Source organism: Myotis daubentonii, chromosome X, assembly GCF_963259705.1.
Source record: "Myotis daubentonii chromosome X, mMyoDau2.1, whole genome shotgun sequence".
NCBI lineage: Eukaryota > Metazoa > Chordata > Mammalia > Chiroptera > Vespertilionidae > Myotis > Myotis daubentonii.
This window is the reverse complement of record NC_081861.1, coordinates 114,065,241-114,137,329: the sequence shown is the minus strand read 5'-3', so window position 1 is coordinate 114,137,329 and position 72,089 is coordinate 114,065,241. Positions and strand designations below refer to the sequence as shown.

At 42.1% G+C, this 72,089-nt stretch overlaps 2 protein-coding genes and 2 pseudogenes across 2 annotated transcripts; 3 read left to right on the top strand and 1 right to left on the bottom strand.

Moving 5' to 3' along the window:
* Window positions 1-41,655: 41,655 nt before the first annotated feature.
* Window positions 41,656-41,922, top strand: LOC132224992 (large ribosomal subunit protein eL37-like; annotated as a pseudogene).
* A 12,362-nt stretch (window positions 41,923-54,284) lies between these two features.
* Window positions 54,285-55,769, top strand: LOC132223666 (putative protein FAM47D). The gene has a single exon (XM_059678730.1). The coding sequence runs from the start codon at window positions 54,285-54,287 to the stop codon at window positions 55,767-55,769; it is 1,485 nt and encodes a 494-aa protein (XP_059534713.1).
* Window positions 55,770-57,846: 2,077 nt separating this feature from the next.
* LOC132223665 (tryptophan--tRNA ligase, cytoplasmic-like) lies at window positions 57,847-60,270 on the bottom strand (annotated as a pseudogene).
* A 9,248-nt stretch (window positions 60,271-69,518) lies between these two features.
* On the top strand, window positions 69,519-70,058 carry LOC132223664 (ferritin heavy chain-like). Its single transcript, XM_059678728.1, has one exon. The coding sequence runs from the start codon at window positions 69,519-69,521 to the stop codon at window positions 70,056-70,058; it is 540 nt and encodes a 179-aa protein (XP_059534711.1).
* The last annotated feature ends 2,031 nt before the right edge of the window (window positions 70,059-72,089 follow it).

Sequence of the window (72,089 nt, the reverse complement as noted above, 5' to 3'; positions counted from 1 at the left end):
TGATATTTCACTTGGTTTTCCACCTCAATTGAAATTTCCTTCTTAGTATAACAGGACAACAACATTCTAACCAACTGAGATATCTGGCCACTACAAGTACCAATAAATTAATTCAGGAAAGTAGCAGGATAAAAAGAAATAATCAGAAATCAGTTTCATTTTTATAGAGTAATAATGAACTACCAGAAAGAGACACTAAGAAAACATTCCCATTCACAATTGCTTCAAAAGAATAAAATACATAGGAATAAATTTAACCGAGGATGTAAAATACCTGTGTTCAGAAAATTATAAAATACTGAAGAAAGAAATTTAAAAAGATAAAAATAAGTAGAAGCATATACTATGTTCATGGATAGGAAGAATTAACATCATTCAAATATCTATACTATCCAAAACTATCTACCAATTCAATGCAATTCTTATCAAGACACCAGTGGCATATTTCACAGAACTAGACCAAGTATTCCAAATGCCGGGAGCCGGTCCATCCTTGCTGTTTCAAGGGACCTGGCATATATGGCATACAGTTCTTAATATGTTTGCTCACCTTCTTGGCGCTGTGTTTTAACCAAGGTCACCTCTCCGAGAAAGGTTGAATCCCCAGGTAGGGATTTTTCCCTGAAGTTAGGGAGGGGATGAAACTCCTTAACTAAGTGCCAGGCGGGCAGTTAATCAATTTAACTACAAACAATCATGCTTAAGCTACATAATCTTTACTCCCTGGAATGGAGATAAGAAACGCCCTAACCTTTGTAATAGAGATTGATAGGATTGAATCAACTGGTATAAATACAGATGTAACAAGACAGAGAGAGACAGAGCTTAGAAGAGAATTCAGAAGACAGAACCTGACTATAGAACATGACAAGAGAACCTGACTAGAACCTGGTGACTGAGCCTGGCTGGAGAGCCTGGACGGAGCCTGGCTGGAGAGCCTAGCGAGGGAACATGGCCACAGAACTTCCCTGGAGATCCAAAGCAGAACCTCTCTAGAGATCCAGACCAGAACTTGGCTGGAGATCCTGGCTGGAGATCCTGGCTAGGCTGCTGATCAACTGAATGCTGTCTCCGTGTCATTCCTCCTTCGCCGACTCCGTCCACACCTTTGGGGACCCCTGGACCTGCTGGGGTTGGACCCCGGCATCCAAACATTTATATGGAACTATAAAAGACCCCCAAATAGCCATAGTAATCTTGGGAAAGGAGAGCAAAGTTTGAGGAATCGTGCTACTTCATATCAAACTATAAACTGCAAAGCCATGATAATCAAAACAGCATGATACTGGCATACAAACAGGCATATATATCAATGGAACAGAATAGGGAGCTAAGAAATAAATTCATGCCTTTATAGTCAATTAATATTTTGCAAATAAGGCAAAAACATACAACTGAGTAAAGATTGCCTATTCAATAAATGGTGTGAGGAATATTGGACAGATACATGCAAAAAAATAAATCAGATCACTTTATTACACCATACACAAGAATAAACTCAAAATGGATTACAGATTTAAATGTTATACTAAAACCCATAAAAATTCCAGAAGAAAACATAGGCAGTAAAATCTCAGATATTTCTAGTAGCAATACTTTTTTTCTGATATGTCTCCAAGGGCAAGGGAAACAAAAGAAAAAAATAAACACATGGGATTACATCAAACTAAAAAATTTTGCACAGCAAGGTACATCATCAAAAAAGTGAAAAGACAACCTACTGAATAGGAGAACATATTTGCCAATACATCTAGTAAGGGGCTAATATCCAAAATTTATAAAGAATCATAAAACTCAACACCAAAAACAACAACAAACAATTTAATTAAAGAACGGGCAAAGAACCTTGAATAGGCACTTTTCCAAAAAGGAAATAGAGATGGCCAATGGACATATGAAAAGATGCTCAACATCACTAATTAGAGATGCAAATTCAGACCACAATGAGATACCACCTCATACCTGTCAGAATGGCTACCATCAATAAAGCAACAAGTGCTGGCGAGGATGTGGAGAAAACTGAACCATCATGCACTGCTGTTGGGAATGCAGATTGGTACAGCCAGTGTTGGGAGCAGTATGAAGTTACCTCAAAAAATTAAAAATGAAACTGACTATGACCCAGAGATTCCACTTCTGGGAATTTATCTGAAGAAACCCAAAACACTTATTTGAAAGAATATATGCACCCCCATGTTCACTGCAGCATTATTTACAATAGGCAAGATTTGGAAGCAGATGATTGGATAAAGATGTGGTGATACATTTACACAATAGAATAGTATTCAGCCATTAAAAAGAAGGAAATCTTACCCTTTGTGACAGCATGGATAGACCTGGAGTGCATTATGCTAAGTGAAATAAGCTAGTCAGAGAAACAGAAGTACCATATAATTTCACTCATATGTGGAATCTAATGAACATAGTGAACTAACAAGAAAAATAGAGACAGACTGGTAAAGAGCAGGCTGACAGGTGTGCGTGTGTGTTGTGGGGGGTGAATCGGAGATGTGGAGGGATTGAACAAAAAAGAGAAAAAAAACTCATAAACATGGACAACAGTGTAGTGACTCCTGGGGTTTGGGGAGGTGGGAGGTAGAAGAGGGTATAGGGGGAATAAATGGTGATAGTTGGAGACTTGACTTGTGGAGGTGGATGTACAATACAGTGAACAGATGATGTGTTGTAGAATTGTGTATCTGAAACCTGGATAATTTTCTTAACCAGTGTCACATCAATAAATTCAATAAAAAGGGGGAAAAAAGGTTCCTCCTACGTCCTAATTTTTTTTCTGTATGGATATTTGGCTTTCTCACCAGCAAAAATAAATGTTTCATATTTTAATCAAGTAGTTTTTAACTTGGGGCATTTGACAATGTCTAAATATATTTTTGTTTGTCACAGGTAGGGGGTGGGTGTTCCTGGAAACCAGTAGACAGAGGCTAAAAATGCTGCCAAACATTTCATAATCTACAGGATAGCCCCCCAAACAAAGAATTGTATAGTGCCAAAATGCCAATAGTGTTAAGCTTGAGAAACCCTGCTCAAACCTCAGGTCTGGTGTTTCTCTCCTAGTTTTTTTTTTTTTTTTTTTTTTTTTTTTACTATGTAATGAAGAAGATACTAAAATAGTCTGGTTCTTGAATATGGTCTTCTATGTACTCTGCTAGGTTCAGTCTATTCATTTGATCTAACCTTCAATTTCATGTCAATTAAAATCTTGGTAACATCAAGAAGTATTCAAAAACTTTTAAACCTATAAATCTTCATTATATTTTGGGTAATGGCTACAATAGTCTTATATTTTAAAAACAACTTTATATATTATCAAAAGCATTTAAGTCAAAAGCTTAAAAGTTACATTGTAAACTGAGAATTACAAAATAATGTTAACTGAACTAAAATAACAAGCAACATAGTTTAACTGGTGTTTGCCTTGCTTAACTGCATTCGTATTTTGACAGTAGAGTGAAAAAAAATGTTGTCTTTTGACATTCTTCCCACAGTGGTACACAGGCTGTGTATATGATGAAATGTTGAAAATAGACTTTCTCCAGATTCCTTTTTTAAAAAACAAAACAAAACAAAAACCCTCTAAATTTATCTAGGATTATCTCATTCTCTTCATATGGAATAGGAACTTTCTTGCCTCTGCTTGTCAATTTACAGTGTAGTTTACAAAATATCCTATATAATAAAAGGCTTATATGCAAATAGATAGAACGGCAGAACAACCAAACAACCAGTTGCTATGACATGCGCTAACCACTAGGGGGCGTGCGCAGAACATGGAAGGCATCAGCTGTGGTGAATGGTGGAGCAGGTGAGCAGAAGGCACCAGACCAAAGTGGGTTGCAAGTCGCAGTCATCGAAGCGAGCCGCTGGTGGTTACTGAAAATTCTTTGCTCCCATGCACTGTAGTCCTGCCCAGCACTTGTACCCGCTGACAGTACTGGAGCCGCCACTCGCACCTGCTGCCAGCACTGGCCCTGCTTGTACCTGCAGCTGGTGCTGGAGCCATCACTCGCATCTGCTGCCACTGCCTGGTGCTGGTCCTGATCACTTGGTGCCATCAGTGGGTGCGAGTGGTGGCTGCCAGCCCCAATTGACCCTGAGGACTTCTCCACTTCTCCCTGCTCCTGAGGGGTGATTGGGGTAGCAGCTGCCATTCACACTGGCTGCTGGCGCTGGCCCCAATCACTCTGCACTGTCAGCAGGTGTGAGTGGGGCTGGCGCTGTCAGGGCATGAGAGTGGTGGCAGCAGGAGAGGGGCTACCAGCAGACAGAGGACCAGGGGCCACGGCGGGAGAGGCCAGGCGGGGGCACAGATGATGGGCTGAGACCTGCCCCTGTGCCCACTGCAGCCTCGTGGCCCACGGCTGCTTTCAAGGTGCACAAATTCATGCACTGGGCCCCTACTTAATTTTATAACTGTGAAAACTGTTTACAACATCTGAATATTTGTCATCATTTTTTATGTGTTTTGAAACAAAGTTTCAGAGTGCTATTTTATGATAGCTCTGATCTTGGTAGTTTCTTTCTGAGTCCCCCCTTTTTCTTTGTTAATGGATGCAAAAGACTCTTCAGAGGTGTGTAGAGACGACCCTTTAATAGAATGGCTTATCTCTTTCAACAAACTGAAAATGTGACAAGTGGGCAAAGAGAACACCAACCTTTGAGAGAAGTTAGCCAGGTTAATCCACACAATGATTTCAGATTCAGTTCAGAAATAAATTTTAACCTTAATAATGGGAGTCCAAATGCAAAGAATTAATATGCACCATCTACAAGACTTCCCAGGGGACAAAATATGGACATCAGCCAAAGTCATGTGGAAAATCCACAATCTGAAACAAGATTTATAAGACAATCTAGATCAAAACCAAGTACAACTGGAGCACTAATGGAAGTCTCACCTATAAGAAGTCAGCAAGAAGCAGAAGCCCAGACCATATGGAAACACAGCAAGGACTGAAAGTAAGTCACCTCTACATTTACTGCGTGAACTTTTACAAAGATTCCATCACAGTGTATAATCTCCAACTTTTAAGCAGCCTTTGTGTAAATGGGACAAAGATTTTTTAAACCTCAGCACCAAGAAACACTGAGACAGCAAATAATTTGACTTGAATTGGAAAATAGGGATCTTTTTGCAAGTTCTGGACCAAGGAATGCCATTCAAGGAGAATCTTCTTCAGACAAAACAAGTTATGGTGAATCTTGTGAACTGAGACAGATAAATTCAACCATATCCTTTGATACTAAAATAGGGTGAGTTCATTCTGTAGCATATTCTGATACAGACAGCATAATTATTAGAACTCAGATAACATCTGACACCAAATAACACTGTCACTTTAGAAAGTGAACAAGGAGAACCTAGGCATATGTTTTCACATTATGAACAGGCAGACATGAGAGCTTATGCCAGTATCATTGGAATTCCCATTCATAGAATTTTAAATACTGGTTTAAGTGATACAACATCTGCTGCAATTCAAAGCACGCTAAGGCAAATAGTGACAGTGATTTAGAGCCTAGTCTCTCAGCCCCAAGTCAAAACATAGAAAGGGCAGTCACCAAATGGAAAAAATAGTTCTCATGGTAATAGGAATTCTAGTTCCAATTCAAATTCTAACTATGCTTCCTGTTCATGTTCCACATTGACTTCTAGTTCAAACTCTAAATACATGTCTAGTTCCAGTTCTAATTCGATGTCCAGTTCTAGCTCCAGTGATGAAAATTCAGAAATTTGAATACTGTTCTCAGATTGTAATGATGAAAGAAGATCACCAAACTCATGATCAGAAACCAGAAGAGACAGTGAACCTATGACCCCAGTAATATTTGATTAAAGTTACTTTTGGCCCTCCCTTGATCAGTTTTTTCTCTTAAATGATAATCATAACCATCCTACGGGACTCAGCAAAGCACAGATTGACAACTTCGTTATATGATCTTTTGTTGAAAATGATACATTAGAATTCTGTAGCATTTGCATTACAGAGTACACAGAAGATAACAAACTTTGCATCCTACCTTGCTCCCATGAATATCATGCCCACTGCACTGATCGCTGGCAGTCTGACAACTATACTTATTATATTCATCGCAGGAAAATAATGGATTTTCATGAGAGAGAAAATTCTAACTGAGATCTGAATTCTCACCTATATAAACTGTTATAGTGATGGACAAACAACAGTCATCCTTCTTATATCCACTTTTGGAGTGATGCTTAAATAGAACAACATGAATCTAATCTAATTATGAATGTAAATGTAACAATATGGGCCAAATAATTGGTTCTTGAAGGAATTATTGTACTTTCCCTAGTTTCTGTTTGAGAATAAAAGGAAATATTAAAAGTCAAATAATATTGATCTACCTGACAGTAAAAATAAATGTGACACTATAGCAAATCACTGAATTTTAAAAACTTAGCAGGTACACTGGGTTGAGTTGATCCTCATTCCATAAGAGAAATGTCTTAATATGATCTAATCAACCAACATAGATCCTGGTAGTCTTATCTAGTCATGTATATCCCATATATCTATCTCATAGCCATGTCCTATCTTGGACATGTATGCAAAGAAATAGGAGCCAGCAGTTTATCATACCCTAATACTACCTTGAAGTTTCTCCCATTCCGCACTACCAATGTATTGGTCAGAGTCCTGGCTGAAAATAAATGACACAATTGAAAAAGGTGATGGAATAGGATTTAATGAAGAGACTAATTACTAAAATGCATAAGGAATGAAGGAACCAAGATATGATGGAGTACCCTGAGGCTAACAATTGTGAGAAGCCAGTATTATCACCACTAGGCTTGAAGGGGCATAGAGGCTGCAACACAGAATGTCCTATAATTGTAACAGAAGGCCACCCAACAAGAGCTGTGACCTTAAATAGACAAATGGTAGCCACTGCCAACCCACAGTTTGAGAGGGTTCATGGAAATATATACCCTTACCTCGCTTTCCTCCTGACTTTAATTTCCTAGTGGTAGGTCACATTAGTCAAACCCAATCTGAAGACAGAGAGCAAGAGAGACTTGTTGATAAAGCTATTAAAGGTCAGCCTCCTGGCCTGGCTGGTGTGGCTAGTGGTTGAGCTTTGACCTATAAACCAAGAGGCCATGGTTCAATTCCTCATCAGGGCACATGCCCAGGTTGCAAGCTCCATCCCCAGTGTGGAGTGTGTTTCTACCTCTCTCTCCCTCTCTGTTTAAAGAATACATATATTCTTTAAAATATGTGTATATTTTAAAGATAAGCCTCCTAGATCATAGATCAGGGTAGAGAGGATGGTAAGGGTATCTGAAGAGCAAATTAGAGACCATCTACCATCACCAGAATTCCCAATTATCTTCAAATCCAGTCTATCTATGCTTTCTTGCCTCTTCCTCTTGTTCTTCATTTTTTGGCTACTTGACTCAGCTCTTTAACAACCCTCTTAAATACTCAGATCTTGTATGATAAAGTAGAAATAAGTACATTTCATCTTTAGAAGTGATGAGATGACTTAGAAATTCATTCTTTCTCTTAAACATGTATATTTGGTTTGCTGTGATTAGAGACAACGAAAGAAAAAGAGCAGATGATCCAAAGTACCTAGTTGCTGCTTGGAGCTTCCCAAGTTGCAATCTGAAAGAGTTAATGTAACACTGCAGTTAAAACATGTCTACTAATTCAGTTCTAATTGTCCCCAGTACAAATAAAAATATTGCCTCAAATCATGACTATTTAAAATCAAATTTAGATTATGCTTCCTTTCCATCCAAGCATAGTGATTTCTCCTAATGTAGCCTAAAAACACGCCTCCTTTTTTTTGGGGGGGGGGGGATATATTGGCCAGTCCAGCAAATTTTTCTTAAAATTTTCAATTCTGGTTTAGGTGAGAATACATTGCATTAAAATATAAAACCAAAATCACAATAGTCATACATTTTGTGTAGTATACAATCTATATAAATGTGAACAGTGTTAAGTTTAAACCTGCTCTAAACATTTAAAGTCAGAATCATCACTGACCTTTATTTCCTATGTGAATTGTTGGCAGCCACAATAATTGCACAGAACTATAAAATATAAATGGGGAGTGGTGGCAAAGTCTATTAATACATCTTTGAGCTAGCATATTTTTCACACAGAAGATATTTGCATAGACAGAAATGTAGACTTAGATCAATCCTATAAAATTTCACATTAAATTATGAAAATTGTACAAATATTCTGGTTTTTATTAAGTATTTCTGATGCCAGATCTGCTTCATTTAAATTAAGTAGAATAATTAGAAAAGTAGTTAGCTTTATCAATATCTTAATATATTCTGACCTTCAAAAGGATAACTGCCTAATTATTGCATCAGTACATTCATATATGCCTTCTGTAGTAGACAGAATTCTAAAATGAACACTAATAACCCTTGTAGTAGTTCCACCCCTTGAGTATGAAACCTGTGAATGTAATGAAATATCATTCCCATTATTAGGTGATGACATATGGCATAATTGGTTAGGAGATTATCCAGACTGGGCCTGATTTAATTAGGTGAGCCCTTAAATGGCACAGAGAAGACTTCCAGTCCAGATAAGATAGTTTATACTTCTCTCCCTCTATAAGTGCAACTATATATCCTAGAAATAACGTAAGACAACCAAAGGAGATCTCTGAAAGGTCTAAAGAAGAAGGTGAGTTGGCTATGGACCCTTGGAATTGATGAACAACTTTATCCCTCCCACCCACTCTTAACAGGAAAAAATGACTTAGGCCCAGCATTTCCTAATTACCAATTTAGTAACAGGAAGTATCTCAAATAGGTTCTTCTACAAGATAAAATGTGAATCCTACTGAATGACCCCTGTAAAAGCTGCAAGGAAGAACAATTAGAAACCCTGCTGACTATATGTGACCAGAGAAATATATTCTCCTTCCCCACTGGGCCTGAGACTCTCCTTCTCCACCCAGACATACCAGTGGCCAAGGGCACCAGTGAAAGTGATTCTACCACAAAAAGTCCACCTGGAAAATTATTTTCTTCTTAGCCAGGCCTGAGACCCCTCTCCCCTACCCAGAGACACCAGGCAACTTGCTGGAACCAGCAACAAGGATGCCAACACAAAAAGCTCTCAACCTGGTAAGCACCAAATCCCTGGCCTAGGAAGTATTCTTAATTCATATGGACCTGTGATCCCTTTCTCCTACCTAGAAGCACCAGGTACCCTGTCCTGGAAAGCTTCTTCTGCACCCTATAGCAGCATGAGCAGGGACTAGTGGTAAATAAAAAAATTTTAAAAGACTAAAATAGTACCACAAATGTTCTGAAAACTATAGTGTCATGAAACCACAGTCCACAAAAGTAGAGGAGGAATTGTGTGCCAAATCTAAAGAGAAGGAATGCCTACTAAAAGTAAAAAACAAAAAAACAAAACTGGAAATAAGAACCAACGTATCTTAACATAATAGCCAATATGTAAAATAGACAATAAAATATCACATTTACACCAAGAACCAGATACAGGACAACTTGAAAGAGAAATGACAAATCATGCTATCCCCAAGATGAATTAGATACTAGAATTATCTGACAAGGGTCTTAATATTGATTTCAGGCCTTTAAATCATTGAACAGAGGACCCAGTCACCCCATGCCAGTATTCCAACCTAACTGTAAGCTCATAAAGGAATGTTTTAAGCCACTATATTTGTGCTATTAATATAGCAATAGAAAATTAATACAACTTTTCATCTAGGATCTATCCCGTACCCATAAAAAGATGATAATGAGTCCTAGACAACTAAATGGCTCAATGTCCTGGTTCTAGGCCTACTGTGACCTTATTATATTCTTGGTCCTGCAGAAAATGCAATTCTTAACCTAGGAACACCATTTTTCCCTAGAATGGAAGCCCTACCTAATTATTGCTGTTGAAGCTCCAATAGGATAATACCCTTCTTATTTGAACAACCACCATTATCTTATCAATGTAATTGCTTCATATCAAGTTGCCCACTTTACCAGTGTATGTTGCTTATATCAGAAACCCAGTTTACTACTTTTAAACTATGTAGCCACTTATTTTTATCTCAAAGCAGCTTGCTGTATTATATTGATCTCCGTAATCACATTCCTCTGTATCTGCCCTGCTAAGTATCGAAGTTGGGAAGATCTGAACCTGAACCTTCCAAGCTCCACCTGATTTCTGTTTTTTACATTACAATCTATCAGTGTAGATCCACAGAATCAAACAAAGCTGTGTGACTGTGAGCATAAATAGTTCCATCTTGAGAATTTTCTCTGTATTTTCTTTCTAGCTTTTAAAAATATTTATTTATTCTGGCCTATTTCCAAATAAATTAACCTTATATAATATATTCTTTTGAAAAAAGTTATAGCTGACAGATAGGTCTTTGATAGCTATATAAAAGTTGAAATTTTTGGCTAGCCATGTGCTCTCAACTTGCATGAAGAATCAATGTAAAGATCCTTCTGTAAGCACAACTAAGCTTGAGCTCCTAACAATATAAATAAATATCAAAACACTGCATGTACTAGAAGTTTCACAAAGAAATAGGATTTTTCTGTTGAATAACGTTACCTGTTAGCAATATATTATGAGATCTTCAGTATATTCATCTGCAGTATCTCCTTTACAATTAAGCGAACAGTTTACATCTTTTGATTATTTGAGATGTGAGTATGTAGTCCCTTCTATGAGAAGTGTTCTGGTGTGAGAAATTTCAATGGAAATCTGAACTATATTTCTCTCCTGAAATTTCACTTAAGATTTGAACATTCTTTCCCATCCAAACTCAGGCTTTTTCACTACGAAATAATAAGAAACTCTCCTTCGTGTAATATTTGAAACTCCCCACTTTCAGCCATTAAACCAGCATCTCCAACATGATTGAAAAAATGTGGGGACTTGGAAAAGGATTTTCTGGAAATACCTTTTTCTTTCATCCACCATTCATACAGAACAGACACTAATTATCCAACTCTGGGTTATGAGTTACTCCTTCTGACATCACAGCTTTCCACCATTCCCGGATATATCTTCTATTTTGGAGTGGATTTTTTTCTTCCATAGCAGTTGTGGTTATCTAAACTATTTCTTAGTTATTTTGTCCTTGTTTTCTTCCCCATTCCTACCTCAAAATAGAAGCTCCAAAATATATTTCCTTTTTTTAAATTACTACTACATTTCTAAAGACAAGAACAGTTGCTGGCATATATATTATATTCTCTCACCCTCAAAGACCTTTCTTGGCTCTGTTTTAGAACTTTTGGCCAATATCAGCATCCCAAACTTATTTTTCACCCTTTATTCTCCAAAGAAAACTTATAATATTATTACTGAGCATCCTGGATTTGATCTATTTCTGCCTAGACCTCTCCCACTTAGTTAACATATTTGTATAGTATTTCTTGTCCATTGAGTTATAACATCTGCCAAATCTTTCCCCAATCATTAGTCCATGCATTGAGCACATATACAGACTGTCCTTGACTTACAACAGTTCAACTTACAATTTATTTGGTTTTACAACGGTGCAAAGCCATATGCATTCAATTGAAACTATACTTCAAATCTGGGAGTCAAGGAGCATCTGTATATTTACCCAGAATGTATCAAGCTTAATGCTGGGTTCTATGGTTATAGTTAAGAAGTTCAGCTCTTATCATTAAGAGGTCGGAAAAAGCGGTGTAATGGGGGACATCTATAATACTGTCAACAATAAAAACTTAAAATAAGTATACCGAATTCTAAATAAAGAAGATGAATAAACACATGTTAACACTCTATGTGATAGATGCTCTGATAGAGATTCAGATAAAGGGTGTCCCAAAATTCACGCAAGTAATTTTGATAGAAAACACAGGTTTATAATTAAAAATTGTAATTTTTTGATTCATAAACTATACAGTATAGGGTTATGTATGGAATAGCATATCGGGTAAATGGCCTCCACGGCTTTGCTGGCACATATGCACTCTTTTGTTATTGCCTGAGCAGCCGCATTTTCCAAGAATGGTCCGATGATGCCTCCAGCCCAAAATCCTCACCAAACAGTGACACGTTGTGGATGCATTTGTTTCTCACAATCACTTGTGGATTTTCTGAACCCCAAATGCGACAATTTTGTCGATTAACCAAGCCATCAAGATGAAAATGAGCCTCACCAAAATTCAACCACATTTATGCAAAACGGTCATGGAAAATTTCAACAAAAGAGTGGGTATGTGCCAGCAAAGCCGTGGAGGCCATTTACCCAATATGCTATTGCATACATAACCTTATACTGTATACTTTATAAATCAATAAAAAAATTACAATTTTTAATTATAAACCTGTGTTTTCTATCAAAATTACTTGCGTGAATTTTGGGACACCCTTTACAAGGTATAATGGAATGATCTAGGAGGAGTAATCTACACTAATAAGTCAAACCTCCCCAAAGTTAAGTAATATCTGAGTTGTATATTGCAGGACTAGTAGTAATTAGCTAATGAAATGTTGTCATTAATTTTATCCTAAGCAAAACAAACACTGAATGCAACAGTTCAGATGCATAACAGAGCATTGGAAATTCAGGGATCAGTAGGCAGTACACTGCAACTAAATCATCATGGAATAGAAGAGGAAGCGGTCTGATTACATTAGCAAAACATAAAAGATGAGGCCAACCCTAGCCGGTTTGGCTCACTGGATAGAGTGTCAGCCTACGGACCAAAGGGAACTGGGTTCAATTCTGGTCAAGGACACATACCTGGGTTGCAAGCTCCTCTCTGTCCTGGTCAGGGTGTGAGCAGGAGGCAACCAATCAATCTGCTTCTCTCTCATCGATATTTCTCTCTGCCTTTCCCTCTCTCTTTCACACTCTCTAAAAATCAATGGAAAAATATCTTCAGCTGAGGATTAAAAAAAAAAAAAAAAGATGTGGCCAAAGTGGTAACAACTCTTACGTTGAACAGGTGAACTAGATCTTCTAAAGTGATGCACAGTCAATGTAATTTTAATAATAGGAATAGAATTTTTCAATTTTTAGAATGGTAATATTAGCAGATATGAGCAGAATAGATGGTAGAAAATTTAGACTGTCCCACTTACGGAGTTGTGGCATTAATTGCTTGAAAAAATGTATAAGGTTCTGAAATATTAGTGAGATGTGGCTGTAGTACTTAAAAAAGCACAGACTTGGTAGCTGTAGGGATACTTTAAAGAGGACCTCAAATTGCTGGTTTAGGTGGCTGAGTGGCTGGCTTATGGGAGGTTCCACTATTAAGAGAAAAGAAATATAACACTTTGTCATGGTAGAGGTATAGATGACAATTCAGCTGGGATCTCTGAGATTTGAGATGTCAGAGTCATTGTATATGTATATTAGTGGCAATGTTTAGCTGTCATGGAATATCAAGGGAGCTTCTAAAATTAGAACAAAGATGCTAATTGAAGTCAAAGAAGTACAAGATATTGCCTAGAAAAAAAAGATAGCAAAGACAATTAAGACTTTAAAAAGACAGGTAAAAAGATAATCATAAATGTATGATGTGACAAAAGCCAGGAAAATAGAATATTTCCAGAAGAAGAGAATGTCAAGAGTCCACTTGAAAAAAGTTATATAGCTCAAAAGTAATTACATTTTAAAAAATTAAAATATCCTACATAAAAGCATGATTTTAAATAAAAGCTCAATACTATAGTATATGGCTAATAAATATAATTAATTAGAAAATAGAATACTATTTAACGGTAAAAATGTATTCATATATTTGTTTTATTTGGTAACACTAAAAAAAAAAATCTTTGTGACTATCTATATATATAAAGGCCTAAGCAACCATTATGACAGAACAACTGGAATGACCAGTCTCTATGATGAGCACTAACCACCAGGGAGCAGATGCTCAATGCAGGAGCTTCCCCCTGGTGGTCAGTGCGCTCCCACAGGAGGAGCTCTGCTCAGCCACAAGCCAGCCTGAAGGCTGCCAGCAGAGCGGTGGTGGTGAGAGCCTCTCCCACCTCCTCAGCAGCACTAAGGATGTCCAACTGCAGCTCAGGCCTGTTCCCTGCTTGCAAGTGGCCATCCCCTGAGGGTTCCTGGGCTGCCAGAGGGATGTCTTACTGCCAGCTTAGGCCCGATCCCCTGGAGGATGGGCCTAAGCCAGCAGGTGGACATCCCCCGAGGGGTCCCAGACTGTGAGAGGGCACTGGCCAGGCTGTGGGATCCCCCCCGAGTGCACACATTTTTGTGCACCGGGCCTCTAGTAATGTATATTCCTTGGCTTTGGGGTGAAATGTCCTGAAGATGTGAATTAAGTCCATCTGATCTAATGAGTCATTTAGGATTGCTGTTTCCTTGCTTATTTTTTTGTCTAGAGGATTTATCCGGTGATGTCAGTGATGTATTAAAGTTCCCTACTATGGTTGTATTGTTATCAATCTCTCTCTTGATATCTTCCAGGAGTTGTTTTTTTTTTTAATGTATTTGGGTGCTCCTGCATTGGGTGTATCTATGTTTATCATGGTTATATCTTCTTGTTGTATCGATCCCTTTAGTATTATGAAGTGGCCTTCCTTATCTCTTGTTATGGCCTTCACTTTGAGGTCTATTTTGTCAGATATAAGTATTGCTGCCCCACCTTTTTTTTTTTTTTCATTTCCATTTGCCTGAAAGTTATTTTTCCATCCCTTCACTTTCGGTCTGTTGAGTCCCTTATTCTGAGGTGGGTCTCATGTAGACAGCATGTACACTGAGTGGCCAGATTGTTATGACCACCCCATCAGTACTTCGTTGGGCCACGTTTGCCTTCAATACTGTGGTGATTTTCTTGGCATTGACTCCACGAGATGTTGAAATATGATGCAAGAAATCTGTCACCATGCCTGATGAATAGCACTGTCCAGTTCTGTGAGATCTGATGGTTGTGGAACCAGTTGCCTGATGGCTATTTTAACTTTGTCCCACAAATTCTCAATTGGATTGAGATCTGGTGATTGTGGGGGCCACCTAAGCAAGGTAAAGTCTCCCTCATGTTCTTGAAACCACTCCTGCACAATAGGATCACAGTGGCATGGTGCATTGTCTTGTTGGAAGAAGCCATCTCCATTGGGATACGCCATCAACATGATAGGATGAACTTGATCAGCAATGATACTTAGGTATGTTGTGTTATTCAGACATTGTTCCACACGAATTAAAGGGCCGAAATAATACCAGGAAAACATGCCCCAAACCAAAACACTGCCCCCACCAGTTTGAAGGGTTGTACTCATGCATGTAGGGTGTATGCTTTTTCCGCCAAATTCTCACTCTGCCATCTGCATAATGCAACTGGAAATGTGATTTATTGGACCACATGACTTTTTTCCAATGCTCGACTGTCCAATCCTTGTGTTCCTATGTGAATTGGACACATTTTATCTTGGTAACTGCAGACAGCAAAAGTGTTCGAACAAGCCTTCAGCTTCCATATCCCATACGATGCAGTGCACAGCTAATTTGCCTATAAACGTCAGGTGGTCATAATAATCTGGCCACTCAGTTTATATGGGTCATTTTTTTATACATTCAGCCACTCAATGTCTTTTTATTGGATCACTTAGTCCATTTACATTTAAAGTTATTATTGAAAGATACTTGTTTATAGCCATCTTTAGTTTTTGTGCCTGTTTTCTTTCTTAGCTTTTTATTTCTTCTTTTTATGCTAGTCCTTTTAGCATTTCTTGCATTGCTGGCTTGGCAGTTATAAACTCCCCTAGCCTTTTTTTTTGTCTGTGAAGCTTCTTATTTCCCCTTCAATTTTGAATAATAGCCTTGCTGGATAGAGTATTCTTGGATTCAATTCCTTGCTTTGCATCACTTTGTAAATTTCTGTCCATTCTTTTTTGGCCTGATGTGTTTCTGCTGAGAAATTATTTGATAATCTAATGGGAGATCCCTTGTATGTAACTTTCTGTCTCTCTCTTGCAGCCTTTAAGATTCTCTGTTTGTTCTGTACATTTGCCATCATAATTATGATGTGTCTTGGTGTGCGTCCTTTTAGGTTCATCTAGTTGGGGACTCTCTGTGCTTGTGTGACTTTTTTTCTTCCCCACCTCAGAGAAGGTTTCTGACATTATTTCTTCAAATAGGTTTTCTAGCCCTTGTTCCTCTTCCTGTTGTTCTGGCCCCCCTATTATTCATATGTTGCTTCATTTAATGTTGCCCCATAGCTCCCATAGGCTCTCCTCCTGTCTTTTAATTTCTTTTTCCTCCAATTACAGTTCAGTTTGGGTGTGTTTTGCTTCCCTGTCTCCTAATTCGCTAATTCGGTCCTCCGCTTCTCCTAGTCTACTGTTGAAACTTTCAATGGTGTTTTTTATTGCAGCTATATCACTCTTCATTTCTTCTTGATTCTTACATAACTTATTGATTTTTTTTCATCCATTTCTTCTTGATTCTTATATAAGTTCTTGATTTTTTTCATCCATCTGGTTTATGAACTGTATGACCCTTAGTCTGAATTCTTTTTCTGACATATTGCATGCCTCTGTTTCATCTAGCTTCCTCCTTTTCTGGTGATTCCCCTCTTTTCTTTCCTTTGGGGGTTTCTTTGTCTACGCATTTTTGGTCTCACCTACTGATCTAGATGTGGACTTCTGCAGGGGCTGCTCCTCAGTTGTCAGCGGCTCCTTTGGTGGGTGCTGTTTGCAGCAGTGGTATCTCCTCTGGCTGGTGGGGGAGGCTGCTTACACAGCTGCTGTTCTTTGGACAAGGGTGAGCTGATCAGGAGACTGCTGCTCCTCAGATGGGGGTGGGCTGAGCGTGGCTGCTTCTCCTTTGATGGCGTGGGCTGTTCACATGGTTGCTGCTCCTTGGATTGGGGCTGGATGCATGCTGTTGTTGTTCCTCAGATGGAGCAGTCTGCTTGTGAGGCTGCCACTTCTTGGACAGGGGCAGGTTGCTTGCAGGGCTGCTGCTCCTCGGATCAGTGTGGCCTGCTCAGGGTTGCCACTCCTCCAGCATGGGTGGTCTGCTCGTGTGGTTGCTGCTCCTTGGACCAAGGCATGATTCTCAGGTGACTGCTGCTCTTCGAATGGGGGCGGGCTGCTCTTGGCTCTGCTGTTCCTCATATGGGGTGGGCTGCTCACAAAGCTACTGATCCTCGGATGGGTGCAGGCTGCTCATGTGGCTGCTTCTCTTCGGACGGGGTCAGGTTGCTTGCACAGCTGCTGCTCCTTTGATGGGGGTGGGCTGCATGGGGTTCCCACTCCTCAATCATGGGCAGGCTGCTAGTGAGGCTGCTGCTCCTCAGGTGGGGTGGGCTGCTCACGTGGTTGCTGCTCCTTGGACAGGGGAATGGGCTGCTCACACAACTCCTTTCTCCAGGGATCCTCTACCCTTCCCAGCTGCAAACTGTCTCCCAGTTGAGTCTCCTTCACCAATTTGGGTTGGATGTTATTCATTTCAGCTGCTCATTCTATTTTCTCCAGGACAAGACTTGGGACATGTCCATCTATTCCTCTGCTATTTTGTTTCTTGAACTCCACTTACTATTTTCTTGCCACCTCACTCTGTGGCTCCCGGCTGGCCTAGAAAGCTCCAGGTCTGTAAGTAATAAATATTTTTTTCTTCCACATTTCCTAATGGTTATCATGGAAGGGGATCTTGAAGTCTCAATAACCACACAGCTCTGTCCAGTCCACACTAGTTTGTATAGGAGAGACATCTGTGGAAGCTGTTGACATGCCACTATTCTGAAGACCTATGAATTTTGAAAGAATGAGGCTTTGATCTGGATGAGTAACAATCATACTGGCTGCTGCAGTTCACCCTGGAGACAGTATTCTATTTCTTTAAAGAAAAAAACTCTAGTTTTATAAGAAATGATTGGTAATGTGTGGGTAAATGCCTCTCTCTCAGTCATTTGGCTTGGGAGCAATAAGGTGTATACATTTTCATTTATAAGACAAATCTCCATTTGTAAGGGTGTCTCCCCCTCTATACCAGGAAGAGGAGAATGACTCTAAATCTCTAGAAACTCTTATCAATAGAGAAGCCAATGACTTAAATCTGTATAACAAGCTTAGTCATGTTTTATGTTTGTTTGCTTTGTTATTTTAATCCTCACAAGAGGATATTTTTTCCATTACTTTCCAGAGAGAATGGAAGGGAAAGAGTAGAAGGGAGGGAAGGAGGGAGTAAGGAGGAGAGATTAAGAGAAACATTGATGTGAAAGAGATACATCAACTGGTTGCCTCCCACATGTGCCCCAACTGGAGGCAGGGCACAAACCAAGTATGTGCCCTTGACTGAAAATAGAACCCTAGACCCTTTGGTGTGCTGGCCAATGCTCTAACCACTGAGATTACAGGCCAATATTGTTTGTTTTTTATTGATTTTTTAAAAATATATTTTATTGATTTTTTTTTATACAGAGGAAGGGAGAGGTATAGAGTTAGAAACATCGATGAGAAAGAAACATAGATCAGCTGCCTTCTGCACACCCCTATTGGAGATGTGCCTGCAACCAAGGTACATGCCCTTGACCAGAATCGAGACTGGGACCCTTCAGTCCATAGGATGATGCTCTATCTACTGAGCCAATCCGGTTATGGCTTTATTGATCTTTTAGAGAACAAAAGGTAGGGGGGAGGGAGAGAGAGAGGGAGAGAAGGAGGAAATTAAGAAAGGAGGAAGGGAAATGAAGAGAAAAAGAGAGAAACATCAATTTATTGTACCACTTATTTATGCATTCAATGGTTGCTTCTGTTATGTGCTCTTACCAGGGATCAAACCTACAACCTTAGCATATCAGGACGATGCTCCATCTATGAACTGAGCTAACCTGCCACGGTCAAACATAGACTTGTTTACTGTTCTCTTTCTGATAAGTTCCCATAAGTGACTTCCCACACCCAGCATCTTATTTTGTCTTTAGCTGGAGATAATATTTAAGGTGATGGCTTGGGCCATTTCCAGTACTCAGTTTTCCTGGGTCTCTCCCATGTGTACAGTAGACATAAATGTGATTAAGATTCTGTTTATCTCTTTTATCTGTCTTTTATTACCAGGACGGAGGGTGGCATCTTAGCCAAGACCTAGAAGGGTAAAGGAAAATTTATTTTTTCTTTCCTACAATACTAAAACTTCCCTCATTTTACTCAAAATATGCTATTTAGCTGTTGTCTTTCCCCAAGATTCAATCCAACCATCATATTTTGCTATGATGGTTCTTGAGTCTTCCATGATCTGAAGGAGTTGATCTACTGTCCTCTATTTTTTTAATTGAATTTATTCAGGTGATATTGGTTCACAAAACTATACAGGTTTTAAATGTAGAACTCAATAAAACATCATCTGCACACTGCATGGTACACTCATTGCACCAAGCAAAGTCTTTTCCAATTCCCATTCTCCCCCACCTTTGCCCACCTCCATCTCCACCTACTCCCACTCCCTTTCCCGTTGGCTATCACCACACATTGTCTGTGTCTTTGTGTTTTATATATATTGTTTATATATATTGTTATATATATTGCTTAATCCCTTCATTTCTTTCATCCAGTTCCCACACACCCCTTCCCTCTGACAGCTATCAGTCTGTTCCCTGTGTCCATGCCTCAGTTTCTACTTTGTTAGTTACTGTCCTCTACATTTAATAGCATTGGATCTACTGCAGAGTCAATGCCAGTTGTTCTTTAGTATGTTTCATATTCAGAATTCATCTGAATGTGTTCCCATGTTTAGATTCAGACAAAATATTTCTGGCAAGAATACCACATAGATAATGTGTAACTTCCTCTGCATCTGATCAATAGGCACATAATATCAGGTTATTACATTATTACTGATGTAGGAGGTGACCATTAATATCATTGTTGTAAAGGCATATTTTCCATTTCTAAATAATAAGTAATCCGAGGGATTTTGAATATTCTGTTCACAGTTTTTTACCTTGTGGTTTCAGTAATTGATCCTTAACTGAATATATTATACTAGGGGCCCAGTGCACGAATTCATGCACCTTGAAAGGAACTGTGGGCCATGAACCTGTGGTAGGCACAGGGGCAGGTCTCAGTCCATCCCCTGTACCCTCACCTGGCCCCTCCCACTGTAGCCCCCAGCCCCCTGTCTGCCAGCCCCTTCCACTCAGCCCACTCCCACGCACTGACAGCGCAGAGCAATTGGGGCCAGTGCCAGCAGTGGGTGCAAGTGGCGGCCGCTGCCCTGCTCACCCCCCAGGAGCAGGGGGAGGTGAAGAAGCCCTCAGGTGCAATCAGGCCTGGCAGCCGCAGCTTGCACCTGCTGACAGTGCCAAGCGATCAGGGATGGTACTGGGCACTGGCAGAAGGTGTGAGCAGCAGCTCTGGTGCCAGCAGTGGGTGCAAGCACCAGGCAAGACCATGGTGCATGGGAGCAAAGAATTCTCAGTAACCATCAGAGGCTCATCCAGAGGACAGTGACCAGTGCCCTGCCTTGGTCTGATGCCTCCACTCACCTGCTAGACCATCCAGCAGCAGCCGATGCCCACCATGTTCCATGTGCACCCCCTGGTGGTCTGCATGCATAGTAGCTACTGGTTGTTCCATTGTTCTGCAGTTCAGTCTATTTGTATATTAGGGTTTTATATATATACTAGAGGCACGGTGCACAAAAATTTTTGCACTAGCGGGGGAAGGGGGGGTCCCTCAGCCTGGCCTGTGCCCTCTCGCAGTCTCGGACCCCTCGGGAGATAACGACCTGCTGGCTTAGGCCTGCTCCCGGGTGGCAGAGGGCAGGTCCAATCCCTAGGTGCAGCCCCTGGTCAGGCTCAGAGCAGGGCCGATTGGGGAGTTGGGGCGCTGCCCCTGTCATGCACAGAGAAGGGTGGATTGGGAAGTTGTGATGCCACCCTCAGTCACGCTCAGGGTAGGGCATATTGGGGGTTGGGGCACCGCCCCCTGTCACACTCAAGGCAGGGTCGATGGGGAGGTTGATGCACCACCCCCCGTCATGCACAGAGCAGGGCCAATCAGGGGGTTGAGGAGCTCCCCCCTGTCACTCACAGAGTAGGGCCGATAGGGGAGTTGGGGCACTGCCCCCTGTCACACTCAGGGCAGGGCAGATCAGGGGATTGGGGTGCCGCCCTCTATCACCCACAGAGCGGGGCCAATCAGGGGGTTGGGGTGCCGCCACTGTCACACTCAGGGCAGGGCCGATGGGGAGGTTATGGCTCTACCCCATCACACACAGAGCAGGGCCCATGGGTGGGGGGGGGTGAGGCGCCGCACCCTGTCACACACATAGCCGCAGGGTGATCAGGGGGTTGGGGAGCTCCCCCCTATCAGGCACAGAGCAGGGCTGATCAGGGGGTTGGGGCGCATTCCCCTGTCACGAAAAGAGCAGGGCGGATAGGGAGGTTGTGGCCCCGCCCCCTGTCACACACAGAGCCACAGGGCAATCAGGGGGTTTGGGTGCTGCCCCCTGTCACGCTGATCCCTGTGCCGGGAGGCCTCGTGGCTCCGCTGATCCCGGTGCTGGGAGGCATATTACCCTTTTACTATATAGGATAGAGGCCTGGTGCATGGGTGGAGCTGGCTGGTTTGCTCTGAAGGGTGTTCTGGATCAGGGTGGGCGTCCCCACTGGGGTGCCTGGCCAGTCTGAGTGAGGGTATGATGGCTGTTTGCAGCTGGTCACACACCCTTCAGTGTGGGGGTCCCCACTGGGGTTCCTGACCATTCTGGGTGAGGGGCTGAGGGCTGAAGTTCCCAACTGCTCCTTTTTTTCCTTTTTCTTTTTTTTTATTCTGGGCCAGCTCTAGCTCTGAGGCTCCAGTTCTGAGGCCTCTGCTGCTGAAATCAGGTATCTGGTTTGTTTGGGTTCTATAATCTCAAAACAATGTATCAACTCCAGCTCTGAGATCCGGGATCGCTGAAAGCAGGTTTCTGGGGTTTTGTTTAGCTTCTATATTTGTTACAATGTTTTTTAAACTGCAGGCTCAGAGGCCAGCAAAGCAGGCGGGGAACGTTGGAGTCCTTGGTCACTGAAGCAAGCAAGCCTCATGTTAGTTTCAAGCTGCCTGGCTGCTGGCCGCCATCTTGGCTGGCAGTTAACTTGCATATCTCCCTGATTAGCCAATGGGAAGGGTAGTGTTCGTATGCCATTTACCATGTTTCTCTTTTATTAGATAGGCTATAGATCAGGCATTACAAAACAGTGATTCTAACTCTGAACTTCTTTTAATAATTATTTGCTGAGATCATTAGTTATTATTTCAATTCTTATTTTTAGGAGATAATTTCTTATTTTTGTATTTCCTCTCTTTTTAAATTATCAATATTTCTTATTCATGGATATTTATTATTTTTAATGTATTATAACTCACTACTGTTATTATTCTCTTTAATGTTCAGGTTGCACCAAATTTATCCATTGGACCCACTTTTAAGCAAGCTCCTGAATCCTTTTGATATGGCCTCATTTTGTTAGAGCACTTCTTTGCTTTCTGGTTAACCTTATACTTTCTCTGACCTTCAAATATTAAGCCATATCTCAAAGGAGCCCTGGCTTCTTTTAGCAAGAAATGATTTTAAGAAACCAAGATCTCAGTGTTATTTATACTGACAGATAAATATGTCAAAACCCCAAAATTATGTCTCTTTTTTTCTTCTAATTCTTTTCTAGTCAGAATATTAATTGCTACAGTAAAGTCTATTTTCTTTAATAATTGACACATTTAAAGGAGGGTTGTACATTCTTATTCTATAACATTAATTTGTTTCTGTAGGACCTTTAGGGTCCTCTATTTACTTTATTCTTTCTCTTCATTTTTAAAAGTACAGGGGATGCTCATACCATTCTAAGTTGTTCCCTTACCCACAGAACCACTGTCTTCCTATGATTGTTACCTCGGGTACCACACTTTTAGGTCCCTTCCTTTGAATTTTCAATAGCCAGTGGTCAGATTCATAATGTCTTATATGTGTTCTTGGTATTTTCCCCACTCACAGTAAGACCTCATTTTTCTAAGAGAAATTTATCTGTTCTAAAACTGGTACTATCCTGCTTCATGTTCTTGATTTTCAAGCAGTCTTATCTAGCTCTCATATTTAGCCTGGGCCCTAAAGCAGGTTATGTTGGTTTTAGACGTTTTCCTGTGCCACATAACAATGTTTCAATGGGCTACGTCTACAATGGTAGTCCCATAAGATTATAATGAATCTAAAAAATTCCTATCACTTAGTGACTTCTCAACTATTGTAACATTTTATAGCAATGCATCACTCACATGTTTGTGGTGATACTGGTATAAACAAACCTACCACTATAATAGTCATATAAAAATATAGCACATACTATTATGTATAGTAGATGAATGACTATGTTACTGTTTTATATATTTACTATACTATATTTTAGTATTATTTTAGAACTAGAGGCCCAGTGCATGAAATTAATGCATGGGGGGGGGAATCCCCTCAGCCCAGCCTGCACCCTCTCCAATCCGGGACCCCTTGAGGATTGGGCCTAAACTGGCAGTTGGAAATTCCTCTCACAATCCTGGACTGCTGGCTCCTAATCGCTCACCTGCCTGCCTGTCTGGTAGCCCCTAACTGGCCCCCCTGCTGGCCTGATCACCTATCACTGCCTCTGCATGCCAGCCTGATTGCCCTTAACTGCCCCCCATGCTGGCCTGGTTGCCCCTAACTTCCCCCTCTGCCAGCCTGGTTGCCCCCAACTGCGCCCCCTGCTGGTCTAGTTGCCCCTCACTGTCCCCCCTGCCAGCCTAATCATCCCCAACTGCCCCCCCTGCTGACCTGGTCACCCCCAACTGCACCTCCCCACCAGCCTGGTTGCCCCTAACTGCCCCCCTGCCAGCCTGCTTACCCCTCATGGCCCCCCTACCAGCCTGATCACCCCACACAGCCTGCTATTCAGTCATTTGGTCATCCCTCACTAACCCCCCCTCCCAGCCTGGTTGTAGGTAGCCATCTTATGAGGGCATGAGGGTTAATTTGCATATTACCTCTTTATTATATAGGATGTACTCTTTCTAATTATAAAAAAAAGTTTGCTGAAAAACACTATGCTGTGTTACACCAGCAGCAGCCTCATACATCTCATGATTACTGCATCTCTTAATTGCATCATTTTCTCTTGTGCTTGATTTAATCTCATGTGGTTTTGTACAGTAACATGCTGTATAGGTTTGGACCTTGGAGCAATAGACTATCTACACTAATAATAGACAAACATGGTAATTGACCATACCTTCACTATGCCCCCCCATTGGCTGATCAGAGTGATATGCAAATTAACTGCCAACAAAGATGGCGGCTAATTTGCATACTGCAGGCAGGGCGTGATAGCACGAGCCACCATCCAGGTCCCCCTGTGCAACCTGGGGGCAGGGGCTCAGGCCAAGCAATCCCCGATTGCTTGGCCTGAGCCCTGCTCTCCCACCAGGGATGCGGCCCACTCCAGTGTGCGACCCGGGGGCGGGCAGGGCTCAGGCAAGGCGATCAGCATCGCTTGCCTTTGCCTGAGCCCCACCCGCCTGCTGGGGACATGGGGCCCACTCCCGTGTGTGACCTGAGGGCGGGTGGGGGCTCAGGCAGGGGCTCAGGTGAAGGCAAGCGATGCCAATCACCTCACCTGAGCCCCTACCTGTCAGCTGGAGACACGGGGCCTTCTCTGAGAGAGAGAGAGAGAGAGAGATGGAATTTGGCACCCCGCATCCCTCCCTGATTGACCACTGCGATTCCAAGCCAGGGAGGGCTGCCTTCAGGTAGCAGCTCTAGGTCCCTCACCCCCACTCCAGGCCCGAGAGCACAGTGCTGGGCAGGGGCACCCAGGGGTTTGGGAATGCAGTGCAGGGGGCTGGCACGACATGGGGGGCTGTGTTTACACCGCCAAGTTCCCCACTTCTGCCCTGGCCCACGCATCCCTCCTTCTTCCCCTCAGTGGCCCAGCTCCTGCCTACATGCTTGCTGGGTAGGCCCAACTGCACCAAGAAGTGAGCCATGGCTATCAGAATGGCCACTTCCTGGGATGGGATGGCTGGACCACGGCAATTCATGAGGTCAATTTGGCCCGTGGGGCATGCGCAGCCCTCGGGCGGTGGGAGTGGCCGGCCAAGCCGAGTCTGGCTTCAGTGGGGCCAGTGGGAGCCCGAGGCCACCCCAACCCCCACAGGTCTCAGGTGGACAGTGGCTCAGTGGATAGCGGTGTCTCCATGCATGGTGCCCAGGGGTAGCTGTGAGCTGCTGCAACCCCGCCCCATGCTTCAGGGATGGGAAGAAGGCTCGCAGCCACCAGCACCCTAGGCTGCACCGCCTGTGCCTCAGCCTGCCAGGTTGGCAGGGTCCAGAGCAGGTGAGTTGCTCCCTTCCCCCAGTGGTAGAACAGGGAGGAGAGCACTGGGTGCAAGGAGGGGACCTCAGCTGGGATCCTCCTGGTGTGGGGAAGGGGCCCAGCCTGGGCCCAGTGGGGAGCTTAGGAAGTCTGGCTAAGCAGGTGCTGGTTCATACCAACTCTTACTCTGCCATCTTCTTCCAGCTCTTCAAGCTAGCCCCCTTGCCCCACCTGTCCGGGGGAATGGGCTCTTTTGACCTCCCTGAGTTCATACTGTGGACCCAGAGACTTCAAGGAAGAGTACCTGGCCGGGCCTGGGCAGGGGCCGGTGCAGAACTACCAGGGCAGAGTTGCTTCGGTGTCTCGGTGAAGTTTGCAACTGACCCAAGGAGGAAACCTGAGAGGTGAAAGGCCGGGAGGCATGAATTGCCAGCACTTTAGCCACTTGAAAACAGCTCCACTTGGAATGTGAGGCAGTTGTATGTTCAGCTGAGAAGTGCGGGGGCTGAACTCCACCGTCACTGGGCTCCTGTCAGTCTGAGGCCCAAGCATCCACTACGACAAGGAAAGAACAGAGTGAGGGGCCCGGAGGAAGGGAGGACAATTGAAGAAAACCATGTCTAGACTTTCCCCAGCCCTCTCCTTCTTTCTGCTGCCTACAAGAGCCCCAGGCCCAGCCTCAGTTCTGTCTCCACCTTTTAGTCCCCTATTCTCCAACCACAGAGGAAAGAAATAAGGAAGGAGTCTGTGCTGCCTTCAGAAAGTATCTATATACCTGATCGGTCAGTTGCCTTCCACAGAGGGAGGCCAGATTGCAGCTTAGGCCCGCTCCCCACAGGGACATCAGTAGGACATACTGTGAGGGCTCCCAGACTGTTAGAGGGGGCAGGCTGGGCTGAGAGATGCCCCCTGAGTGCACAAATTTTTGTGCACTGGGCCTCTAGTACCATATAACCTAGGTGTATAGTAGGCTAATAGTATACAATCTAAGTTTGTATATGTGCACTCTATGATGCTTGCACCACAAATTCACCTAATAATGTATTTCTCAAAACATATCCCCTTCACTAAGCAATGTACAACTGTAGACGTAAACTCAACTTGTAATAGTCTTTGAATAGTTATGCTGTTGGCATGAATTTTGTGTGGTTTTATTTCTCTCCTTGTTAATCTCTATGAGTTTTAGATCATGTGTGCAGATATTAGGATTTAAGAGCTGCTATTATGCTATAGAAACTCAGAGGTCAGAAACAATCTATGTATATTTGAAATTATTTTATGTTTTATTTTTAAAAAAAATATATTTTATTGATTTCTTACAGAGAGGAAGGGAGAGGGATAGAGAGTTAGAAACATTGATGAGAGAGAAACATCGATCAGCTGCCTCCTGCACACTCCCTATTTGGTATGCGCCTGCAACCAAGGTACATGCCCTTGACCGGAATCGAACCTGGGACCCTTGAGTCCCCAGGCAGACGCTCTATCCATTGAGCCAAACCAGTTAGGGCATTATGTTTTATTTAAATAAAACTTGTTATGCCTTCTGAGTTATTCCTTATTCATAAAGGGGAAGTGCTTTTAAAAACACAGTATAATTTTATTAAAAGATTCACAGTAACTTTAGGCTTAATTCTAGTAGGGCTTATGCCTCTGAGCCAAATTGCTTGCCACTGTTGAGGTTCACTTACTAGCAGGCTATGAAAGGTTTAAATATGAAAATGAACAAATGAAAGAGGGGTTTTTTTCTTAACTCTTTGGGCTAGCACTTCTTAGTTAACTAAGAAAGTAATCATTTGCTTATGTGCCTGCTGACTAATGAAGTGCTAGACATCAAAAATTAATTTTAATCTGTTTCTCATTTCTTTTCCTGTTTGGTCTGGTATTCAGCTGGTTAGGCTGACTGTAATCAGATGCTTGCATTCTTTTTAACTAAGAAACAGTAAATCAAGTGAGAGAACAAAAAAGAAACAAATGGCATTGAGTAATGATGAGAGTATCCAATTAAATAGAAAAAAATACACTAGGAACTTATCAAAGTCATTTAAAATGCCCATCCAGACATTGCCAGTGTCCTCTTACAGTTTAATGAGTGTGTTTTCCATTATGTCAGTCAGATCATTAATAATCAATTGCCCCCTCCCACAACTGGCTTTGAAGCCACAGTGTTATTATAGTGCTTATTGGCAAAATCATAAAAAGAAGAATAAAAAATATCTTAATCCTGCTGTGAACAAGAACCATATCTCTCCTTGGGGGTGAGGTTGGGGGATGGTTGTTCTTTAAATAGATCAATGTAAAAGGAATACTGGGAAGTTAAAGTTACAATAAGAATTTTTATCAACTTGAATTTCTGGCCCAATTTTTCTAATGCAATGAGCTCTGGCATACTTAAAATGGAACACATAAAAATACTTCATTTTTTTCTAAAGTACTTAGGCTTAAATATCTTTGTGTCAAAACAGACCATACTCTGCTTTAATCCTTCTATAACTTATTCAACACAATTTTTACTGAAAATTTAAAATGTGACTTTCTATTCTATAAGTCAAATATTTCTTTTTAAAAAATATCCTTTGCATCTACCTTTCCAATATTACAGTCTGGAGAGATCAGGAAGGTGAGCCCTGTCTCCAAAGCAACATTGACACAACAGTGATACTACAAACGTGCAATCACATATATTGACAATTGTTTGGTATATTTAAAAAATTGGCTATTGTGACACACATAAATATAACACCTATCATGATTCAGATGTAATGCTGGAGATGACCTCTATCAAGAGTGGACAATTTCACAACAGGTATTATCCAGAGGAAGCTACCAGAGGAGAACAGGTAAGCAAGAAGCTAGATGATATGACATGTATCCAAACTAAGCCTCTTTACTGTCTACATTATAGCTGAGTGGTAAGAAGAGGCAGAAGAAAAAACAAAAAGGAAATGGGCCTGACAGAGTAGGTCATTGGTTTGCTTAATTTTCTAGACCTTTGGGTAAAAAAGAAAGAACCACTCTGATAAACCACAATTTTAGTCCTAGCCAGTTTGTCTCAATGGGTAGAGCGTTGGCCTGCAGATCAAAGGGTCCCAGTCTGGGGCACATGCCTGGGTTGTGGGCTTGGTCCAACATGCAGGAGGCAGCCAATCAATGATTCCTTCTCATCATTGACGTTTCTATCTCTCTCTTCCTCTCCCTCTCTGAAATCAATAAAAATATATATTTTTAAAAAAAACAATTTTAACACATCATCCACTTCCAAAAGTAATCAAGTCTTATTCATTCTAACCAATTCATAAACTATCTTCCTCCCTTTGGAAGTATATGAGGAATTAGGAAAGGATCAAAAAGCGAGTGGCCTTGAATTACTTCTCATGGAAGCAGCATACCTGACTTCAAGCAGATGGTTTTTGAGCAAGAAGCATTTGGAGGCAGGGTTCACCTTCCTTATATCTCGATCACACCCGCTTCTCCTTCCTGTCCCACTGAAGGAAGTATTCTTTCTCATGACTGTGACAATCCTTCCATGTAGGCTCTGGATTTGATATGTTTCCATTTCTTCAAGTACCTTGTTTCTTCTGATTTATATATCATTATATTCTTCCCCTCTCTAAGCTGTTTCACCCTCAGCATTTAAGAAAATACTCATTTAAGCTACTCAAATTTTCAAAAGAAACTCTCCATCTATTCTGCATCTTCCTGACCCTGCCAATAATATCATGATAGATCTTACAATTCCTTTCATAACCCTCATATCTAAGTTTCTTTTGAAAAGTTATCTCAATTCTCTACCTCTACTTCTTAATCCCCATGCATTTTCCAACTCACTGGAATTTAGCGTTTTCTCTAGTCTCTCCACTAGAAGCAATCACTAAAATCACCAAAAGCTTTCAATTCGTGAAATCCAACAGGCACATTTTTGAAATCATCTTATATCACCCCTGAAACCTCCTATACTAATGAACACCTCCATTTCCCTGAAATTTCTTTCTCCCTTGATTTCTATAACTCATTTCCAGATGTCACTGCTTATCTATATCCTTCTGCAATATCTTCTTTTGCTGTTTTCCAGAATCCCCTTCTCAATGCTTTTAAAATATATGTGTATTTGGAAAATATTGTTCTGTGAGTACCCCCAAATGTTTCTCTCTCCCTATAAAAAAGGTTCTGACTCTTCTTTATCAGTGTTTTTGATGATATTCATTCTCTGAAAGGGTTTGGACATTCACAGACTAATTTTTTAGGTTTTGGGAAACACTAAATCAGGAGAAGAATAAGTAAACAATTAAGAGAAATATATTATTGCTTAAGAAATACTTATTTTGGCAAAATTTGTAAAGAGCATTGCAGAGAGGGTTGGAGTTCTAATAAATAGTCTGGAATAGATAATTTGAGGATTTTATGGATAAAAGGAAGTGTAAGGGAAAGAAAATGGCATTTTAATAAGGGTTTTTCTAAACTCCAATATCTTTGCCAATCTTTTATAAACACTAGTAAAGAACTCCAATTATTTTGAAGGTCATTTAATTTATGATCTGTGTTTCTTATACTAAAACCCTACTCTCTGTATAGAATATAGGTTTCATGTATTCAATTGAGTTATCTGCAGATTAAAGTATAGTGATGAGATGGGTGTTTCTGTGAAAATTCATTGAACTGTACAATTCTGATTCTTACATGTTTCTGTAAACTATAGTTCAAAAATATTTCCATTTTTTTATGCTGAGTCTCTTCCTAATCAAATTGTCCTAATTAGATTTATTAGTAGCTCTTGAGCTCCAGGCATACATTTTCAACTACTTACCAGATATCTCTATTACTATGTACCATAAGCAACTAAAGTCAAGATGTTCAAATGAAAACCCTATTCCTACTCTTCCTATTTCTTAGGCAGAACTACAATACAGCCAGCTTTTCAGAATAGATTTCTCCTTCTCCACATGGTAAATTTCCTGAGTTAGGCACAAAGTAGATATGCCTTTTCCCCCATATACATCTACCATCTGAGTTGGTGTGTGTAACATTTGTAAGCCACATACTACACTAGTCTGGTCTCCCTGTGGGTAGTTATGCACCCCACTGTCCATTCTTCTCAGTTCTCCACAGGGATTCTATTCAAATAAGATCAAAACTTATTCCTGTCCCTTCAGTTTCTTCAGCAGAGCATAATAACAGGCAATACTCATATAGTATTTGTTACATGATAGAGGATATTGTAAAATATTTGAAGCTATTAATCCTTAACAAAACTTTATAATGATAAAATTAAAATTATCTCCATCATACAGGTATAAATCTGGGTTACAAAAAGATTAAATAACGGGCAACAATGGGTAGAACTTGGATTTGAACCGAGGCTGTAGGAATCCAGAAATGAATTACTAACTTTATTGTGGCAATCAATTCACAATATCTACACTAATAAAAGAGAAAAATGGTAATTGGCGTACGACGATACCCTTTTCATTGGCTAATCAGGGCTCTATGCAAATTAACTGCCAACTATGATTGGCAGTTAACTGCCAACTATGATTGGCAATTAACTGCCAACTATGATTGGCAGTTAACTGCCAACTAAGGTTGGCAGTTAACTGCCAACAAGATGGCGGTTAATTTGCATATGTAGGCACAATGCAGGGAGGCGAAAGGGAAAGCAGGAAGAAGCCCCCTGCCACTGACAGTGATCAGAAACCCAGGGGGAAGCTAAGAGCTGGGGGGCAGGGCAAAGGCGGCCCTGGGGCCGCCTTTGCCCTGCCCCCCAGCCATGATCGGAGAATCAGGCGCCTTTGCCACCCTGGCCAGTGATAGCAGGAAGTAGGGGTGGAGCCAGCAATGGGAGCTGGGCACGGTCGAAGCTGGCAGTCCCGGGAGCTAGGGGTCCCTTGCCTGGGCCTAAAGCAGAGCCCACGATCGCGGGGCCGCTGCAGCTGCGGGTCCCCGCTGCCCGGGCCGGACGCCTAGGCCAGAGGCATTATGCCTGGGCAGGGGCGGAGACTGCAACTGCAGGGATCTGGGGGTCCCCTGCCGAGGCCTGACACCTCTGCCAGAGGCCTCAGGACTGGTCAAGGGGCCGATCCGGTGATTGGTGATCGGAGGGCGATGAGGGTCAACTCCTCTGGCTGAGGCATCAGGCCTGGGTGGAGGGCAGAGCCGGGGATTGGGGGGATATGATGGTCCCCTTGCCCAGGCCTGAAGCCTGGGTCAGAGGCGTAAGGCTTGGGCAGGGGGTGGAGCAAGCGATCAGAGGGAGATGGGGGTCCCCTGCCCAGGCATGATTCCTGGGCCAGAGACCTCAGGCCTGGGTGGGGGCCAGAGCCAGTGATCAGGGGGAGATGTGGGTCCCCTGTCCAAGCCTGACACCTCTGGTGGAGGCGTCAGGCCTGGGCAAGGGGCCGATCAGGTGATCAGAGGGTGATGGGGGTCTACGCCTCTGGCTGAGGCATCAGGCCTGGGCAAGGGGCAGAGCCAGCAATCGGTGGGGGCTGGGGGAAGAACCAGTGATGGGGGGAAATGAGGGTCCCCTGGCCAGGCCTGACGCCTCTGTCAGAGGCGTCAGGCCTGGGCAAGGGGCCGATCCTGCGATTGGAGGGTGATGGGGGTCAACGCCTGAGGGCTCCCAGTATGTGACAGGGGGCAGGCTGGGCTGAGGGACACTCCCCCCCCACACACACACCCAGTGCACGAATTTCGTGCACCGGGCCCCTAGTATATGTATAACAAATCATCACATTGTACATCTTAAATTTATACAAAGCTTTTTGTCAATTATAACTCAATAAAGCTGAGGGGAACAAAGAAATTCTGCTGTTAGCCAGCTCTCAATATCTGGTACTTACTGTTCTTTCTGACCTTCCTTTTATTGACTTCCTTTGAATTTCCTGAAAATATCATGTTTTATGCTTTCTACATATTTCATATTTTTTCATCCTCCTGGGATACTCTACACATGACCATGTCCACACCAACCTTATTCATCTGGATAACTCCATTTCAAAAAGGAATGTGTGTTAAGTTCTTCAAAACTTTCTCCTGACATCCTTTTCTTTATCTTATGAGATGCCAAGGGTGTATCTCTACCACTGCACTTATTACCTACTATTATATTTTTTGCTTATTTGTTGTCCTTATTAAGAAAAAGTTCAATAGGCTAATCACTGTGTAACAATAGTAGTTTATACATTGCATGGTACAGAATACACACAACAAACTATTTGTTTCCTAAATTGATAAATAAAGATCTGAGAAGTATATTTATGTGACCGATGATAAAATGCCAATAACTCTGCTTTAATAATTTTCCCTTATTGGGATTATTAGAAGCCCAGTGCACAAAATTCGTGCATGGTGGGAGGGGGTCCCTCAGTCCAGCCTGCATCCTCTCGTAATCCACGACCCCTTGGGGGATGTCCTAAACTGGCAGTTGAACATCCCTCTCACAATCCAGAACCGCTGGCTCCTAACAGCTCACCTGCCTGCCTACCTGGTCATCCTTAACCACTCTGCCTGCCTACCTGATAGCCCCTAACTGCCCCTGCTTGCCTGCCTGATCACCCCTAACAACTTGCCTGTCTGCCTGATTGCTTCTAACTGCTCGCCTGCCTGCCTAATCACCCCTACCCACCTCTGCCTGCCTGATCGCTCTTAACTGCCTCTGCCTTGGCCCTCACTGCCACAGCTTCATCCAGAATGATGTCTGGAAGGTTGTTTGGCTGTCTGGTCTAATTAGTATATTATGCTTTTATTATTATAGATATGACTAATATATTTAAAGCATATTTTAGTGTCTGATACATAGCATGAGCTCACAAAAAATAGTAATCTTACCTAATAATAGACAAACATGTAAATTAACCATCCCTCTGCTATGCTCACCAGCCAATCAGGAGACTATGCAAATTAACCCAACAAAGATGGCAGTTAATTTGCATACGTAGGGGTGAAGCGGTGGAGTGAAGAATGAAGGCTCCATCTGGAGCCACGAAGACTGAATGCTCCATCCGGAGCGAAGGCCTGAGTCCTGGGTGCCGGAGGGAAACCGGTGCCAGCAGCCAGGGGAAGGGAAGGCCTATTGCACAAATCTCTTCATGCAAAGGGCTTCTAGTAAAATTATAATAACTTTGAAATATACCTCAAGGATTCTTAACTCTACTTTGCTTCCTGACAAAGACTTTGCAGAATAGATTAATGGAAAGAAAATGAAAAATAAGAAAATTAGGAGCAGGTAGGTTAGAGGTAGAAAAAAAAGTGAAGAAAAATTTTAATAAGGATAACTTGAAGTATGAGCAACAATAAGAGGATTAAGTTTTTGAATAATGAATACATGATATAAGAAAAATAAGAAAGCTTAAGCATGGGAATTTAATATTCAAGCCAGGCTATATCATAAACCCCTTGCATTTAGTGGCCATTCAATAAATATTTGACTAGTCGATTGTTTGACTTTTTGTGATTAAGTACTAAACTCTTCAAAATAACCTGAGATCTGGTTCTTCTTACAGAGAAGAACATGACCCTACTTCTTAGGGTCTTCTGAGTGCGCGCGCGCGCGTGTGTGTGTGTGTGTACACGCTTAGAGATTTTCATCAATGCCATTTGTTGTTAAGCAAAAATCAATAAAGAAATTGTTGAAAGTCTTCTTTAAATGCTTAATACCCATATTCTCACACATCAACATGCACATTGACCTCTTCTCTTCATAAGTAGGTACTGAGTGTACAGCAATCTGCTCTAGATCTATTTTCAGTGCTGAGGAAAGAGGGAAGCTTGTTGTGAAAGCTAAGGAAAGGTGTTGGTTTACTTTAAATCTTTTCTTCTAGCACCTCTTTAGTAGATGTATACTTCATGACCATTGTATCACAGTCTACTCAGTTTTTTACTTCATCGTCCTCTCTTCACAGCATTCTGAGTGTCTCCATCAGTTTTCCAAGACTGTGTAGGGTAAGTAACATCAGCCACTTTAAAAAGCAACTCCATGGATGCAAAAGCATTTAAAAAAAGAAAATTTACTTGGTGACAGAGTACTAAGGTTAAGGTTGTTATTTTTTGTTTGTTTGTTTATACTTCTAAAAATTGAGGTATAATTGATATATAACATTATATTAGTTTCAGATGTCCACCATAATGATTTGTATATATTGAAAAATGTGTACAGGTCAAAAACAAGTTTACAAAATTGTGCAAAAATAATACTCAAATTGTCCTTTATCTTTTGTAATGAAGAAGAAAACAGATCCTATATTGTTTCATGGCAAATATAAGTGCTGTTTACCATCAAGTCAAAATTTCATCTGTTTTCAATTTCACATTTTCAAATAGCTCTGGTAAAAATTTCTAAATGGCTATGAATGTTCATAAGATTTCTCAAACCACATTTCATACTCCTAAATTATCCAGTCAAGGCAAATCAGTGCTTATTAATGCTAGCCATTCCTTGGAAATTTTACTTTTTCATAAATAATAATTTTAACCAAAAGTAAATATGATCTGTTAGGGCCCCTAGGAGTATAAGATTTTATTTCACCCTTAACTCAGTAAATCCATTGCAAATAGAAGCAACATTGTGACCTAATATTACTAGTGAGCAGATCATACCCTGTTGACTAGTCCACAAATCTCCATTTACTTAGCAGTAAATCAATGTAATCTACACTGTAACCCATGGTATTGTTGCAGTCATAGTGAAGCCTGAAAGGCCAGCTTTGTTCATTTTGCTAGGTACCCTAATTAGAAGATGAAATATAGTGTTTTAGTGGTCCAGTAAAATAATCAATGGAGAGAAATTCTGAATATATTATGTTTTAGAATTCTTTAAAGGACACAAAAGCTGCATAGTACTTTGAGACAAAACACTTATTCACTTAGATTCAACAGAAATGTTTTATTCAATTCAAGGAACTGTGCTCAAATATTTTGTAAGTGTACCAATAAATAGTAGAAATCTTGCTTACAAAGAACTCATAGAATAGAATATTTTAAAAGTATACATAAAAATACTCTAAAAAACAGTTTAATGGAATAAAGGCTATGGAATAATTTCATATTGCTAATATAGGTGATAATGGAAATACCTCTTTTGCCTCCTGATATCACAAAAGTATTCATGAAAGAGAAGGTGGTATTTGAGGGATCTTTCAAACACTGACAAATCTTAAAAGAGATGGACAAAGGAACAGTGTAGGAAGATTTTTTTTTAATTTATCATCATTGCTGAAAGTATTACAAATGTCCCCTTAGTTTTTTGTGTTTGTTTTTTCCCCCATAGATTAACTTCACCCAGCACCTGCCCCTCTCAAGCCTTCACCACACTATTGTCTGTGTCCATGGTCTGTGAATATCTATTTATATAAAAACCCTGGTTGTAACACCCTTCATGACCAAGGCTCGACCAACCAGAAGGAAGTCAGTCCTGCTGGGGTCCCCTTGGCCATGGCTGTGCTCTCCCAGAGCTGTTTCCGGCAAGGGCGAGGTTTGAGAGAGGAACCGGCCCTCAGAGCGTGGAGGCATATCTTTATAAAGTTTTAATACATTATATCAGAGGTTGTGGTGGTACTGTTTTACCCACAGCGTCTACAGAAATTGCTGCAAAATTTACTTCTTGGTGGAAGAACCTTTCATTCCCAATGTAATTTTCCAATTTCATTAAATGAAACTTCAATTTCTAGACTCAATATAAACAGTGAAGTTGCTAAAACTATTAAAAAGGCCCAACTTCTCATTATTGATGAATGCATCATGGCAAACAGTCATGCTATAAATGCCATAGACAGATTACTAAGAGAAATTATGAATTTGAATGTTGCATTTGGTGGGAAAGTTCTCCTTCTCATAGGGGATTTTTGACAACGTCTCAGTATTGTGCCACATGCTATGCAATCGGCCATAGTACAAATGAGTTTAAAGTACTGTAATGTTTGAGGATGTTTCAGAAAGTTGTCTCTTACAACAAATATGAGATCAGAGGATTCTGCTTATAGTGAATGGTTAGTAAAACTTGGAGATGGCAAACTTGATAGCAGTTTTCATTTAGGAATGGATATTATTGAAATCCCCTGTGAAATGATTTGTAATGGATCTATTATTGAAGCTACCTTTGGAAATAGTATATCTATAGATAATATTAAAAATATATCTAAACAGGCAATTCTTTGCCCAAAAATATGAGCATGTTCAAAAATTAAATGAAGAAATTTTGGATATACTCGCAGGAGATTTTCACACATGTTTGAGTGATGATTCCATTGATTCAACAGATGATGCTGAAAAGGAAAATTTTGACATCGAATTTCTTAGTAGTATTACTCCTTCAGGAATGCCATGTCATGAATTAAAATTGAAAGTGGGTGCAATCATCATGCTATTGGGGAATCTTAATAGTAAATGGGGTCTTTGTAATGGTACCAAATTTATTACCAAAAGATTACAACCTAACATTATCAAAACTGAAGTATTAACAGGATCTGCAGAGGGAGAGGCTGTCCTGATTCCAAGAATTGATTTGTCCCCATCTGACACTGGCCTCACATTTAAATTAATTTGAAGACAGTTTCCCATGATGCCAGCATTTGCGATGACTATTAATAAATCACAAGGACAAACTCTAGACAGAGTAAGCATATTCCTACCTGAACCCATTTTCGCACATGATCAGTTATATGTTGCTTTCTCTCAAGTTCAAAGAGCATGTGACATTAAAGTTCTAAATATTTCATCACAAGGGAAATTAGCCAAGCACTCTGAAAGTGTTTTCACTCTTAATGTGGTGTACAGGGAGATATTAGAATAAGTTTAATCACTTTATCAGTCGTTTGCATCACTGTTGTTTTTATATCATCTTTTTGTTGTTTTTATATCATGCCTCTGTTGTTGTTATATCCTTTTGTTACTGTGTATTCATTAATAAATTTATATATTATTTTCATATATATTTTACTGATTTCCTTTCATCTCTCACACTTCTATTATAGAGAAAGGGCAAATAGCAATATTAAAATATTTCCACTAATTAATTCCCTTTTAATGTGCACAAATTTCATACACTGGGCCAGTAGTCTATATATAAAAAGCCCATGGCTGTAATGCCATAATGACTAAACAACTGGTCACCAGGAGTACATTGATGGGTCTTGCCAGGGCAGCAGGTCTGGAGTCCTGCCTCACATGGCAGGTCTGGGGTCTGGAGTCCCACCTCATGTGGTAGGTCTGGGGTCTGGGGTCCCAACTCGCATGGTGGGTCTGTGGTCTGGGTTCCCACTTTGTGCAGTGGGTCTGGGGTCTTGAGCCATTTCGGCCCAGAGGCTGTGATTGCAGCAAGGCTGGAGGCCGGTGGGTGACAGGACAGTGGGCGGGTGGGCGGGGCCACATGATTTCACACGCTGGGTTTCTAGTATGCACATAAGTTCCCCAGTTAATCTCTCCCCACCCACCCACTCCCACCCCAGCCTTTGCTCTGATATTCATCAGTCACTTCTATGCTTCTGTCTCTGGATCTATTTTGTTCATCTTTATTTTGCCCATTAGATTCCACATATGAATGAGATCATGTGATACTTACCTTTCCCTGGCTGGCTTATTTCACTGAGCATAATACTCTCCAGGTCCATCCATGCTGTTACAAATGGTAAGAGTTCTTTCTTTTTTACTGCCACATAGTATGTCATTGTGTAAATGTACCACAGCATTTTTTTAATCTTTATTGTTCATATTATTACAGTTGTTCCTCTTTTTTCCCCCCATAGCTCGCCTTCACCTGGTTCCCACCGTACCCTCTGCCCTTATACCCCCCACTGTCCTCATCCATAGGTGTACGATTTTTGTCCAGTCTCTTCCAGCACCCCCACACATCTTTCCCCCTGAGAATTGTCAGTCTACTCCCTTTCTATGATTCTATTATATTCACCAGTTTATTCTGTTCATCAGATTTTTTATTCACTTCATTTTTAGATTCACTTGTTGATAGATATGTATTTGTTGTTCATAATTTGTATCTTTACCTTTTTCTTCTTCTTCCTCCTCTTAAAGGATACCTTTCAGCATTTCATATAATACTGGTTTGGTGGTGATGAATTCCTTTAGCTTTTTCTTATCTGTGAAGCTCTTTATCTGACCTGCAATTCTGAATTATAGCTTTGCTGGGTAGACTAATCTTGGTTGTAGGTTCTTGCTATTTATCCCTTTGAATATTTCTTGCCACTCCCTTCTGGCCTGCTTAGTTTCTGTTGAGAAATCAGCTGATAATCGTAGGGGTACTCCCTTGTAGGTAATAGCTGTTTTTTTCTTGCTGCTTTTAAGACTCTCTCTTTGTCTTTTGCTCTTGGTATTTTAATTATGATGTGTCTTGGTGTGGTCCTCTTTGGATTCCTTTTGTTTGGGGTTCTCTGCGCTTCCTGGACTTGTAAGTCTATTTTTTTCACCAGGTAGGGGAAGTTTTCTGTCATTATTTCTTCAAATAGGTTTTCAATATCTTGCTCTCTCTCTTCTTCTGGCACCCCTATAATTTGGATGTTGGTATTCTTGAAGTTGTCCCAGAGGCTCCTTACACTATCTTCATATGTTTGGATTCTTTTTTCTTTTTGCTTTTCCAGTTGGGTGTTTTTTACTTCTTCGTACTTCAAATCTTTGACCTGATTCTTGTGATCCTCTAGTTTCCTGTTAGATCTCTGTATAATATTCTTTATTTCAGTCAGTGTATGCTTAATTTCTAGTTGGTCCTTTTTCATATCCTCGGGGGTCTCACTAGACTTATTGACGGTCTTACTAAATTTATCGGCAGTTTCTAGAAAATTCTTGAAAAACCTTATAACAGTGGTTTTGAACTCTATATCCAGTAGTTTGCTTTCCTCCATTTCTGTCATTTCTGACTTGTTTCTTTGTCTCCACATTTTGGCTGCTTTCCTGTGTTGATAGAGTGGTTTTCTGTTCTAGGTGTCCTGTAGGGCCCAGTGGCTCAGCCTCCCCAATTACCTGAGGTGGACACTCTTGGTGCACCCCTTTGTGGGCTGTGTGCACAGTCTTGTTGTAGTTAAGCCTTGAGTGTTGTAGGTATCACTGGGAGGAATTGACCTCCAGGCCAATTGGCTGTGAGATTCAGCTGTGTCTACGGTAGGAGAACTTCTGTGCTGGAGACACCCTTATGGGGAAAAACTTGTTTTAGTGGGGCTTTGGTGCTCACTGAGTCTGCCCCCTGAGTGTGTCCCTTATGGATCTGAGGAGTTGTAATCTGGATGGTCCCACTCTGACCACTGGGTACACTGGCTCTTGGATCTCTAAGGAGGTGCTAATTCAGTCTCTGCCTGAGGCTTCCTAGCAGGAGGTATGGAGAGATCTTCAGATTCCTCTTCTTTGTTTGAAATTTGGAGGTCCCCAGATGAGGCCCAGCTGTGAAGCAATGCAGTCTGCTGTGGGGCCTTAGGCCTTCTTTTGGATGATCTGGGTCTCTGACCCAGATGAAGTTTGTTAGGTAATTCTAGATTGCAAAGGGCCAGGTCATTCATATGCAAAAGCCTCTGCTGGCAGTTTGGGTGGGGCGGCATCTCAGGGAATCAACAGGGCAGAGCAAACCGCTATGGCTGATCCTCAGTCCTGCCCTAAGAGGCCCCAAGTCTCAGTGTCCCGAGGTAATCACTGCCAGCACCTCTGAGAGAAAGCCACCCTCCAGTTCTGCCTGATGCCTGACAGTCCATTTTCTCCCTGTATGAGTCTGGGTCCCCAGAGACTCACCCGGAACTGGAGTCCGGGCCGTCAGGAGCTTGAGTCTCCCTCCCGATTGAAAAAGACAACCATGTCCTCAGTTGCCAGCCCTTTTCCGTGCACGCCTCCGTACCTCTGCACTTTACTTCTGCACCTCCTCTGAGTCTCAGTGTGCTTTTCTCTTTACTTCTAGTTGTAGAATTTCCACTCAGTCAGCCTTCTTGTGGTTCTGGATGATGTCCGTTTTTTCTTTTAGTATTTTAGAAGTGGTTGTTCAAGGCAGCAATTTCAGGTGTTTACCTATGCTGCCATCTTGGTTTCTCCTGTACCACAGCTTTTTTATCCACTCATATGCTGATGGGCACTGAGACTATTTCTAAATTTTAGCTATTGTAAATAACACTTCTATGAACATAGGGGTGCATATATTCTTTCTGATTGGTGTTTCAGATTTCTTAGGATATATTCCTAGAAGTGGGATCACTGGATCAAATGGAAGTTCTATATTTAATTTATTGATAAAACTTCATACTGTTTTCCATAATGGCTGTACCAGTGTGCATTCCCACCAGCAATGTATTAGGGTTCCCTTTTCTCTACATTCTCGCCAACACTTGTTGTTTGTTGATTTGTTGATGATAACCATTCTGACAGGCATGAGTTGATACTTCATTGTCATTTTAATTTGATTTTCTCTAATTATTAGTGACTTTGAGCATTTTTGCATGTCTCTTGTCCTTCTGTATGTCCAGTTTGAAGAACTGTCTATTTAGGTCCTTTGGTCATTTTTAATTGGATTGTCTTCCTTTTGTTAAGTTGTATGAGTTCTTTATATATTTTAGAAATTAACTCCTTATCAGATGTATTATTGACAAATAAGTTCTCCCATGCTGTGGGCTTTCTTTTCACTTTGTTGATGGTTTCTTATAGAAATATTATTTCGAAAGGTACAAATACTAAAACCTACAAGTGTTTTCAGGACATGGTGTATCATTCTTTGTGCCTAGCTAATCAGGGGAATTAAATAGAAAACAAGGCTTGAAAGGTGGATAACACACCATCATATTTAGAAAATGGCAATAAATTGTTTATAGAGTAATGAAAGCAATATTACTCAAGGGAGAAAGTGATATGGTCATAATCAATCCCAAGATTATTCTTATACTAGTATTTATGAAATAGTGATATGAAAAATAGACCCGATATTCAACAAAACAATCATAACTGGTGAAACTTATTTTTTTAATAAAAAAAACTTATTTGTAGAGCAGAGTTTCTATCCTATGCATAGCAGGCTAAGAATCTTGGGGTTCCAATAGCCCTGCCCCAGCTCGCTCATTCACAACAGGAGAAACAAATGGGAGTGATCAAAGGCTACTGAACACCCAGTACCCTGCTTATAAAGCAGGGCTATCATGCCAGTATCCAACTCTGAGACTTTGGATATTGGGAAGAGACATTCTTAAGAACATAGATTTTTGTAAAGTCCTTCCCGAAGAAACTGACTTTATTTGAAACATAGATTGAGACAGTTTAAGCCTAATGTTGACCTTAACAATAATGCAGGTTCTGGTGGTAAGCATAAAAAAGAATCTGGCAGCTCTATGCAAACTTCAAGCTAGGGTCTTGGCCACAGAAGTGAGATGATGAAGGGTACACCATCATTTGGAAAGCATCACAGTAAGACACACACATGTGCCACTGCTGTGGTTTAAAGGCTTACTACCCTTAGAAGTCAACCTGTTGCAAGTGGTAAGCAGAAGAGAAAGTTGTGCCAAGCCTGTAAGATGAAATATCACTGAGACTGGTTAAATGAGGCTCCTAAAATTGTATACCACAGATTCAGGCATGGATTCTGTGAAGAAACAACAACTAAACCCAAGAAGGCAGCTGTTGCAGCAGCCACTTGATATTAATGATTTCAATGATAAGTCACGGAATAAATGTTCTGGGTTAACAAACAAACAAACAAAACAAACAAACAAAAATAAACCTCAAGCAAACCATATGCCAGCTAGTTTACCAGAGAACCAGAAAAAAGCTCTCAAATACTTGCCTCAAAAACTACCCCTATAGTCCTGGCCAGTGTGTCTCAGTTGCTTGGAGCATCATCCCATATACCAAAAGGTTGCAGGATCAATTCCCAGTCAGGGCACATACCTATTGGGTTTCATCCCTGGTAGTGGTACATACAGGAGGTAACTGATGTGTGTGTGAGGAAAATGATTGATGTTTCCCTCTCACATGAAGGTTTCCCTCTCTTTCCCCCTGCCTTTCTCTCTCTCTAAAATAAATAAAAATATATCTTTGGGTGAGGATTAAAAAAGAAAAAACTACCCTTGTAAAAGCTCTTGAATTTAATTGGCTATTCTAAAAAAGAAAGTCCTTAACAAAATACTAGCAAACCACATTCTGCAACATATTAAAAGGAACATATACCATGACCATGTGGGATATATCTCAGGAATGTTAAAGTTATTTTAACATCCAAAATACAACTAATGTAATATACCTTATCAAAAGAATAAAATATGGTCTAGGAAAAAATGAGGGCCAAATAGGCATACTTGTTGTGTACCTTCTCCCAGGACCTGAATGAAAATATAACTAAGTTGGAGAACATTCACCTGAAATTACCAGCTGAGGTCCAGCTCAGGAGGAGACGTATATCAAAGAAGGACAGCAAACACCTGGAGACACATAGGAAGGGTGATGTTGTGAGAGGAGCTGACTGAGCTCCCAGGGGTGGCAGGCTCAGAGTGTGGAGGGAGCGCTGGGTTATGGGAGGATCTTTTCCCTCAGAAGATAGAGGCCTGGAACCCAGGCTGGGCTACACAGCCAGGAGCATAAGAGCCAAGAACCGCTGCCCAAGAAACATCCAGCCATGAAAGCCAGCAGGGGTGCTGGCCACAGCAGATCCTGGAGCCTTTTCAGTGGTTCTCAACTTTGGCTGCCCATTAGAATCACCTGGGAATCTTTTTAAAAGCCTGATTTCTGGGCCTCATCCTCCGGAAATTCTGTTTCTTTGTTATGGGGTGGGGCCACAACATTAGTAACAAAGAAACAGAATTTCCGGAGGATGAGGCCCAGAAATCAGGATTTTAAAAAGATTCCCAGATGATTCTAATGGGCAGCCAAGGTTGAGAACCACTGCTTTAGATGGTTGGAGAGAAAAACCATAGATTTGTTTAATTTTGGGTGTGTGTGTGTGTGTGTGTGTGTGTGTGTTTTAACCCAGAGAACAGGAGTTCTCATTTGCAGCTACTCAACCTAGACTTTGGTGCAGGGAGGGAGCTGTGGACTTGAGATACCTAAGGAGAGGCAGGGGTGGAAAGCATTATGGGGAGACTTGAAAAAGCAGCAGACAGGAGCATTTGATTTTAAGTCCCCAAACCAAAATGGTCGTTTTTCCTGAGAGGAGCTGGCCGGCCGCTCATGGCAGCCAGAAGGCAGGTAACAAAAAAAAAACACAGAAACAAAAACAAAAAGACACTCTAACAACCCACCCCACACACAGAAGCCCTGCATGCCACACCCTGCATTTTGAGCTTTTCAGGGAAAACAAAAGCAGAGGCCAAGCTTACAGGTTTGAACAGTCTCAGGAGCATCAGTGACTGCATTAGGGGAGGGGCCATCAGCCCCACTATCATGGGAATCAGACAGATAATTTCCCTACACAGAACTGATAAAAAAAAAACCTCCAGATTTCCAGCCAACCCCACTGGTTTCCATACAAGGATCTCTGTCCAGCTGAGGGCAGAGTAATACTTTGGGCCACTCATAGAGGAATAGATCTGGGACAGGAAAACCCACCATATTCTCTGAAAGCAAAACAGCACCTCCCCTGCCTAAAGCCCTTTCAGAAACAAACTTTTGAGTGATTAAGTTTGACAGCTAGCTAGCAGGCAAAGGTGAGCAGAGGTGCAGTCCGGGGAACCAGAGGAAACTTGCTGGCCCATCCCAGAGCCCCATGCTGCTAACAAACCTACTTTAGAGGGCAGATTTACCCCTCCTACTTGCAGCCAAGTCCTGTGGAGACAAAGGATGGATCAGTGAATCCCTTGGAGCTTCAAGTAGGTTGCTTAAAGCCATAGAAAGACAGTTCCTAATAGGGGTTAATACCTAAGTACATCACAGGAAGCCCAGAATTGGCAGACAGAAGAGTGGGATCCAAAGCGAGCACCCATGGGGCACTAAACTCAGCTGAAACAAATACCACTTCACTTTTTTTCTCTCCCTTGCTTTTCTCTATTCTCTTTTTTCCTCCAATTTTACTTCTCTTTTCTTTTTTATCTTTTCTCTCTTCTAAATTAATTTTCATTATCTATCTGCTTTATTGATTTGTTAACATTCTAGTCTGTTCTTTTGTTCATATATCTAATTTTCCAGTTCCCCTTTCCTACTCAATTTTTTCTTTTTTCTTTTTTTCACTACTCAATTTGTTCTCTTTCTCTCCTGCTTTCTCATCTTATTTCTTTTTCTTATTTTACATATATTTGATTTCTCCACAATTTTCCATTTCGATTTTTTTATGGTCCTTTCTTGTAATTTCTTTTCTCCCTCCTATATTTTAAACCATTTAACTTCCCATATTACTCTAATTCCTTATTCTGATTTTATTTATTACAGCTCTGCATCTATATATTCCAGATCCCCTTTTCTTATTGTTTTTATCTGTTCTTTTTATTATTCATTTATTTCATTTTATTTTCTCATCATATGATATACCCTTTTATACCACTTTATCGATCATTCTTACTCTATTTCTCCTTCCTAATTATCTGTTCTCTGATGTTTGCTTTTTCTGGTGGTGTAGGCGTCTTGTGTACATTTTTCTTTTGTTTATTCTGTTTGTTTGTTTTTTTGTGTGTGTGTTTTTGTTTTTTTTTAAATATATTTTATTGAGATTTTTTACAGAGAGGAAGGGAGAGGGACAGAGAATTAGAAACATCGATGAGAAAGAAACATTTATCAGCTGCCACCTGCACACTCCCTACTGGGGATGTGCCCACAACCAAGGTACATGCCCTTGACTGGAATCAAACCTGGGACCCTTGAGTCTGCAGGCTGATTCTCTATCCACTGAGCCAAACCGGTTAGGACAGTGGTCCGCAAACTGCGGCTCGTGAGCCACATGCGGCTCTTTGGCCACTTGAGTGTGGCTCTTCCACAAAATACCGACTTCTGTGCATGGGCCACGAAGTTTCAATTGCACTGTACGTGCACACCACACTCAAGGGGCCAAAGAGCCGCAGTTTAACGACCACTGGGTTAGGGCAATGTGTGTGTGTGTGTGTGTTTTATGCTGTATTTTGTTCTGTTCGTTCAGCACTTCCACAACAGCACCCATGAAATGGTTGGGGATGAGCCACATAGTCAGCCAGCCTAAGAGGAGACTCCATCCATGAAATGGACAATAACATTCAAAACCCAACTACAACAGCAGAACCCAAATAACTCAAGTAATGGGCTTGCCTAGATTACCCAGCTCAGGAGATCTAAGAGACTGCACTACTGGGTTCCCCAAACACCTACTACAGAAGACCACCCCACAAAATCTGGGAGGCATAGCAGTTTGATCTAATACACAGAAACAAAATCAAAGGGACAGCAAAAATGGGGGGACAAAAAAACAACAAGCCCCAAATGAAAGAAAAGGTGGAATCAGCAGAAAATGAACTAAATGAAATGGAAGTAAAGAATTTGTCACATAAACAATTCAGAGTAATGGTAATAAGGGTGCTCAAACAATTCAGTGAGAACTTCAAGCAATTTAATGAGAATTATAATGCTTAGTGAGACCTACGCCAACATGAAAAGAGAGCTTGAAACAATACTTAAGAATCAACTGGAAATGAGGAACGACATATCTGAAATAAGTAACACATTGGACGGATTCAGCATAGACTAGAAGAAGCTGAGGACTGAATCAGCGAGTTGGATGACGGGTAGAAGAAAACACCCATTCAGAGAAGCAAATAGGAAAAAAATTAAAAAGCAGGAGGAGAGTCTAAGGGAGCTTTGGGACAACATGAAATGTAACAACATTTGCATTATAGGGGTACCAGAAGGAGTAGAATCTGACAAAGGAATAGAGAAATTCTTTGTAGAAATGATGGCAGAAATTTTCCCTAACCTGGTAAAAGGAAAAAATTACTCAAGTTCAGGAAACCAAGAGAGTCTGAATCAAGATGAACCCCAAAAGACCAACACTGAGGCACATACTTATTAAAATGGAAAACATTAAACATGCAGAAAGAATCTTAAAGGCTGAGATAGAGAGAGAGAGAGAGAGAGAGAGAGAGAGAGAGAGAGAGAGAGAGAAAGTTACCTATATGGTGCTCCCATTAGATTGTCAGCTGACTTCTCAATAGAAACACTTATAGCCAGAAGGGGATGGCATGAAGTATATACAATAATGAAAATCAAGGGACTGAACCCAAGATTACTCTATCCAGCAAAGTTATCATTGAAAATCAAAAGTGCAATAAAAACCTTTGAAGTTTAAAAAAGTGGCTAAAAAAGTTTATTATCACCAAACCAACACTGCAGGAAATGCTAACGGGACTGTTGTTAGAAGAAGAAATAGAGATAAAGAGAAAGTCACAGACATAGAGAATAAGAATGACAATACATAGGTAGCTATCAATAATAACCTTAAATGTAAATGGCTTCAGTGCTCCAATAAAAATACATAGGGTAGCTGAATGGATAAGAAAATATGACCCATATCTGTCTACAAGATACCCACCTCAGAACTAAGGGCTCACACATAAAAAATTTCCTATCAGTTCTTTGCTAATAAACTGCAAGCAGAAATGAAAAAAAAAAGCTGGGGTAGCAATGCTCCCATCTTACAAAATGGACTTCAAAGTGAAAGCCATAACAAGAGATAATGAAAGCCATTTCATTATACTACTAAATGGATTGATATAACAGGAGGATATAATTCTGGTAAACATATATGCACCCAATACCATAGCATCCAAATACATATAAAAAAATCTGGGAGTTGTATGCATTCATATAAGCCTAACCAATGGACACAGACACCAGGGGGGTGAGGGTATGAGTGGGGATTTGGGGGGCTATGGAGGGATAAGAACACATATGTAATACCTTAATCAATAAAGAAAAAATCTGAAGGATTTTAAGGGAGATCAACAGCATTATAATCATAGGAGGGGGAATTTAATATCCCACTGACACCATTGGATAGATCTTCTAGACAAAAATTCAACAAGGAAACAGTGATCCAAAACGAAACTCTAGATCAGATGGAATTATTTGACATTTTCAGAACATTTCACCTAAAAACTATAGAATATACATTCTTCTCAAGTGCACATGGGGTATTGTCAAAGATAGACTGCATGTTTAGACGCAAAACAATTCTCTACAATTAAGAAGATTGAAATCATATTAAGCATCTTTTCAGATCACAATGGCATGAAATTAGAAATCAACTACAATAAAATACTCAAAATCCTCCAAACACATGAAGGCTAAATAGCATGCTATTAAACAATAAAGGGTATACCAAAAAGATCAAAGAAGTAATAAAAAAAATCCTGGAAACAAATGAAAATGAAAACACAACAGACCAAACCTATCGCATGCAGTGAAAGCAATCATGACAGGTAAGTTCACAGCATTACAGGTCTATTAAAAAAATGTTTAATAAATTATCTAACCCTACAACTTAAAGAATTACAAAGAGAACAACAATAAAATACAAAAGTAGAAGGAAGGAAATGATAAAGATCAGAGTAGAAATAAGTGCAATAGAGATTCTAAAAACTATACAAAAGATCAATAAAACCAAGAGTTGGTTCTTTGAAAAGATAAACAAGATTGATGAACCTCTAGGCAAACTTATCAAGAAATAAAGAGGACCAAAATTTAAAAAAAAATCAGAAATGAGATAGGTGAAGTAACCATTGACCCCACAGAAATACAAAGGACCATAAAAAAAAATACTATGAATGACTATATTCCAAAAGAAACTGAACAACCTGGACAAAATGGACATATTCTTAGAAAAAGATAATCTTCTAAAAATCAATCCAGAAGAATCAGAAAACCTGAATGGGCCAATATCTACTGATATAATTGAAACTGTGATCTACACTAATAAAAGAGAAATATGGTAATTGGCATACGACCGCTACCCTTTTCATTGGCTAATCAGGGCGATATGCAAATTAACTGCCAACTATGATGGCGGTTAACCACCAACAAAGATGGCGGTTAATTTGCACATGTAGGCACAATGCAGGGAGGTGAAAGGGAAAGCAGGAAAACCCCCCTGCCAGTGACAGTGATCGGAAACCCAGGGGGGAGCTAAGAGCCGAGGGGCAGGGGAAAGGCGGCCCTGGGGGCCGCCTTTTCCCTGCCCCCCAGCCATGATTGGAGAATCGGGTGCCTTTGCCGCCCTGGCCAGTGATAGCAGGAAATAGGGGTGGAGCTAGCAATGGGAACTGGGCATGGTCGAAGCTGGCAGTCCTGGGAGCTAGGGGTCCCTTGCCTGGGCCTAAAGCGGAGCCCGCGATCGTGGGGCCGCTGCAGCTGCGGGTCCCCGCTGCCCGGAACAGACGCATTGGCCAGAGGCGTTTGGCCTGGGCACGGCAGAGCCTGCAACTGCGGGGAGCTCGGGGTCCCCTGCCCAGGACTAATGCCTCTGCCAGAAGCGTTAGGCCTGGGTAGGGGCAGAGTGGGAGATCGCAGGGAGCTGGGAGTCCCCTGTCCAGGCCTAATGCCTTGGCCAGAGGCCTTAGGCCTGGGCAGGGGCGGATCCTGCAACCGCGGGGAGCTGGGGGTGCCCTCCCCAGGCCTAATGCCTGGGACTGAGGTGTGAGGCCTGGGCAGGGGAAGAGCAGGATATTGCGGGGAGCTGGGGGTCCCGTGCCCAGGCCTAATGCCTTGGCCATAGGAGTTAGGCCTGGGCAGGGGCGGAGCCTGCAACCTCGGGGAGCTAGGGGTACTCTGCCCAGGCCTGACAGCTCTGCCTGAGGCCTCAGGCCTGGGCAAGGGGCCGATCCGGTGATCGGCGATCGGAGGGTGATGAGGGTCAACTCCTCTGGCCGAGGCATCAGGCCTGGGCGGGGGCAGAGCCAGGGATTGGGGGGATGTGATGGTCCCCTTGCCCAGGCCTGAAGCCAGGGTCAGAGGCATCAGGCTTGAGTGGGGAGGTGGAGCAAGCGATCAGAGCGAGATGGGGGTCCCCGGCCGAGGCATGATTCCTGGGCCAGAGGCATCAGGCCTGGGCGGGGGTCAGAGTCATTGATCGGGGGGAGATGGGGGTCCCCTGTCCAAGCCTGACACCTCTGGCGGAGGCGTCAGGCCTGGCAAGGGGATGATCAGGCGATCGGAAGTTGATGGGGGTCGAGGCCTCTGGCCGAGAAATCAGGCCTGGGCAAGGACGGAGCCAGTGATGTGGGGGAGAGGGGAGTCCCCTGCCCGGGCCTGAATCCTGGGCCAGAGGCATCAGGCCTGGGCCAGGGGCAGAGCCAGCAATTGGAGGGGTCTGGGGGTCCCCTGCCCAGGCCTGACGCCTGGGCCAGAGGCATCAGGCCTGGGCTGGGGGCAGAACCAGTGATCTGGGGAAATGAGGGTCCCCTCCCCAGGCCTGACACCTCTGGAAGAGGCATCAGGCCTGGGAAAGGGGCCGATCCTGCGATTGGAGGGTGATGGGGGTCAACGCCTGATACTCCCAGTATGTGAGAGGGGGCAGGCTGGGCTGAGGGACACCGCCCCCCACCCAGTGCACGAATTACATGCACCGGGCCCCAGGTTAAAATATAAAAAATAAAAAATCCACGCAAACAAAAGTGCTGGTTCAGATGGCTTTATAGGTGAGTTTCACTAAACATTCAAAGAACTAACACCTATCCTCCTCAAACTATTCCCAAAAATTCAAGCAGAATGAACATTTCCAAGCTCTTTCTATAAGGCCAACATTACCTCAATTCCAAACCCAGATAAAGACACTACAAAGAAAGAGACTTATAGGCCAATATCCGTGATGAATTTATTTGCTAAATTCCTCAAAACATATTAGCAAATCAGATCCAGCAATACGTTAAAACTATCATACACCATGACCAATGGAATTTAGTATGGGGTTGCAAGGCTGGCACAATAGTCACAATTCAGTAAATGTGATATCTCATATAAACAGATGGCAGGTCAAAAATCACATGAAAATATCGATTGCTGCAGAAAGAGCATTTGACAAAATACGACACCCTTTTTTGATAAAAAAAAAAAAAAACTCTCAGCAAAGTGGGAATGGAGGGATCATACCTCAAAATAATAAAAGCCATATATGACAAACATACAGCCAACATCATACTAAATGGGCAAAAACTAAAACAATTTCCACTCAGACCAGGAATAAATTGAGGATTACCATTTTCACCACTCTTGTTCAACATAGTACTGAAAGTCCTAGCCATAGCAATCAGACAAGAAGAAAATATTAAAAAGTAACCAAATTGGAAAAGATTATATAAAACTTGCATTATTTGACGATGACATGATATTGTACATAGAAACCATAAATACTCCACCAAAAAACTACTAGATATAAAAAATCAATTCAGCCACATAGCAGGTTACAAAATTAACACCCAGAAATATATGGCATTTTTTTATACCAACAGTGAATTCTCAGAAAAAGAAACTAAGAAAACAATCATATCTACCATTATAACAAAAAAAATTAGGTACTTAGGAATAAATCTAACCAAGCAGATTAAAGATCTGCAATTGGAAAACTGTAGAATGTTCAAAAAAGTAATAGAAGAAGGTTTAAACAAGTGGAAAAATACACAGTGTTCATGGACTGGTAGACTCAATATCATTAAAATGTCTATACTACCCAAAGCAATCTATAGCTTCATTGCAATTCCTATTAAAATACCAATGGCATATTTCACAGATCTAAAACAAACTCTTCAAAACTATATATGGAATAAAAAAAGACCTCGAATAGCCATAGCAATCTTGAAAATGTAGACCAAAGTTGGAAAAAGAATACTATCAGATATGAAGTTATACTACAAAGCCACTGTACTCAAAACATCCTGGTACTGGCAAAAAACAGCAGCAGCAGCAACAACAACAACAAAAAGACCCACACACAAACAACAGGGATATAGAACAATGGAATAGAACAGAGAACCCAGACATTGACCCAAGCCATTATGTTCAATTAATATTTGACAAAGGAGGCAAGAACATAAATGCAGTAAAGACAGACTCTTTAATAATTGGTGTTTGGAAAATAGAAGGAAAGAAAGAAAAAGAAAGAAAGAAAGAAAGAAAGAAAGAAAGAAAGAAAGAAAGAAAGAAAGGGAGGGAGGGAGGGAGGGAGAGAGGGAGGGAGGGAGGAAGGAAGGAAGGAAGGAAGGAAGGAAGGAAGGAAGGAAGGAAGGAAGGAAGAAAGAAAGAAAGAAAGGAAGAAAGAAAGAAAGAAAGAAAGAAAGAAAGAAAGAAAGAAAGAAAGAAAGAAAGAAAGAAAGAAAAAAAGAAAGAAAGAAAGAAAGAAAGAAAGAGAGAGGGAGGGAGGGAGGGAGGGAGGGAGGAAGGAAGGAAGGAAGGAAGGAAGAAAGGAAGAAAGAAAGAAAGAAAGAAAGAAAGAAAGAAAGAAAGAAAGAAAGAGAGAGAGAGAGAGAGGGAGGGAGGGAGGGAGGGAGGGAAGGAAGAAAAAACTATCCCACCAACTTACACCATACACAAGAATAAACTCAAAATGGATAAAATACTGAAAGTAAATTATGAAGCCATAACAATCTTAGGAGAAACCATAGGCAGCAAAATCTCAGACATCTCCTGTAGCAATATGTTTGCCAATACATTCCCTAGGGCAAATGAAACTAAGGAGAAAATAAATAAATTGGGACTACATCAAAATAAAAAGTTTCTGCACAGCAAAAGAAACCATCAATAAAGTGAAAAGAGAGCCCACTTAATTGGAGAATATATTTGACAATCATACATTCAATAAGGGTTAATTTCCAAAATATGTGGGGAACTCATATAGCTTGACAAAAGGAAAACAAACAATCCAATTTAAAAAGGACAAAGGACCTACATAGACGTTTCTCCAAACTGAACATACAGAAGGCCAAGAGATATACAAAACATGCTCAGTCACTAATCATCAGTGGGATGCAAATTAAATTGACAATGAGTTATCATCTCACACCTGTCAGAATGGCTATCATCAACAAATCAATAAACTAAAACTGTTAAAGAGGATGTGGAGAAAAGGGAACCCCAGTACAGTGCTGGTGGGAATGCAGACTGATGTAGCCACTGTGGAAAACAGTATGGAGTTACCTCAAAAAGTTAAAAAAGGAATTCCTATTTTACCCAGTGATCCCACTCCTAGCAATATATCCTAAGACATCAGAAGCACCAATCAGAAAGAATATAGGCATCCCTAAGGTTCATAGCCGTGCAATTTATAGTAACTAAGATTTCTAAACAGCCCAATTGCCCATCAGCAGATCAGTGGATAAAAAAGCTGTGGTACATTTACACAATGAAATACTATGCACCTGTAAAAAAGGAATATCTCTTACCATTTGCAACAGCATCAATGGTCATGGAGTGTATTATGCTGCAATGAAATGGTAAAACATCTAATGTTATATGCTAAGGAGTTAGTATTTATTTTATGGATTTAAAAGTAGATGAGTATCCTGAGCAGTAAGAAAAAAAGGAAAATAGATTGTTATGGATTATAAGAGAGGAATTTGTTCAGTAATGTGTGATCTACAATCTCTAATCATGGAGAACAGCAAGAATTTTAAGGTATTTGATGGTTTAGAAGTCATCGGTGACCTTTGAAAAGGCAGACTTACAAATTGATGGAGACAAAAGAAAAGAAGTAAATTATATTTTCTGTTCTGGCCAAAATAGAGTAACAGGGATCAGATATATGCCCTGGAACACCTGGAAAAATAATGAAATAAAATAAGATAAAATTATGAAAGGCACTGGACATCAGGAAGCAGAGACTGATCCCTCACAGATAGTAAATAAAGGAAGTGAGTCCTATGATGGCTCCAAATTCCTTGAGTTTCTAGGCCACAGCTCAGAGAGGCAGAACCCAAGCAAAGACCAGCAGTCTCGCTACTAGTATGTAGAGGAGATGGAGCTAAGACACTGTAGAGAACAAGGTGGGTAGAGTTCTCAAGGCAGACAACCAGAGAGTAAAATGAGAGAAAGAGAGGGAACTACAGAACCTTGCCCCCCACACGAATGATTCCACTGATTACTGATCAGCTCCTGTGTGAATACATTATTAGAAGCCAGGAAAGAAACCACTGGAAAGGATTCTTGATAACTGATACTCACACAGGGCCTGCAATAGCGACCTTTACTGTCAGCCAGACTAGAAAACCAGATGCACAGGCATTGAATAATTTACGTGGAAGGGTCTTGCTGCAGAAGTGAGGAACAGTTAACCATACAACATGGTAGAACAGCATTTAGGCCTGTACTATCACAGGGAACTGCTCTGCTTATTTCAGTAAAATTTTAAAAAGGACACCAAAGAACCAAACTCTTTCCAAGCAACATACCAGTATCCAAAAAAGGCAAATACTATTTTTAAAAAGAAAATCAATGGTGAACAACACATGGGTTTTAAATTCAGACAGGTTCAGTAGGAGTACTGATCTATCCTTTGCCCTCAGACTTTAATATGGCACTGTTTTTCAGATTATGTTGGCAATGTTACCTTAAAAGATAACTGATCTTGATTTCTGAGGGGGATTTTGGGAGCCACATTAAGTTGTATACCCAATGCCTCACCTCACCCATATTTGGGCAAATATCAAAACCTGAGGGCTGTGAGTACAGTCCATAAGAAAAAACAAACCTCTCAGAAGCACCCGCCTTTCAATTCCTAGCTATAATTTATCCAGGAGAAATGAAAGTACTTGTATGAAGATGTGAATAAGTGAAATATTCATGGCCACTTGATTTACAAACAGCCTCAGACTGGAACCAATCCAAAAGTCCATCAATAGATGAATGGGCAGCTGCCCTGTGCCGATACACGGGAATAGTTCTCTACCACAAGCAAGAATGCAACCTTGCGGGCCATCCCAGGACAATGCAGGCTGTGCAGGGGCGCGTGCTGACCCGCCTCAGGAAAGAATAAGAATGTGGCAGCACCTGGCAATGGTTTCCTAGCAACTGGGCCGCTGGGACAACAAACCCCTGAGGCCGCTGTGCGCCCTGGGCCAAGGGCGCCATGGCGGGCCAGCAGTGGCCCTTACCTGAGCCCCATGAGGGGTGGCTGTTAAAGTCGGACCTGAGGAAGAAGGCGCTCATAGCGTCAGGGGTGATCAAGCGGTGGCAGTCAGGGCCGAAGCTCGACAAGAAGCCAGAGCCCAGAAAGAAGTTGATGCCTGGGCTCAGGCCACTGGAGCCCTTGCCCCTGTGCGTGAAATGTAAGCCCTCTTTCAAGGACAGGGACAGGTTGCCTTCCTGCTATCTCTGCAGACAGAACAAACAGCTTGGGAACTGCCCCGCCTCCATGGACAGCCAGCGGTGGGTATTTGTGGAGGAGGGACTGGAGGACTTCAGAACGGGCTGTCCATCTGCTGAAGATGTGATCACTCATGGCCCTTGGGAGGGATTTCCCCCCTTGATTGCTCATAGAATTCCCCGCCCTCCGCCCAAAAAGATTCACAGGAAGCCGCCCAAGAGAGCAGACCTGTGTTCCACGCTCTTGGCAGCCCAGCCAGCACGGAAGGCCTTTGTAGAGAACACTGAAGCCAGCCTGACCCAGCATTCCCTGGCGAACTGCCCGAATCTGGAGAAAGATCTCCCTCCAGACCTCCTGCTCAAGGTCCTGGAAGTGCTAGATTCTGACAGGGTGCTGGAGGACACGTGGGCGTATTATGAGGGCACCGAGGAAAGAAAGAAGACCCCCACACACCTGTGTGAAGAACATCCTGATGAGGGCAACCTGGAGCCTCCCCAGGAGGTCAACCTAGAACCTGCAGAAAAAGCCCACCTGGAATCCACCAAGGAGAGTTTCCAGTCAGATTTAAGCAGTTTGTTTCCTGAGGAAGAGACAAAAGCATCATGCATGATGGATATCCGCAAACTTCCTGTTTATGAAAAACAAAGAGGATCATCAGTGATTGAATTCTGCAGAGTGATGAATGAGAATTTTGAAAACATAGTCAATGATAAAGAGGACATCATGAAAAAGTTTGAAATTAACCTTGATGTCCCACTGACCGATAATACAGCCAAAATAAAGGAAACAAGCCAGCTTCCTTTGAATACCAGGCCCTGCAAACAGCTAGATGAAATAAAGCAGAGAAAATTCTCCCTGCAGGAAGGTAACTGGGAAACGAAACTCGGAAAACCAGAAGACCATTATAAACCCAAACGGGAGAAGATAAGGTATGGAGCATGGTACCAGGACCCCAAATGCTGGAAAAAGCTGGCCAATGACCAGCCTTTGCTCGACCCTAAACTTGTCCGTGCCAAGGAACATTGGAGCAATGGAAGGCATCTTCAACCAGACAATTTTGATGAACTTTATGGACCAATTGCCTTCAAAGATTTCATTGTAAGCAAGGGCTACAGGATGCCAGGTGTGATTGAGAAGATGTTTATGAGGAAGGGGTGGAAATATGAGTCTGTGACCACTCCTATACCCCGAGTAATGAAACTCCTCTCCAAACCCAAAGAGGAGGATTCAGAGGAAAAAGAGGACTAGACAATTTTCTATTTACTACTCACTTGGCTAGTGTCTCGCTCTCATTTTAACATCAGTCAGAATTCAACATGAGTGCCTCACTGTGTATAGACAACTTTTATTCCACAACATCTGTAAATTTAACACCTAGTGCAAATAAAAACTTCTAAATCAGCTTCTGCTTGGGTTCGTCAATATTACGTTTGTGTTTATTTTACCAACTATGAAGCCAATATTTTCAATATATTCCTCTTGGTTTTTATAGCATTAGTAGTATTCTATTTTTATTTCAATCATTCATTTAAAAAAAACATAAATAAAAGAATTACTTAAAAAGGATCTTGTTGCCCAGCCGATGTGGCTCATTGGTTGAGCATTGACCTATGAACCAGGAGGTCATGGTTTGGTTCTGGTCAGGGCATATGCCTGGCTTGCAGGCATGATCCCCAGTGAGGGGAGTGGGCATGCAGGATGCAGCCGATTAATGATTCTCTGTCATCATTGATATTTTTCTCTCTTCCTCTCCCTCTCTGAAGATCAGTAAAAACATATTTTTTAAAAAATTATGCCAGCTAAAGCATGGGATGAATCCCAAAATAATCCTGCAATATGAAAGAACTATCACTCTGGTAATATTCAGTTTCTAATGCATTATGACAATTATTTTTTAAGCAAAACTTGTAACCCACAGCCAAAGTAATTTTTTGAATTGCTTGTGAATTGTCTATGGCTACATTTGCACTACAACATGAGAATTTAGGAATTGTCACAGAGTTCATATGGCCTAGAAGCCTAACATATTTCCTATCTGAATTTTTACTTTAAAATTTACTGCCCCCCTGATCTGGAAGAAAAATATATTCATACATATATTAAATCAATGATGCCACACTTTAGCCGAAGGAAAGATAATATACACTCATCTATGGAATAGAATGAAGTAAAATATTTTTATAAAATTAACTATTTAGTTAGACCTTTTGGAACACTTTTCAAATCTGCTTTTAATTTTAATATTCTTAGGGACAAAAATCCCTAAGGCATATCATCATATCTGATAGTCCCTGTTTCTTGTAATTTCTTTTCATGTGATGACTTGTCTTACAGAGATTTCCCATGACTCCAAAAATGTGGGTGTTAAATGTGAAGTAGGGCAGCCTGAACATGATACAGACAAACTAACTTTCTTCCCACTGAAATGGCTAATTAATTCAATTGGCTGTCCACAAAGGTCGGTTGGCCAGGAAACATGGTTTGTATGTCACATATATATTCCAACCCTACACCCACCCCCCGTGGGACCAAATGAAGTTTATTTAGGATATTGTGCTCAGGAGTGGACCCTGCACCTCCATGGAGGGATTTCCTGGGATATTCTTCTGCTTTCCCAGACTACCCAGGGCACAAGACTGAATGTTTCCCTTGGTGCCTGGGGCTGCTGCTTGCTCTCTACAGCCCAGGACACCAGCAGGGCACTGCTCCTTGCAATGCCTCACAGCCAATCAAGTGTCAGGTCAAAGGTTTCTACAAAGGACACCCATTCCCCTCAGCTGACACAGGGTGGGGGCACAGCACCTGTGCTCAGGGCCAGTCCCTGGAAGCAGCATGGGGAGGCTCAGGGAAGGGCAGAGGTTCCAGGAGAACACATGAGGTCTGGATTTCAGGAAGTGAGCTGGAAAGTTTCTCCCACAGACTCAACTTAATAAAAGCAGCCACCTGGGGCCAATACTCAGTGTGAAAAGCAGCTTTCAAGCTGGGAGATCTCTCAGTCAAAAGCACATCCAGCATTTCTGTTTGTTTTTTTTGGGGGGGAGGATGGGCTGAAATAGGCCTGTGACCATTAAACTTCCTGAAATGAACATCTAAACTACAGGCTCTCTAACCATCAGGCTTTAAGGGTCTATGTGGAGTGGGATGATTTCCAATGGAAGTCCTACTATGGACAGAGCAGGCAGCTCACAGGGTTTCTTTGGAAAGGATGACACAGGGAGAAACAGTACTGTCAGACACACAGAGTTACAGACACCAGGAATGGGAAGCCATGTGACAGAGCCTCTGGGTAAATTATGGTTCTTTCTGTGCAGATATAAAATGGGCGCTACTGAAAGTCATAGGACAGCTCTGGGTGGGGCGGGATCAAGAAATCTTTGACTATCTCCTCCCTGGCCTCCTTGCACCTGGCCTGGTGCTCCACAAGGAGGGGCTACAGGACCTCCCCGGGCTCCTTCTTGAGCTCCCAGGTCAGCATGGCTCCACTGCTGTAATCCTTCCTGATCCGCTCCAGCTGGTCCTCATCCTCGAGGAAGAAGGTCATGGACATGAAGGACATGTCCACCTGGCAGTTTTCCTAAAACTGCCTGTGCTCCTCGATGGTGTCTCTCCCTCGAGAAAATGCATGCTTTTTGACCTTGGTCTTGATCTGCTTGTCAGTATCTGTGAGGAGGATGGGGGAGTTTGGTTCGCTGGCACTCCTGTGGGTCTGAGTCCCCTGCAGGGAGGGGAAGAAGGTCGAATGTAGCAGGCTGGTTTAGGATAGAAGATCCTGGGGGTGAAATCTCTTGCCATCCTGAAGTAAGGATTCTGGTTGATGGCACAGGGGATGAGGCCCTGAACGTCCATCTCGCACCCAAAGATCTGTGGGAATGAGTTGCTGAAGGAGGGAGCAGCCTGGATGGCAGGAAAGGTGACCTTCCCCTTGCAGTCACTGTCGGCGATGCAAAAAATGCCTTCATTTGGTTGAAGTTCACATGTTTCTGAATCTTCACCATGTTCTTGTAGAAGTCTGGGCTCAACGACATGTAGTCGAGGTCAGAGAAGATGGGCTTGTTGATGTGAAAGCCGCAGGTGATGATGTCCTTGGTGTTTTCCACAGCATAGCCATAGGCCTGGCCCAGGGTCAGGACTTCCACAGGTACTTCTACTCATCTGCCATCTGGATGAGCAAGAGCACATTCAACATGTCCTGCAGCCACTTTGTGAAAATGAACAGGATGTGGTGGCCTACATGCATGGCTTCGGAAGAAGGGCCCCTGCCCACATACAGGCGAGACAGCTTCTTGTTTTCATAGGCATCGAGGACTTGGTTCATGTCTCTGTGTGAGAAGAATGTGCATCTGTGCAGGAAGCGGTGCGGTCTCTGGTCCCTGGCTCTCTCTATTCTGTTTATCAGCTCTTGGTCAATGTCACTGCTTCCAAACAGAACAATGAGCTTGTCATAGTCACTGCCTTTTGCACTGTTCCTCTGTACAGTTCGGGGGTCCACAAAATGCACTTCAACTTCCATGGCACCTGGGCAACTAACCCAGGTGCAAGGTTCTCTGGAAGGCAGTCGGCCCTGTAGTTCTCCCCGGTTGTCACTTTGTAGCTCATTTTTAGCAATAACAGCCTCTTTACTGCAGAATCAATTTCATCCTGGGCTGCAGGGGACACTGAAGAGGTGGCCAGTGGAGTAGCTGAGATCTCTGTGCAGCTGGGCTCTTCTTTTATAGTCTTCTCCCTCTTACTGTTTCCTTTTTTAAGCCCCTTTCTTCTCTTTTCTTCTTGTTCACCCCACCCTGCAGCTATTTGCAGTAAGGATTTCTTAGAAATCAATCATTTTCTCACAAACACTTGAGCCTCTTGGCCAATTCCTCATGAGACAGTCCAATCAGGAGTTGGCTGTGAGTGTGTGTGTTTGGGGGAGGGTGAGTGCAGAGACCAATGAAACCCACTCTAAATCCAAACTATTAGCTGGTCATTGCATCATTAGCTGGTCATTAGCCACCACACACTGCAAGCTGGCCTCCATTTAACCTCCCCACTCACTTCACATCTAACTTCTTCAGCCTCAGTATGAGGAGTGAGTTTACATGTGGTCCTGATGGGAGGAAAGGCAGACTCCAAGTGCCCTGCGGGTATTGTGCACTAAGGCAATGTTGTGAAAGTTCAGTTCTGGGGTCACAGGGACCTGAATTTCCAAAGACAGCTTTGGCTTTTTTAAAAAAGTATTTTTATTCATTTCAGAGAGGAAAGGAGATGGAGTGAGATGAAAACTTCAATGATGAGAATTATTGATCATGTGCCTCCTGCACACACCCTAGTAGGGATTGAGCCCATCACCTGGGTATGTGCCTTTGACCAGAATCAAACTTGGGACCCTTCAATCTGCAGGTCAATGCTCAATCCACTGAGCCAAACCGGTTAGAGCTGGCTTTTTTCTTTTCTTTTTATTGCTGAAAGTATTATATATGTCCCTTTTTTTACCCCTGCTTCCCTCTCCCAGCTCCTTACCCCCAAAGCCTTCACCACCCCACTGTCTGTGTCCATGGGTTATGCATATATGCACATGAGTTCAGTGGTTGAATTCTTCCACCCTCCCTCCACCCTCTCCTGCTTTCGCTCTAAGGGTTGCCAGTGTGTTCCATGTCTCCATGTCTCTAGGTCTATTTTTTCATGACTTTATGTTCTTAGTTATTTTTCACATATGAGTGAGATCATATGATATTGATCTTTCTCCCACTGGCCGATGCAAATTACCCACCATCTTTGTTGGGTTAATTTGCATACTCATCCTGATTGGCTGGGGGACATAGCAGAGTGACACAAACTTGCATTTTTCACTTTTATCAGTGTAAATGTAAAAACCAAGTGCCTGAAACGACCAGTTTCTATGACATGCACTGTGGCTGGCCAACCGGCCATATCAGGGTGGTGCTGTGTGGGAAACTGTTTATTGCCTTCACTATCTGATAGCATAGACAGAGAACTCCACGAAACCCCCCGAAGGTTGGGTGCCTTTGAAGCCCTAGCAAAGGTCAGAGCTAGGCGCCACCACTGTTTGTCCAGACAGTGGTAGCTGAAACTGCTCCCCCATTTATTATTATGTAAATCCTTGCTGATGGGCTAGTCTGCTTGTTACTAGGGGGTCACCTGCCTAAGGGCTATGCTATGGGTGCATCCCGGATCAATAAAAGCTTGGTGAGGCCTGAGCATGAAGGAAGTCCTTCAGGACTTGCCGCCTGGTCCCCCAATATTGCAAAATTATCTCGTGTCTTTTTCTCTCATTTGTTGTGCGGCTCCTCTTTCAGATACCGAACCCTACTCCACACAGAAAGTGGAGGAAGTCTTACTCAACATCTGGCACCCAACGGGTAATCTGGAAGTGCAGGGCTAGCTGGAGCGAGAAAAGGAAGTTTTCACCGAAAAGGTGTGGAAAACTCACCGAAAAAAGGTGAGGGGAATTCCTCCGCACACAATGCCCAGGATCATCTACAGAAGCCCGGGTCTGTAAGTACACTGGGAACGTTTTCTTAACCAGGCTAACAAACGGGGCAGGATTTGGCTTTAAAAAAGTAGATTCGGCTTTAAAAAGGTATATTTGGCTTTTAAAAACTAAGAAACTTTATTATAGACTTTTGATTTGCATGTTTAAAATGTTAAAATTTTAGAAGGTAATCTTTTACAGTTTTTGCATGTTATTATAGAACATAACCTTTGTTTTTCTTGAAAAAGGTACTCTTTTTTATCAGGCTGAAAAAATAATGCCATGGTCACCTCAATGTGGTTTCTTGTTCAAATTAATATCTTAATTTGTGTTTGGAATCTAAAATCTGTAATAAGAAATGAAACCCCGCTGCTGAAACCACCTCTGGTGTGGAGAGATTCAAAGGTAGCAGGAAAAGGCAGAGCTATAAGCTCTCCCGCAATGAGATTACTTAATGTTTTGTTTAAAAATTACTGGAGAACATCTTATGACAACCAAACTTTGGCTAAGATAACCTTGGGTGCTAGCCATGACTTTAGAAAGCGAAATAGGAAAAAATTTAAAATGTCTTCTATTAAGCATGACTTTGGGAAAAATACGCCATCTGAGTCATTTGCTGAAACTTCCCCCAAAAGCAGGATGTGGGGAAAGGGAAGAAGGAGCACGTGGCGATCCAATATGGACACCCCCTCCCCAAGTATTCTAAAATTAAAGTCCTTCATGTAATTGAAAAGCTTTTACAAATTTATAAATGCATCCAGGATTTCTGTGCAAATGTGAAGGGAAAAGGCCAGCTTAAAAATGAGTGCGCATAGTTTTGAGCTGAACTTGACCTTTTGCTGTGTACAGAATAAAAACCCGAGACTGTTTCGGTCTTAAAAATGGCGGAGATGAACCTGAGAAAGAAATGCAGACAGGTTTCCCAAGGCGATTTAAAGTAGCTCTTTTGAAATTTCCCGCCCTGAGGCAAGTACCACCAGGATGTTGATAGTCAAGTTTACATGTGAATAGCTATGGTTTTGCTTCTTGACTTCCCCAGCAGGAAAATTGTGACCATTTTGAAATTTAGCAGCTATGCCAGGCTTATTGGCTGGAAACTTAAAACTTTGAAGTTCAAATCATCTAAAAGTATTGAGATTTACAATACTGAAATGTTGATCTGAGTATGCCTAGTATGAAGTCTAGAAGATAGAAGTTAATCTATTAATTGAAAATGCCTTATATTTTATTTGAAATGTATCCTTAAATGCAAAAGTATTGATTTGAAAAATGCTAAGTATTTTATTTGCTACCTAAGATTTAAAGCTCTGAAAGTTTAAGGTGCGAATTGAATCAGGAAAAATTAATTAAATATCTAATGTATAACTTTTTTTGAAAAAATAAAATGTGTTTTCTCTCAAATGATTAGGAATTCAAAATATATTACTTCCTGGTCTGATTTAAAAAAAAAAAAAGAGGATTAATTTTTTAGGATCTCAACTGAAATTTTTAATACAAAAACCAGTTTAAATTTGATTAATATTCTTTAAGATAATTATAAAGGGTATAAACAGCTAATGAGATTTCTGTTTGTCTACAATATAATGTTGGCCATCTATCTTTTAGGGATTTTGGTTTGCTTTTCCCTTGTTTATTGTGAGAATAAGGAAATCATCTTTTCTGTCAGAGAACAGTGTAGACAGCCACAATGTTGAGCTGTGTGACTTGGCAGCCGCCATGTTGGCCGCATGGCCTGCCGCTCCCCTGGGGGTCGCCATCTTGGAACAACAAAGGCCCCTCCCTCTGACTTAGCCAATCACAAAAGGAGTGTCTGCTCACTGAGGCAGGATGGAATTTCAGGGGTGGAGCTTTAAGGCGGAGTTTTACTGGGTAAATGCAGATGGGGCAGAAAGTGTGCTCACCTCTCAGATTTATTTAATACTATTTTTAAGAAGATATTTTTAATGCTTAATATATTAGCAATCATGGTCTTAATATAATTTCAGTGGTATGATAGACCAATGTTTTAAGCAGTTGGCTTTATAAGGGCCGACAATAGAGCTCATATTTCTTAAAAGGCTTGTAGATAGAGACATCTTTAAAAGATATCTTAAATTCTCAGTAGAACCACAGTTATGCATATGTCATAAACCAATTAAGAGTAATTGATTCCATGGTCAAGACTAGATCCTATTATGTTGAGAACTGTTTAAAAAGTGTTGAAAATGTTTTAATTAGATATGTATTTGGAAGTTTTTTCCCAAGTGCAATATTTCAAAATATAATATGCTTGGTTGCATAAGGAGTTTCTGCCAAATAAAAGAAAGAATTGATTTATTAGTAGCAAAGTCTTTATTTAAACTAGCAATGTCTTTTATTTAAAAGCTCCTCACCGCTGCATTTTAAATTAGGCTGGAAGTGGTGCAGCGTTTGCCCCTTGTGAATCAGAAGTTTACTAAATACTAAATTTACTTGCTTTGCTTTTTAAAAAATATTTACTTAAATTACTATCCTTGTAAGCAATTGAATCCTAGTAAAGCAAATTCTTCCAAAAAGGTTACTGAAGGCTTCCCATGATTCCTCTGTATATGCAAATAAGCCAAAGAGTATACTCTTTAAAAATATAATTGCTAACATTTACAGATTGCTGTTAAAATACTAAATCTGACAATAATTAGTCACCATAAATGAAAAATCACTTGAAATATATAGCTTTGCGACAGTATTTGTTAAAATCTCAAAAGGCAACCATGTTCCTTACATTTGTTGCTTGTGTGAGAAAGAGAGCTGTCTGGAAGGAAATAAAAAGAGGTTTCCTTCAGATGTCTAACTAAAATTAAAAATCAATATATTGGGCCTCATAAGCTAAATTAAATAATTTGTGTTTTGCCTCCTTAAACGAAGTTCATGTAAATTTACCCAAAGACTAATACCAGAAATTTAATGAATGTCATTTACTGTCCATAACTTAGGACAAGTAAAGTTAAAAGAATAAATATTATTTCAAAATGACTTAAAATTGGCAAATTGGGCTAAATGGATATTCAGGGGAACTTAGCTGTCACCTATTAAAATATAAACTACTACAATTTTTATATAAGACCTCCATCATTATACCAAAAAACACTAGGCAGGAACCAATTCCTGGAGCTTTAACTGTTTTTACTGATGGGTCATCAAATGGGAAAGCTGCCTATCATACTATAAATTCTGACCAGTCATACTGACCAGTCATACTTCTGTGCAAAGAATTGAATTAAAAGCTATTAAGGCTGCGTTGCAAGATTTCCAACAGCCTGTTAATATAATTTCTGATTCCTCTTATGCTTCGGAAATAGTAAGTAGAATTGAAACTGCCCGGTTGAAATGGCTTAGTGACCAAAGTTTATTCTTACTATTTAAGCAACTTCAACAGATTGTGCAGCAGAGAAAATACCCTTTTTATATCACCCACATCAGGGCTCACAGCATATTACCTAGCCCATTAACTAAGGGGAATGCACATGCTGATCAATTGGTTGCTTTATTAAAGGAGGCTTCAGAGTCTCATCAGCTTTTAAAAATCCCAACTTGAAAAACATAAAAGAGGGATGATGGAGAAATCACCTACAGGTAGGCTGCACCTAGCTTTAATTACTCTAAATTTTTTCACTTGTGATGCTGATGGAAAGACACCTATGGAGCTACATTGGTGTCAGAATAAAACAAAAGAAAATGGTCTAGTTAAATGGAAGGATCCCGAATCTGGTTTATGGAAGGGACCTGACCCATTATGAACTTTTGGCAGAGGGTACACTTGTATATTCCCAGAGAATTTTTCCAAACCTGTATGGATTCCTGATAGAAATATTAAACTGCATCAGGAATCTAGCCAGACTGAAGATCTTGTGCCTGGAGCCATAACATGTAGCTGTAAACAATCAACTATCTCAGCCACAGAGAGCAGCGACTCCAAGCAGTCCACTGAAGATGAGGAACAGGAGGACGACAAACCAGACAACCAACAGCCCAGAGACCACCTGGGGCACGGTAAAGTGAAGTATGGTAACAATTAATTCAGGTAAAAAGTATAGTTTCATACTGGTCTTAGAAGGCACATTTTTCCTTTACCTGGGAAGGACAGCATAGCTATCCCAAAGTCAGAAGGCTCCAGTTAGCGTGTCAAATCAGTGCTCTGGAGACCCAGAACTGTAATTTAGATAGCATACTGTCTCTGCTTCTGTAAATTTCTTCTTTTTTTTAAACTAGGTTCCTCATTCCAAACCTTGAGACAGCCAGTTTAGAAAATTAAAGTTGTCATGACCTAGAGCAAAGAATATTCTTACATGGTATTATTCTACAAGTTTTATTAATAATATTTGATGTTTTACAACAGTATATCATGCATTTATCCCAAACAAATTTACAAATTAATTCTTTAAATATTTTGAGAATGTGAAGGGATTTATTCCCTCCTGGGAAGGCACTGAAGCATTCTGTATTGACCTCTCTTGACTTTTTTTTTTTTTTTTTTTTGGCAAGAGGATTCCAATTGCCTACAGCTGTTATCTGAGCTCTCTGTTCAAGCTGGGATCATGAAAAGCTGGTACCATGGATCTGTCTCCGGCCCAATGGCATAAGCTGGGCCCTCTCTGGAGAAGAAACCTGCATTCCCTATGATCAATGCCGGGGCCCCGCCAGCAGGCGAGGAGATCCAAAGGCAGTTGCTGGGCATGGAGGCCAGAGGGACATAGGCTATCAAGGAGACAGAACTGAACCTCACATCACCCTACTTGGCCCAGAGATGGTTGGTAGTCAACGATGGGTAAGACCCCACAGGGTGGGGCAACCTAAGACAGGCACAGCGGGGGGCCAGTAGGAGAAAACTTGGGGTGCAACAAAGGTGGGGCACAGATCCTCACCCCCCCAATGGTACAGGGGCTTGAACACTCGCCCCTTCTGAGCAAAGTCTCCTGTCCCCATGGCTGCTTCTTGCTTCCCATGCCCTGCCCAGATCAGGAACCAAATAACAAGAGATTTGGTCCAGCTGAAATCAGAATCCAGATAAACGGAGGCTTGGCTAACAGACCCTATGTCTAAATCTAGCCTAACAACAGGAATGCTCAGAGCCTTCACAAGGACAGAAAGTCATCCTTTCAATTAATATTTACAGTGTAAATTAAGATCATTGTTAGAATATTAAATTTGACAGGAAAATAGTTGTCAAGTTTTCAAATTAATTAAATTTGGCTAACTTGAAAGAAGTAATTATTCATATAGTATTAACCAAAATTTTCATTTCATGGTAAAATTGCTTAACATGCAATGAACCTAAAGCAGTCATATTTTTGTGCAGAAAAAATAAATATTTAAAGTTATCTAGACTGCATTAAAAAATTTTCCATAGCCTCCTAATTAAATCAAAAAAGGGGGATAGTGGAAGAATACCATGTAAGGAAAAATATCTTGTAACTAAATTACATCTAGAAAAATTTTTTTTTTTCATTTTGTAATTCTAACAGCAAGACACCCATGAAAAACATATGTGGTGTCAAAATAAGCCAAAGGAAAATCATTTGGGCAAATATAAAAAGGATTCCCCAAGTAAAATTTCCTTTATTAACCTTTGGTCGAGGTTTGTATACTTTCAGAGAACAACTCCAAACCATGTGGATTCCTGCAACAAGGGATACCAGAGAGAAACTGACCAGATTGCGCCAGCCACAAAGACAGAAGAGACAGTTCAGAGATGGAGATGGTTGAAGACTCCTTGCCATGCTAGCAGTCAGCATCTGTGCATCTCTGAAGGTTGCCCAGGACTAGACCAGAAAGGACCGGACGTGCATTTTCCACCATACAGAACCAACATTTCATTGCTGGCATGTACACATGGACTTTTGGACATTGAAACATGGACTCAGAATTTTTGGACATTGAAATTGGGACTTGATTATTTTTTAAAGAAAAAATAAGGGGGAGATGTGGGAAACTGTTTATTGCCTTCACTATCTGATAGCATAGACAGAGAGCTCCCTGAAACCCCCCGAAGGTTGGGTGCCTTTGAAGCCCTAGCAAAGGTCACAGCTAAGCGCCACCTCTGTTTGTCCAGACAGTGGTAGCTGAAACTACTCCCCCATTTATTAATATGCAAATCCTTGCTGATGGGGTAGTCTGCTTGTTACTAGGGGGTCACCTGCCTAAGGGCTATGCTATGGGTGCATCCCAGATCAATAAAAGCTTGGTGAGGCCTGAGCACGAAGGAAGTCCTTCAGGACTTGCCGCCTGGTCCCCCAATATTGCAAAATTATCTCGTGTCTTTTACTCTCATTTGTTGTGCGGCTCCTCTTTCAGATACCGAACCCTACTCCACACAGAAAGTGGAGGGAGTCTTACACGACAGTGCTGACCAGTCAACCTCTCAAGTTCCCTCCCCTGGGATGGCCCAGGGTGAGTTAGCCCGATTGGGGCATGCGGGCTGGACCCCACCCAGGCATGAATACATGCACCAGGACTCTAGTGTATATATGTCATTAAGAACAATGTCAAAAAGCCTATCTTTCTTCTAGGAGTTTTATGGTTTTGCATCTTATATTTAAGTCTTTAATCAGTTTTGAGTTTATTCTGATATATAGTGTAAGAAGATGGTCTAGTATCATTTTTGCATATATTTCTCCAGTTTTCCCAACACCATTTATTGACTAGAGTGATGGCAAACCTATGACACGGGTGTCAGAGGTGACAGGCGAACTCATTTTTTGGTTGATTTTTCTGTGTTAAATGGCATTGAAATATATAAAATAAATATCAAAAATATAAGTCTTTTTTTTACTATGGTTACAAATATCAAAAAATTTCTATATGTGACAGGGCACCAGAGTTAAGTAAGGGTTTTTCAAAATGCTGACAAGCCGAGCTCAAAAGGTTCGCCATCACTGGACTAGACTGTGCTTATCCCATTGTAACTTCTTCCCTCGTTAGCCATAGATTAATGTCCCGTATAGGTGTGAGTTTGTTTCTGGATTATTCTGTTCCATTGATCTATACATCTTATGCCAGTACCATGTTGTTTTGATTACTGTGAGCTTGTAGAATAGTTTTATCAATGGTAGCATGATACCTCCAACTTTGTTCTCCTTTCTCAAGATTGCTGTGGCTATTTGGTGTCTTTGTTTTTCCATATAAATTTTTGGATTATTTGTTCCAGTTCTATGGTAAATGCCATTGGTATGTTGATATTGATTGTGTTGAATGTATATAATCCTTTTGGTACTATGGACATTTTTTACATTAACTGTTCCTATCCATAAGAAACAGTATATGCTTTCATTTATTTGCTTCCCCTTCAGTTGCATTCTTCAGTGTGTCATTATTTTCAGAGTTCAGACGTTTTACCTCTTTGGTTAAATGTACTGCTAGGTATTTTTGATGCAATTGTAAATGGGATGTTTTCTAAATTTCTTTTCTGATGTTTCATGATTGGTACATAAAAATGCTATGGATTTCTGAATACTAATTTTTTATCCTGTAACTTTACTAAATTCATTTACCAATCTAATAGCATTTGGATGGAATCTTTAGGATGTCAGCGTTGAGACCACGGGAACTGTCCCCGTTGGGGCAGACAGGGCTGGAGGAATGGGTGTCTGGGCTGTGCTGAGGGATGGAGAGGAGACAGAGTAAAGGGGGGGAAGGCAAGTTCACAGGAGGGAAGATGGGAGGCGGAGAGTCTGTGAGGCTGTGGAGGCCGGGCTCTGCCGGCAGAGAGGGGGCCTTGATGGTGAACAGGAGGAAGTGGAGGTCGCTGGCGTCACCAGGCCGAGGACCCGGGTCAGGCTGTGGGAACTGTGGGCGCGGACGCTGACGTCATTCTGATGAAGCTTTGGGATTCATGCTGATGCAACAATGATTCCCAAAAAGGGCTGGGCGGTGGTTAAGGAAACAACCCCATCAGGACCACAGTCACACAAGTTGCTCCGAGAAACCAAGTGCGGTTGATGTCCTGGCAGCAGTCGCACTTGTCCTCATGGGTCACATTTTAAAATGCCAGGAAGGCCAGGGCCCAGCATGAGTCGAGCATGGAATCCGGAGAAGATCAGCACTGCCCGCCTCCTCGGGCCCCCCTGACGCCCCCCTGTGAGGGCCCCCCGCCCCTCCCCCAGGCCCTGAGTAAAGGTCACTGCTTCCGGTCCCCTCAGAGCCAACCGCCACCGCCAGCGGCCCGCAGCCTCCCGCGTGTCCTTTCGCTGCGTCCGCCTGTCTCCGGTGCCCTGCCCTCACCCTGGACCTTCCCAGACCCCAACCGCCTGTCTCCGGTGCCCTGCCCTCACCCAGGACCTTCCGAGACTCTAGCCGCCTGTCTCCGGTGCCCTGCCCTCACCCAGGACCTTCCGAGACTCCAGCCGCCTATCTCCGGTGCCCTGCCCTCACCCGGGACCTTCCGAGACCCCAGCCGCCTGTCTCCGGTGCCCTGCCCTCACCCAGGATCTTCTGAGACTCCAGCCGCCTGCACCTGTGACCTTCCGGCCTCCTCCACTCCTACTCGGCCTCTGACCGCTCCTGCGCCTGCAGACATGGCCACTCCTCCGCCCTCCTCTGAGCGCCAGGGCTACCATCCAGACTGCGAGGCCGCCATCAACCAGCAGATCGGCCTGGAGCTCTACGCGGCCTCCGTGTACACCTCCATCGCCGGCTACTTCCAGAGCCGGGCCTGGCAGCAGGGCTCCCAGTACTTCCAGAAGCGGGCCCTCAAGAAGAGGGAGCAGGCGGAGAGGCTGGTGTGGCTGCAGAGCCAGCGCGGGGGCCGGGTCCTGCTGGAGGTGGTCCCCCGGCCGCAGCACGAGTGGGACAGCAGCCTGATGGCCCTGGAGCAGGCCCTGCTCATGGCGAAGAGAGTGGACCAGGGCCTGTGGCACCTGCACCGCCTGGCCACCCACCGGGAGGACGCCCACCTGTGCGAGTTCCTGGAGAGCCACTGCCTGCACCCACAGGCCGCCTTCCTCCAGGAGCTGGGCGGCCACATCAGCCAGCTGCGCCAGATGCAGCCCCCCGAGTCCGGCCTGGAGGAGGACCTGCTCCACAAGCTCACCCTGGGCGACGGAGAGGAGCACTGACCGGGACTGCCTTCCCGAGAGCCGTGGGGGCCTCCCTGCCCCGTGCCCGGATGCTCATGGCCACATTGCCGGTGCAAAACGGGCACCTCAGTTTCATGTTCAAGGTTCGCTGTCTCTTCAAATAAAGCCATTGGTTCTTAAATAAATAAAGGTCTTTCTCTGATTCCTGTGTGCAAATACTCACATTTAACTTTTAAAACCGGTATCCAGGAGTCTCCACCCAGGCCTCAATTAGTGCAGCTCGGCACCCTGGATGGAGGGAGGACGGAGGAGGGATTCCATAGGATCCTGATGGAGGGAGGAGGGATTCCATAGGATCCTGGTTGGAGGAGGTAGGATAGAGTATAAAGGACCCAGATGGAGGGATGGAGAAAGGATTCCATAGCATCCAGTTGGAGGGAGGGAGGAGGGATTCAATAGGATCCTGTAGGGAGGAGGGAGGAGCAGTCAATAGGACCATGGATGGAGGGAGGAGGAATACCATTTGACCCTGAGGGAGCGAGGAGGGATTCCATAAGACCCTGGATAGAGGGAGGAGGAATTCTTTAGGACCCTGGAGGGAGGGAGGAGGGGTTCCATAGGACCCAGATGGTTGGAGTGAGGAGGGATTCCATAAGATCCCTATGGAGGAGAGAGGAGGGATTCCATAGGTTCCTGATGGAGGAGGGAGGAGGGATTCCTTACTACCCTGGATAGAGAGAAGAGGAATTCCTTAGGATCCTGCTGGAGGAGGGAGGAGGGATTCCATAGGACCCTGATGAAGGGAGGAGTGATTCCATAGGACCCTGATGAAGGGAGGAGTGATTCCATAGGACCCTGATGGAGGGAGGACGGAGGAGGGATTCCATAGGACCCTGATGGAGGGAGAGAGGATCGATTCCATTGGACCCTGCATGGAGTACTAGGTATTCCGTGGGACCCTGCATGGAGGAGGAGTTATTCCATGTGAAACTGGATGGAGGAGGAGGTATTTCGTGGCACCTGGGAAAACACAAAATTAACCTCCACCTTATTAACAATGTATTGAGGGTGCAGTCAGGTGGAAGGTCTTTGGCCCTTTGAATGAGGGTGAATGTTCATGCTAAACATATAAAACATATCCTTAAATCACAGCTGTGCTTACCTCTGGGAAAAGGGTGAATTGAATGGGATTGGGCAGGGCCTAAAAGAAAGGATTCTTGTATTTAACCTACAGTTTTTGGTTTACTAAAATATGCAAATATTAACATTTGTTAACCTCTGGGTGGAAAGATGGAGACCCCTTACTCTAAGATCAGAGTAAATGAAATTGCTACACTGTGGATGGTCCTTGGTCAATTGTGAGAGTAAATAGCTGCTCTGTGAATAGCAGATCTGTTTTAACTTGCTCAGCTCTAACTCTCCCCTACCCCTACTTACATAGTACAGTAAAGATCTTTGGCATCTGAGCCTTTTAATCTCCCCAAACTACACTCCAAGACAGTGAATGAATGTAAGACAATTACAGACCTGCAGAGAAGGAAAACAATAGGACACATTTTCCTAGAAGGACAAAACACTAGCGTTCCAATGTGAGAAATTGCCAGAGTCCATTCATTGTCTTCACTAGCTGAGTTTAGACAGAGACCCCCCAAAAGCTAGTAACCTTTGAAGTTCTAGCAAAGGTCAGAACTGTGCACCACCCAGTTAATTTAGGTAATAATAGTTTAAGCATCCCCACCTTAGTTCCCTTAATTCCTTAGATACTTATGTAGATCCTGGTTGATTATTGTTAATCAGATACTCTGCCTACTCCCAGAAATCTATTGATGAGCTAATCAGATACTTTGTCTATTCCTGGAAATTGTTTGCTGATCTGTGTGTCATTGAAACCTCCTTACCCTAAGGGCTACTCCAGATCAATAAAAGATTGGAGCAGCCTGAGCAGTGGAGGAAGTCCTTCGGGACTTGCCCGCCTGGTCCCCCAATATTGCAAAATTATCTCCTGTCTTTTTCTCTCATTTGTTTGCGGCTCCTCTTTCAGATACCGAACCCTACTCCACGCAGAACGTG

Bases quoted from the DNA above. Each gene is read 5' to 3' on its own strand.
- LOC132223666 (XM_059678730.1), top strand. From the start codon at position 54,285: ATGGCGGGCCAGCAGTGGCCCTTACCTGAGCCCCATGAGGGGTGGCTG.
- LOC132223664 (XM_059678728.1), top strand. From the start codon at position 69,519: ATGGCCACTCCTCCGCCCTCCTCTGAGCGCCAGGGCTACCATCCAGAC.